The 63,710-nt window shown below is 42.8% G+C and overlaps 1 protein-coding gene and 1 long non-coding RNA gene across 3 annotated transcripts; one reads left to right on the forward strand and one right to left on the reverse strand.

The window, feature by feature from the left end:
- Window positions 1–21,711: 21,711 nt before the first annotated feature.
- LOC311578631 lies at window positions 21,712–35,004 on the forward strand. Its single transcript, XR_014772916.1, has 3 exons — window positions 21,712–21,794; window positions 26,791–27,435; window positions 33,948–35,004. It is a non-coding gene; the product is annotated as an uncharacterized lncRNA (long non-coding RNA).
- A 5,504-nt stretch (window positions 35,005–40,508) lies between these two features.
- On the reverse strand, window positions 40,509–46,248 carry LRATD2 (LRAT domain containing 2). Of its 2 annotated transcripts, none has more exons than XM_084749305.1 (2): window positions 45,808–46,248; window positions 40,509–45,277 (listed from the first exon to the last, which is right to left on the reverse strand). In XM_084749305.1, the coding sequence occupies exon 2, from the start codon at window positions 45,179–45,181 to the stop codon at window positions 44,246–44,248; it is 936 nt and encodes a 311-aa protein (XP_084605431.1). In that variant the 5' UTR covers window positions 45,182–45,277; window positions 45,808–46,248; the 3' UTR covers window positions 40,509–44,245. The 2 variants fall into 2 exon arrangements, with proteins under 2 accessions (XP_084605431.1, XP_084605432.1); XM_084749306.1 differs by lacking the exon at window positions 45,808–46,248 and adding an exon at window positions 45,732–45,795.
- Window positions 46,249–63,710: the final 17,462 nt, after the last annotated feature.

Below are 63,710 nucleotides of genomic sequence, written 5' to 3' on the forward strand. Positions count from 1 at the left end.
CCACAACCATGGAGAATGGGCTGTCCATTGGCTATATCTGAACAGAGGTCAGGGTTCTCTGAATGCATTGTCCTTGGTTGGTCCATCAGTTTGTGCACTCACCTGGGCCCAGATCTGCCAGCCTTGATGGTCTCCCTTTGGAGGTCCTGAACCCTCTGGGTCCTTCCATCCCCTACTTTTCTATATCAGTCTCAGCACCCTGCCCAGAGTCCTGAGTCCCAGCATCTGTCTGGTTTCCCTTGCTGGGTGGAGTCTCTCAGATGACTTCTATGCTGGGCTAATATCCACTTATAAGTGAGTATATATGTTGCATGTTTTTCTGGGTCTCGGTTAACTCACTCATGATGATCATTTCCAGTTCCATCCATTTGCCTGCAAATTTCAACCTTTCCTTATTTTTAGTAGCTGAGTGGTATTCCATTGTGTAAATGTACCACAGTTTCTTTATCCATTCTTTGGTTAAGGGACATCTAGGTTGTTCTTAGATTGTAGCTATTATGGTCTTTATTATAAAAAGCCTGTCTTAGCAAAGGTCTAAGATCCACAATATATAAAGAGTTCAAGGAGTTAAATACCACCAAACCAAATAACCCAATTAAGAAATGGGGCTCAGAATTAAACAGAATTCTCTCTCTCTTTTTTTTTAATTAATTTATTCTTGTTACATCTCAATGGTTATCCCATCCCTTGTATCCTCCCATTATTCCCTCCCTCCCATTTTCCCCTTGTTCCCCTCCCCTATGACTGTTCCTGAGGGGGATTACCTCCCCCTGTATATGTTCATAGGGTATCAAGTCTCTTCTCGGTAACCTGCTGTCCTTCCTCTGAGTGCCACCAGGTCTCCCCCTCCAGGGGACATGGTCAAATGTGAGGCACCACAGTACATGAGGAAGTCATATCCCACTCTCCACTCAAGTGTGGAGACTCTTCTGACCATTGGCTAGATCTGGGTAGGAGTTTAAAGTTTACAGCCTGTATTGTCCTTGGCTGGTGCCTTAGTTTGAGCAGGACCCCTGGGCCCAAATCTGCCTATCATAATGTTCTACTTGTAGGTTTCTAGAACCCTCTGGATCCTTCTACTTTGCTATTCTCCCATGCTTCTCTCATCCAGAGTCTCAATGGGATGTCCTCCCCTCTGTCCCAGTTTCCTGGTAAATGAGGGCTTTCATGGGACATGCCCCTTGGGCTAGTATGCAAATATAAGTGAGTATATACCATTTGAGTCTTTCTGGTTCTGGCTTAACTCACTCATTATGATCATTTCTAGCTCAATCCATTTGCCCACAAATTTCGGGAATTCCTCTCAACAGAGGAATATCAAATGGCCGAGAAACACTTAAAGAAATGCTCAATGTCCTTAGTCATCAGAGAAATGCAAATCAAAATGGCTCTGAGATTTCATCTTATACTCATCAGAATGGCTAACATAAAAAGCGCAAGTGACAGCACATGCTGGCAAGGATGTGAAAAAAGGGGAACATTCCTTTATTGTTGGTGGGAGTGCAAACTTGTACAATCACTTTGAAAATCAATCTGATGCTTTCTCAGAAAACTGGGAATAGGGCTACCTCAAGACCCAGCTATTCCACTCCTTGGAATATACCCAAAAGGTGCTCCAGCACACAACAAAAACATATGCTCAACCATGTTCATAGCAGCCTTATTTATAATAGCCAGAATCTGGAAACAACCTAGATGTCCCTCAGTCGAAGAATGGATAAAGAAACTGTGGTACATTTACACTTTGGAATACTACTCAACTACTAAAAACAAGGAAATCCTGAAATTTGCAGGCAAATGGATAGAACTAGAAATGAACAACCTGAGTGAGTTAACCCAGACCCAGAAAGATACACATGGTGTATACTCACTTATAACTGGACACTAGCCCAACAGGATGTCCCTTGAAAGTCTTCACTTACCAGGAGATAGAGATAGATACTGGGACTTGCTATTGGGACTCCAGGTGAGAAATTTAAGGGAGAATGGGGAAATAGAAGGATCAAGAAGGTCCTAGAAACCTACAAGAAGACCATTAAGGCTGATGGATCTGGACCAGGGAGGTCTGCTCAAACTACTGTCCCAACCAAGGACAATGCATACAGTAAAACTAGAACCCCTATTCAGATCTAGCCAATGGACAGGACATTCTCCACAGTTGTGTGGAGAGCAGGGACTGACTCTGACGTGAACTCTGGTGCTCCCTATTTGACCACTTCTCCTTGGTCAGGAGGCCTGGTGGCACTCAGAGGAAGGGTAAGCAGACTACGAGGATGAGACCTGATAGGCTGGTGATCATATGGTGGAAGAGGAGGTCCCCTTATGTCACAGACCTAGAAGAGGGAAATAGGATGAAAGAGGGAGGGAGGGGGAACATGAAGATACAATGGAGGGGATAACAATTTAAATGTAATCTGAAAAAATTACTTAAAGAAAAAGACTTTTTAAAAAGCCTGTCTTAGAAACAGACCAGTGTCTGATCTAAGGCACCATCCATGGACAAAACGGGCAGTCATCATCAAACCCCTACCCAGATCTAGCCAAGGGACAGAACATTCTCCACAGCTAAGTGGAGACTGGGGACTGACTTTCACAGGATCTCTGGTGCCCCATATTTGGCCATGTCCCTTTGTTGGGGAGGCCCAATGGCACTCGGAGGAAGGATAGCGGTCTACCAAGAAAAGACTTGATACCCTAGCACCATATTCAGGGGGAGGAGGTCCCCCACAGCCACCGTCATAGGGAAGGGGGATTGGAGTGAAAGTGGGAGGGAGGGAGGAATGGGAGGATGCATGGGATGGGATAGAAAATGAGATGTAATAGGAATTATTTTTAATTTTCAATAAAAATGTGTTATTATTAAAAAAAAAAAAACACAAACCAAAACATCAGCAGCAACAGCAGCAAACACTGTAAGTCTTCTTGGGAACCCTTGGCTGGGAAATGAGTTTCTAAGGAAGATCAGTCCCTGGCCCTGAGAGCTGAGCCATCTGTGGAGCCCCAAATATCAGCCCTTCAAAGTAGATGCTCTTTGTAACTGATGTACTATCTTAGCGTTTTTTTTTTCTTCAAGTAAACTCAAAAATTTAGCACGATGCCTTAACATGTGTAACAAATAATCTCATTTAATTGTATCACCAGTGTTCTTGTTTAAAGGCTACACACTAATAAGTTGAGTTTTCAAGTGAAAGACCACCCTGGTTATCACATGGGTTTTCATGACTGCAATAAAAAAACTATTCTTTATTTATTAAAAAAAAAAAAAAGAAAGAAAGAAACAGACCAGTGTCACATGCAACTCCCGAATTTGGACTGTGGCCCTGACCAGTCAGTTCTTGTTCAGTGTTCAAATAAACTTCCATCAACCTGAGTCTGGTGTTTCAGTGGTCAGTGTGTGGCTATTCCTGAACACTAATATAAGCTAGAAACATGAAAAGCTTTATTCCATCAGAATGAATGCAGACAATTATTTTCTCAAGTGAAATTCAAGATCAATGATGTATTTTTCAGGACCTTGGACTTTACTGTGGCCCAAAGACTAAGAGAAAATTGTTAAATGTCCAGATTTATTCACAGTAATCACTAAACCAACATCTGATCCAAGCAAACTGAACCCACCAGCTGGTCCTTGATGGACAGACCCACAGAGGTTTTTGTTTTGTTTTGTTTTGTTTTGTTTGTTTTCCAAACTCTTAATAGACCTGAGTAACTATTTGGCTCTGGCTTCCTTTTAGAAGTAACTCTTGCCCATGGTTGTTTCTTTCGGAAGCAACACATAGTTGACTTCCCAGAACAATCCAGTTCTTTCCATCAGGACCAAAACACTGAGGTTTCTATGTTCTTTTTGGCTTTATTTTTGTTCTTGGGTTTTTCTACAAACTCTCATTGAATTACTTTATACCCAAAAACCAGATTAAATGAACACAACTTATTCAGATTAATCAAAACAGATAACACACGGAAGTACATTAAATGACTTAATGGCATTAACAAGACAGACATTGGAGTAATCTTGCTAATTCAAGCTTTACGACTAAATGCACAAGGTTTATAGAAACTATTGGTAGAATACCACTAATGAGGGTTACAATCTGATCCTCTGACAGTGAGAACAATAAAAACAAAACGAGCTTTCATAGATTAAGAAAAGTTGACTGGCAAGGGGCGCGGGGGGGGGGGGGGTGAAATAAAAGAAGAAGGAAAAAAAAATCCATTGCAACTAAACTAGACCTATTTAAGTACCCAGCTCACAACCCAGTGTTGCCTGGCTTAGGAAGGCTCAGAAGGGGCTAGAAGTCAGAGCTTCTTCTACCTCAGAGGACTCAGTAAGATGGATTCTGAACCCTTCCTTGTGATGGTGAGAAGGGGGAGTGTGAGCATGCCCTGTTGTTGTGGTTTAACAACAGAGGTCACCTTGATACTTGGGTAGCTTTTCCTTGGCTTTTTTCTCAGGTGGGAAGCTTAGGACCAGAGTATTGCTTCCGAGGAGGTGTGTGGGAATAAATGTGCTCAAACAACAGAGAGTGAAAAAACCACATAGTATCCCTAAGCAGTGTTCCTTTTTTTTTTTTTTTTCTCCCCTTTCTTTTTAAAATCATCATGGTCACTGTCACTTTGTCACCACGGTTATGGTGCGAGAAGCAAAACAAGTATGTGGTCTGTGTCTTAGTTTTCTATGTGACGTTTTCAAGAGCCCTGCAACTGAGAGGTGTTTATTTTTTACTTCCCTGTCTTCCATATGAAGCCTGAAGCACAGCAACACAAAGTGACTTCCCACAAAGCCTTTCATCAAAGAGCAGTGGAACTAGAATAATATTCCTGACATCACCAAATCTCAAATCTCTCAGGATTTTGACAATTTATATTATTTCTGATTCACTCATTCAAATTACATTTGGTGATATAGATTACTAAGTGCCCATGTACAATACCAGGTACAAGATGCCCCCAGATGAAAAGACATTGTTTTCTTGACATCTGCCATGCAAATAAAATAAAAATTTAAAAATAGAAAAATAGAAACAACCTTTCATCATAGCATTGAGCCCATGCTTTTGGCTATCAGACACTACTCTGTCATTGTGAAAAGTGTCTCATATAGGAGAATTCTTTATTTCTGATTTTTTTCAGAGTCAGGGAGTAAATGTGTTTGTACATACATGTACAGATACACACACCAATACACATACATGGAGGCCAGAGGAGAATGTTAGGTGTCTTCCTTTATAATCCTATCTTATTCCCTTGACTGAAGTCTTTTAGAGAACCCAGATAATCTCAGAGCAAATCTCAGAGATCCTCCTGCCTCTGTCCTCCACAGGGCTGATAATAAGACAGACTGAAAGCACATGCATCTCTTCTACTTGGTTCTGAGACCCAAACTCAGATCTTCAGGCTAACACAGCAAAACCCATCTCTCTAGCCCCTGTCTCTGTTTTATGAGAACCCCATGGAGAAATGTCTAAGAACGTCTTTGCACATAAAAGCCCTATATCAAAAAGTGGCTGCTTTTATTGGGCTAAACTGATGACACTCTCATCTTTAATATGTTTATTTAGAGCTGTTTCAAACAGGGCTTATACATTTTATATCTCTCTTTTGCCTAAGTTGATGCTCAGGTGACAGGTAAACTGTGTGAATCTGGTCTCTATGGTCCTTTTTTGTCAGCTCACATTCTAGATTCCCAGATCTTTGTGCCTGATCCACTGTTTACATGCAAGAATTTCTGCTCCATAGTCTTTTGGACACTTGATCCCAGTTCTTTAAGGCTATGATCACGGACTAAGTCTACATTAAGAGGAAAGACAAGGATACAAAGTAGCTTAGAAAGAATCCTCAGAAAGCTGAGGAAGACTGTCTGTTTGTAGGGATACCCCAAAGAGAAGGAGTGAAGAGTTTTGGAGTATAATGTGCTCTGAAGAAGAGACTTGAGGCCCACCTGGGACAGACAGTTTCTTCCACAGAGTTCTTTCAGCCTCTGAGGACCAAGAATGACATAATCTTTCTTATTCTTTAACTAGAAGGGTAAAGGAAATGTTTTCTTAGGAACCCAGTCATTGCTTTGGCTCTTGGGCTTTATTTTCCTTTTTTCCTGGTTTCATACAACACGGTCAAGCTTCCAATGTGATATTTGATGATGACCTTAAATGCCTGATCCTCCTGCTTCAGCCTCCCAGAGGCTGGTATTAGAGGCACATGCCGTCCTGCTCCCCTACTCTCAAGTTTTTGTACATTCTGCACATCCTGCTATAGTCCAGATTGGAGTAATACAAAGCTGAAGGTGATGTCATCCTCAGGACCCCAATGGGCACCAGCTACCTCATTAACTTTCACCCAGATGCTTCCTCTCCTGAGAGTCCAGTTCTGAAGTTCCTCTCCTTATATTTAAAGTCTGGTTTCCAAAACTATTGAGACTAAAGTCTTATTAGTGAAAATAATGTATCCTGTGAAAGGAAGGCTAGCCCTAGAGGAATAAGATGGAGTGTTACAGAATGACTTGAGTGGCATAAAAATCTCTAAGAAAAGGGTCAAGGAGGGAACTAGGAGCTTTCTGCACCAACCCTCTTACCTACCAAGATTACCATATAACATACCCTCATGGCTAGCATCCCCAGGTTCCCACACTCAGGAGTCCTGAGAGTAAACTTGTGGCCATGTGGAATCTAGGCAGCTAAAGATGACTTACAGAAAGCAGTACAAGATATGCAGATTTACTAGAAACCCAGAGAAAGGAAACAACAGCAATGCTTTTAAACAAAGAGGGACGCTTTCTAAATCAGGGCACGTGGTCAGATTCAAATTTCAATACGCTTCCTGTGTCATCTCAGAAATACAGAGCTGTAGGTGAGGTCATCCTACCCTATGGAAAGATAAGAGTTAGGCTAGCTACACATTTAAAAGTAGTCTTGAACTTATCAAAGAAGTGAGGTTATGAGTCTTTTTGGGAAGACACCATGTAAGTTAATAAGATTCTTCTAAAATCACATCTGTAGAATACATATAAATGCAAAGTGAATTCACATATATTGCACAAATCTACATATAGAGACATTCATATATGTGTGAATTTACTTATGAATATATAGAGTATGCATATATTAATTTTAGCAAAAGATACTAAAATATGCATAGTTTATGTCACAACATGTGTTATCTCTCTTTCTTTATTTTTTTGTTTTAAAATATTTTATACTTTCATGAAACTGCAGAGGCCAGACATTCACAGCATGGCCACAACCCAGATTTAACAGATAAAAGTCTGTTGCCCTTCCTATGTGTGCTGTCCATGTTGTGTTAGGATGAACAGATCCAGTCTGTGGCAGTTAGGAGACTCCAGGGATCCCAGACAACGTTCACTGGCTATGTCTACCTCCCTGTGTCTATAGAACTATAATCTATATTCCCTTCCAGCATAGCTACCCGTGACCTTCATCTTCAAATGGCACTCAACTAGGAGAACTCAACAATGATGTGTGTGTTGCTCATTACTGCTGATTTCAAGGCACTTGGAAGACAAAAATAAGGTCAGGTAAATGATGGTTTTATGTGTTTGAATAAGCAAAGGGGTTAGCTTTTAGACTTAGTTCTGAAACAGGAAGTGGATGGTAGCATGACTAAAATAGTGTACCCCGGGGTCACATAAGTTTTACGATAGAGGTCTTCTTTTAAAAGCCTGATATACATTTATATTTTTGACATTAGTGAGTCTGTGTCATCCAAGCAGCATTATGTTGCAGGATCCCTTTGCTACAGAGGGGAAATTAAGATTTGGATCACACCTAGATTTGTCGCATATCTAGGAGAGGGTCAGTCACATGTGTCATCTGTCAAGTTTCCAAATATATTCTTTTTTCTAGATGGTTAAGGTACAGATTAAATTTCACTTTGTAATATCTGGGTAAATTACCCGTAGTTTCTGTGTCTGTGAGCATATCCAGACAGCCAAGCTTGAAATGTAAATGTGATTGTGCTCGTTGCCAACTTGACCAGATCTAAGAGCTCTTGAGATATCATCGGCCTCTGGGTATTCCTCAAAGGACCCGTCCTAACTACAGCAGGACTAGTTCTAGGAGTCCAGGACCCTTTAAAGCAGAGAAAGGGAGCATGCACACATTGCCCTCTGCCCCCCCTGCAATGACTTTTACAATGGACCAGAACCACAAACTGTGAGCCAAAATAATCTCTGTCTTCCTTGTTGCTTTTGACGAGTTATTTTATAATAGCATTGAGAAAAGAAATTAAGACAGTAAATGTCTCTTCAGATACTGATGAAACATAGGGCTTGATTCTTCTTCACCATAGATGGCTGCTACCGCAGAACTTTCTCAGTCTGTCTTAGGAAGTGCCTGTAAAACAACACCAGAGACTCTGGCTGTGAGTGGATGTGACTCAGTGGGGATGCTATTAGGGCAGAGAAGTGCAGAAACAAAACCCGGAACGGAGGATGCTGATGAGGATGTGAGCTTGCGACTCTAGCTGGGCGTCATCATGTAGGAGCTCTGGGACACAGAAAGTCTTCGTAGAAGACTGGAACCACCTTCTCACAGCCGTGTCTCCCAAGCCGGAAGCCAGACTGTGGAACAGAAACCAACATTCTTAATCCCTTCCCATATTTGAAGAATTAATTGATGAGGGTCACAGTACCCATTTGTATCACTATATACAGAGAAATAATTAAAAGGCTTGAGTTACATCCCTGAAGAACTACAATCATTTTGATTGTACAGGGGTGGGGTGGGGCGGGGCGTTAAGCAGAGGCGGAAGCTGAGGCAGGGAAGCTAATTGTAAATGGTTAATTTCTTCCAAAGCCATTAAATTAAAGTGAAAGAGCATATAGTCCACTCCTGGCTGCTTCTAGAACCTTCTCTTCCTACTGATGAGGTCTTTACCAAGGTCCCATTTCCTGGCCCAGGACTGCTGGTTTCAAGGCACTTTGAAAATGAAAATAAAAAATCCCATTTACTTTCTTCAGGGAATTATGGTCCGCTCTTTTTGAGCTGGCCCGGAAAGAGCTTCTGGAATACATTGCTGGAAGTAAATGGACTTTTCCAGTTATTTCCATTACAATTCACCCCTGAAAACTCCATTTTATCAAACCTGCTGTTTAATACTAAATTCCATGCTCAGGAATGTTTCCCAAAAGCACAGGCGGGAGGTATGGGAACCCAGAGGAGACTGTAGCAGGGACAGAGTCCCTTAAAGAGGACTTAGGTACTAAGATCCTCCGTGCTTGTGCACAGAACCAGAACCCAAGTGGACCGGCCTTTTCTCTGCGGGGATTGCCTAGTCAGATCCGGAGAACTGAATGCGCTGCTCAGCAGCTGAGTGCTTAGGAGCTCGTCATACACTCTTGCTAGCTGTTGTTGTTGTTGTTGTTGTTGTTGTTGTTGTTGTTGTTGTTATCAGTATTATTATCAGCAGTGGCGTCAGCATCATCATTCCTAAAATGGGCTTAGGAATACCTCCCCCACCCATATCAAAAGGGTTCTTGTCTAAATTAGGTTGTATCCATTCAGATGAAATTGTTACCGTAAATCAGTGCTGACACAAATGAAAAATCACTGAAAGTTAAGCCTCTGGTAAGGATTCACCATCAAGACACCAGAATTCTAAGATGGTCACCACACTGCTTGATGTGTAAACCCTCACCCTCTTCCCCTTGTGAGCAGACCTTGAGACCATAATAGGATGGTTGCCCCGTGGTATGTTAGTTACCTTTTTCTGAGACTATAGAAAAGACTTGAAAATGATTATTTAAATTAATAATTAATTTTGACACCTGCTTCAGGAGGTTCCAGTCTACGGTTCCCTGCTCCACTGACACTGAGCACATGGGGAGGCAGAGGCTCGTGCGGGAGAAGTAGCTCACCTCCTGGCATGCATGAAGCAGAGAGTAAAAAAATGGTCCAGGGTATCAGGTGTAATACTCCAAGACTCATCTCGGGGAGCACAGCTTTCTCAGCTAAGTTGCTAAGTTGCACCTTGTAACGTTCCCACAACACCCTTCCAAAATAACACCTCTCAGCTGGAGATCGTGCTTAATTAATGCATGGGCCTGTGGGAGCTGGAAGCATTTCACAGTCAAACACAACACAGCAATAGGTTATGGTGTGTGTGTGTGTGTGTGTGTGTGTGTGTGTGTGTGTGTGTCCATTTAAACAACCTGAAGAGAGGTTTTTCTTGGCCAGACTAAGTGCCTGGGGAGGAAAAGACCTGAGTCTGGTCTCTTAACAGCTCAGAGTGGCTAGAATCTATCCCCTCTTGCAACTATGAGACACTGAAGACTACAGCAATCTGAATGAATGTGAAAACCACACCTTGTGTCCCAGAAGGATGCACTGCAACTAACTCCATCTGGCCTTTTAAGTCTCCTTATAAAAATAGGCTACTCTGTGACAAATCTTTGAGTTATAAAATCTATGAGGCACTAAATTAGCATATTTTTTATCTGCTATGTTTGCGGCAATTTGCTACATAGCTGTAGAAAGCTAATGGCTAATTGACTATTCTGGAGTGGTGTATTAAAGTCCTCTGAAATCCATTGTTCTATAAATTCAATGAGAAAAATAGTGAAAACTGTCAGAATCAATGTGTTGGAGCGTCAGAAACTCACTAAAGGATTGCAATCAAAGATACGATTATTCCAGAAAAGTAACAGTTTCATGCAATCCAGCCTCATGACATATTAACATCCCCCCAACGCCCTCTCTCGCTGGGCCTCTGGTGGCATTGAAAGCCATCCGCCTCACAGTCATGGTCATTAAGAAAACTAGCAGCTTAGTGATCCCTGGAGAGAGAAAGGGGGGTGGGGGGTTGGAGCTTCCCAACAGCTTCCTCTCCCCCAGGGAACTGGCATGATTGGATTTGTTGGAAACTATGAAAGGCTCTGGTTTCAACCATTGTCTCCATTTGGCCTACTCCACAGTTCGTTATTCCCTTCAAAAGGCACAGCCACTAAGCAAGGACAATACAAGTAGTAAACACCTACTCTGATCTACCCAATGGACAGGTCATTCTCTGCAGTTATGGAGAGAGCAAGGACTAACTGTGACATGAACTCTGGTGCCCATATTTGACAACTTCCCCTTGGCGGGGAGCCCTGGTGGCACTCAAAGAAAGAATAGGTAGGATACCAAGATGAGACTTGGTAGCCTGTGACCATAAAGTGGAGAAGGAGACCCCCCTCAATCATGGACCTCGGGAAGGGGAATAGGGTCGGGGTGGGAGGGAGAGAGGAACGGGAGGGTACTCGTGCTGGGAAAACAACTAAATTGTAATCTGAATAAATTAATTAATAAAAAAAAGAAACATACCCACAAACTTGAGCAGTGGCAGTAACTAAGAATTGTAGCTGCTAGAGAAAACGATACCACTTGGGGCTAAGAACAGGATGATCAGAGAGACCTGTGTGACGTCTGCAGAGGCCTGTGAAGCACGTACATATTTTCCACACTGTCTGTAGACCCAAGCAGATTTGTGAATTGTAAGTTCTTGTCCCTCTTCTCAGCTATCTTAAGTCTTTGAATTAGCAGGAAGTTAAGGCTAAGGTAGACCTGTGAACCACTTGCCTGACAGTATGTCAAAGAGAGAGAGAGCCCAGGACATTTTAAGAAAAATCTGGAACTGGGTGTGGTGGTGCACATCTTTAATTCCAGCATTGGGGGGCAGAGGAAGGTGGAATGCTGTGAGTTCGAGGCCAGTCTGGTTTACCAAGTGAGTCCAGGACAGGCAAGGCTACACAGAGAAACCCTGTCTAAAAAAAAACCCTCCTAAAAAAAAAAAAAAAAAAAGAAAGAAAGAAAGAAAAAAGAGAGAAAGAAAGAAAAAAAATTAGCTAAACAATAAGTTAATTATATAAAGGCCACTCCAGTGGCCACTTTAACCTTTGTTTTTGGTCAAAGGAAGTCACTAAGCACACAAAGCAACAGTAACAGTCAGTAACAATAACAAATGCTAAGGGAAAAAAAAAAGTCTGATTTCCAGAGCTGACCCAGTATGTCATATAAAAAGTTCAGTTTTTTCTAACAAGAAAAAAAAAGTAATAAATGTAAAGAAATAGTAATGTGTGGCCTATGCACAGAGGGGAAACAGGCAATAGAACCCATCCTAGCCCAAGCACTTCTACTGCACTTACCAAGCAAAGACATAAAACTAGTTATCATAAACATACTTGAAGACATTGTATTTAGAAATTAAAGAAAACACTAGAGTTCTAATAAATTGGTTATCAGTAAAAAGATATAAATTATTGTAAAGAACAAAGTACAAGTCTAGAGCTGAAGCTGAAAAGAGGCGACACAGACATGGAATCCCAGCACTGGGGACGTGAAAGCAGAACAGCTGTCTTCATAGGAAGTCTGTGGCCCTCCAGGACTGCTGGAAACCTTGTTTCACAAACATCAAAAGTAAAGAAGTTAATCAAAGCAGAGAAGGATCTACAGGAGCTCAGTTGAATATTTGAACAAGCAAAAGTAAAAAAATCAATAAGTTGGAAGAGACATAAAAACAGATTATTCAAACAAACAAACAAAAAAAAGAAATAAAATCTCAAAGACTCACAGGACACAGGACTACGAAGCCTATACCATCCATACACCAAAACTCGGCAAAGACAGAAAAAATGATGTTTCACATGACTGTAGACTTTTACAAATCCTTAAATGAACAACAAAACAAAGCAGTAGAAAGTGTCACATATCATTAGCAAATGAAATTTATGCCAGGAATGTAAAGTTTGCTCAATATATTTATCTTAGTTAGGGTTTCTGTTGCTGGGAAGAAACATCATGACCATGGCAACTCCTGTAAGGGAAAACTGGGCCTGCCTTACAGTTCAGTCCATTAGCATCATGGGGGGAAGCAGGCAGACATGGTGCCAGAGAGATAAGTGAGAATTCTAGACCTGGATTAGCAGGCAGCAGGAAGAGAGTGAGACTTTGGGCCTGGCTTGAGCTTCCAAAACTTCAAAGCCTACCCCCACTGACACATATCCTCCAACAAGGCCACATTTCCTAATCCTTTCAAATAATGCCATTCCTTATGATCCTATAGGAGTCGTTTTATTCAAACTACCACAATAATAAAAGGTATATTACATCAATAGAACAAAGCTTTAAAAATACATTATTATCCCTATAATAAAAAAAAGATAGAAAAAGCCAATTGACTTTCATGATAAACACACACACACACACACACACACACACACACACACACACACATGCACACACACACACACACGCACGCACACACACAATGCGGGGGGGGGGGGGAGGCAGCAGAGATTGTAACTAATCCATCCATGAAACAACCATAACAGACAGATCATTAATGACAAATAACTGACAGGCATTCCACCATGACCAGGTACGTAGCATGACCTGCATGTTTCCACTGATGGTTGGATGAGAAGTTCTAGGTAAGTGCTTAAACAAACAGGAGACAAAAGCCATCTGTATGGTAAAAGAGGATATAAGATCCAAAGACACAACAACAAAAGGAACACACCAGCATCTCATCCGAACCTCTACTGGATGCCCTTCTCTTACAGGAAGAGAAATAGAAATGATGTCAGCTTTAGTGGCATATCTGCTTACTCAAGGCTTTGCCTGCCTAGCACCATTGTGAAGCAGGGCAGCAGCTGTGGTGATGCACGGGACACTTGGCCTACAGTCATGGGCATGAAGTAAACAGATCTGGAGCATAACATTGTTTGTCTCTTCACATTCCAAGGCTCTTTTCTTTTCTTTTAAGACAGGGTTTCTCTTTGTAGCCCTGGCTGTCCTGGGACTCACTCAGTAGACCAAGCTGGCCTTGAACTCCCAGTGATGTCCCTGTCTCTGTCTCCCAAGTCGTAGGATTAAAGGTATGCACCACCACTACTACCCAGCCAAGACATATTTCTTTGCTACAGATATATGAGTAGGTATGACTTAGAGACAGCAAGACCCAGGAAGACAAGGTTTTGGTATTCCTCCAACATTACATTTCACTGTGCAGATACCACATGTTCTCACCTGATGGAGAAAGACTGAATCCTTGAATGATAAAACAAAAATCCAAGGCAGAACCTATGTAACAGCATCCAGCTAGCCACCGGTCTGAAGTCCATTCATTATTGTATCAAAAAGAACAAATACGAAAGAATAAAAAATCAACAAAAGAAGTACAAAATACACTGAAAGCTAGAAAACATGAGTGAATAAATTAATGAAAGTGTAACTATATGGAAAGACATCTCATGTAACTAGTTGGAAAAACTTAATTGTAGAGATGGACGGTTCTAACTGTATTCCCAATCTGATCTGCAGACTCAATGCAGTCCCATTCAAAGTTCAACCTGGCATTTTTTACAGAAATTGACAGGTTCAGCCTAAAACATGTGTGGATCTTTAGGGGCCTCATAATAGCCAAGAGCCTAAAAAAGCAGTAGAAGTATTCACACTCTGACAGCAAGTCATAACAAATCTATAGGAACACAGGCCTGAGTGAAAGAAGAAGAAGAATGCCGAGAGGAACAGTACATTTGTGAGAACTGACATCTTATCAGAGCTCTATATGATTAGTGAAGAAAGAGCAGTGCTTTTAACAGTTAGTGCTGGGCAGCTAGCTTTCCGTGTGCAAGAAATTTGAATGGGGCAGGTATTTAACACCCATCCAAAAGCTAACTGAAATGAATCATCAACACTAAGTGCAAGAGCTGAGATGATGGAAGTCTTAGAAGTATAAATATAGCTAATATCAAAAAGAAAATGGAAAGGTTCCAGGCGTGACTGCACAGGATCACATGACCCTGTTCGGGAGCCTAATGCAGGGAGATGTCTAGTGGAAGAACAGCTAAGGGTGCGTACCAACACCTAGTTCCAGTAATAGTAATAGCAATAGTAATAATAACAATAATGATGATAATAATAATAATAGATTAAAATTTTAAAATTAAAAAAGAGAATTAACACAAGGCATGATCATGTAAAAATTTGATCTGTTATAGCGCAGATCAGTTCCTTGTACTTAACAAGAAATTAAGGGCATTGAATGCAGGTATAAAGGGGGAAACCCAACAGCCCTAGAGAAGGAAAATGTGTGAGTGTGAATGCTACAATTTCCCTGAGGAGTTACACGGCCCAGTTACTAGATAACCAAACTGCAAGATTGAAGCACTCCCCAAGAGGCCAGAATGACACTGGGAGGATGGACTGAAAGAGTGTTGGGTGACTGTCACACTGCAAATCACCTGACTTCAGTAAAGCTCCTGAATGTCCTTGCTCAGGTTTCAACTTATTTAGGATGTTAAATGCCACATGTAGCTACACTGTGCTTACCAGGACAAAACATAGCTTGGCATGTGCCTCTTTTGACTTTGCTAATTAATTATTTCCTAAATCTAGAGGAGCAAGGCTCCTGATCTCACTTTACAGATGGTGAAACTTGTTGGGCCTCCTATCCAAGGTCACAGAGGCAAAGTCTACTCATGAGTCTGGGTCTGAGACTGAAAGACATGTGCTTTGTCTGCTGTTGTGTTGTCTTACTGTCAGTATTGTAGGCTGTGTTCATACTGGAGAGGGTGATGTGATTGTAAGTATGGCTCTCGTTTGCATTTTGATTCAAATCCTAAAATGAAAGTCAAATAGTCCCCAAGCAAACACACAGTAACTCCTATGAAAAGGAAAGGTCAGCTATGTTGATAGATCAATTTTTGTTTTGTTTGATGGAGGTGGGGGCATTGGTCTTGATCAAATCATGTTGGTAATAACCCCACAACCCAGCAACTTAAAATAGTGTGGGGAGGGTAGGGAAAAGTGGGGAGGCAGAGAGGGAAAGAAGGAGAAAAAGAGGGAGAGGGGGGAGGCAGAGGGAGGGAGGGAGAGAGAGAGAGAGAGAGAGAGAGAGAGAGAGAGAGAGAGAGAGAGAGAGAGAGAGAGAGAGAAGAAGAAGAAGAAGGAGGGAGGGAGGGAGAGAGAGAGAGAGGGAGAGAGAGAGAGAGAGAGAGAGAGAGAGAGAGAGAGAGAGAGAGAAAGAGAGAGAAGGAGGGAGGGAGGGAGAGAGAGAGATCTACAGCAAGTCAGCTACATCTTACAGGCCTTGGGGGATGTTGACTCCTGCCTTCAGGTTGGGCACAAGTCTGAGCTATATGCTTTCCTAGTTTCCTGAGGTCAGTGGCTGCCTAAGGTGTACACTTTCTCATGGTGTCCAAGGAGAAGAGAGACTATAGCAAAACAGGAAAATATTAATTCTTTTATCACCTTTGCATACACTTTATTGACTTACATTCAGTAGGACAGGGAAATACACAATACGTTCCACTGTCCTGTGGACACAGGGAAGCAATGGACTGTAGAGAGAAAGCACCACCTTCAAACACTCAAAGTAAGATGAAATCTACTTGTCTTCTCTTGGTATTATGAAATTCTAGGGTAAAGCCTAGGAACTATTTGCTCAAAGGATAAGGTGAGCTAGCAAACAATATTTTTTTGGAATGTTCTGTTGGATTTATGCTGATTTACAACGTATCAGCTTGGCTGCTTTTATGCTGTGACATTGAAGTTGCCACAGAGATAGATGGAGGCATCTCTCACAAAGTCTAGACATTCCCTGTTCTTTTTCTCAACCACTTTTCTAACCTATTTTCCATGTTATTTAGTCATTTCAAAATAACAAATGAACAGATACAGTAACATTCTCCCCTCCCCCACCTCCCCACCAACTTGACAGAAACCTGGAGATCCTGTAAAGAGGAAATTTCAACTGAGCAGTTTTCTCCATGAGACTGGCCTGTGGGCATATCCACTAGTCATTTTCTTCTTTTTCTTTTTTAATTCATATAGTATTATTTTATGTTATGTTTATGTCATGGGAATTTTGCCTGCATGAGTCTCTGTGCACCACATGCAGTCTCTGAGGAAGCCAGAAGATGGTGGAGGATCCCCAGGAACTGGAGTTGCTGTTGGGTTGGCTGCTGTGTGGATTCTGGGAATTGAACCCAAGTCCTCTGAAAGAGCAGCAAAGGCTCTACACTGGTGACTTATCTTTCAGGATCCATGGGACACCTTTCTTATTTTTAATTGATATAGTAGAGCCCAGCGCATTGTATTCAGTAACATCCTGGACTGGGGAAAGGGGAGCTGTGAATATATATGAAAGATAGCTGGGATACTGACCTTCTGGTCAGTAACCCAAGTTCCTCTACTGCTTCAGTTCCTGCCTCCAAGTTCCTGTCTTGAGTTCCTGTTCTGGTTTCCTTCAGTGATAGACTGTGACCTGCAAGTTGTAAATTAGCATAAACCCTTTCCCAAGTTCCTTTTTGGTCATGGTCTTTTTTCAAGAAACAGAAAGCAAACTGGAACAGCCTCCAAACTTACTTGCCAAGACACAGTAAAGTATATTCTCAGTCAAATGTAACCTTGGACAAGTTAAACAAACACTTTCAGTTTCAACATCTTTATCAATAGCATAGAAATACATGATAATATTTGCCTTATTGGGTTGCCATAGATATTGAATTAGGTAATATGTGTTTCTATATATTGACATTATTTTCCTCCAGAAAATGAATGGTGAGCTCCTAAGTATCTCAGGCTGTAGCTAATATGGGGAAGAAAAAAAAAAGATCATCCTTGATATTTTTAGTTAAGATGAGGTTATATCAGAGTAAGAAACAGCTTTCTTCCAGTGTGACACATTTGCTTATAAGAAGATAGAGCTGTGAGAAAACAAACACCCAAGGAGATATTGTGTGCCTGTGTGAGCAAAAATCAGAGTGAAGCTACAAGCCAGGGGATAACTAAAGCTACCAGATATTAGGAAGAAGAAAGGAAGAATTCCCTCTTAGCATCTCCTGGGAAAGCACTGCTCTGCCAACACTTAGACTTTCTTCTCTTCAAATCTATAAAGAATTAACTTATGTTATTTTAAGCCATTATTATTATTATTATTATTATTATTATTATTATTATTATTATTACTATTATTACTATAAGATGGCCTTAGGAGGCTAAAATGCACACGAATCTCTTAGAATAAAGTCTGGCAGGTGATAACTTTGTGATTAATGTTAAAAATTAATCTGTATGTTTTCCTTGAGGCTGTTATTTAGCTTCTTAATAATTTTATAGAGTAGGAATATTAACCTGTTTTTGTTACAATAACAAAAATGCCACAGGGTAAGCATTTTTCAGAAGAGAGTTTTGACTTTACCAATTCTAGCGACTTGAGGTCAAGGATCAAGATGTCAAGATGGGCTTGGAGATTGCCACCTGTGCCATCCTCACATGGACATGGTGGGGGAGAGAGAATGAACACATAGGCTTTTCTTATCAGAAGATGAGTCCCATCCTGAGAGGTCCACCCACATGAGCTCATCAACCTTATTCATTTCCTAATGGCCTTTCTTTCAAATATAATCATAGCAGTTATCGACTCTGATAAATGAATATATGAATGTTTGAATTTAATGTGTAATATACTTCTTAATATTTGGTATTTATTATTTCCCTTTTATAGGAAAACCAAGTCTGAGTGAGAGGAATACATAAGGTAGCATATAACATTGGAAGAAGATTCTGAAAGTCTCAAAGATTCCTCATGGGTACATTTATATACAGCCATGCACGGTCCTGTGGTGATGGTTATGTGGAGGCTCTGAAATACAGGAGACTGATTCTATGTCACATCCAGCCACTCACCATCATGTGGCCATGGTTGGAGCTTCAGTAGCCTTCCATGAAGAATGGTTACTGATATGAAGTGGAATGGTTATTGACATGAAGAGGAATGAAGAGTTCCTGATGCAAAACAGACAATAAATAAAAGTTAAAACTTCAAAGATGAATAACCAAGGCATGCAGTGTAATCATGATTATTATAACATATTGCAATAACTTCGATATATGATAAATAAAGTATACTGGTATAATTCCTTAATTTAAAATGCTACATAAGCATAAAACAATGTGTGCTAGCTAGCTTTTCTGGTAACACATTTCTGAGGCAAAATCAACAAAGAGAGGAAGGTTTGGGTTGTTCAGTTTCAGATGTCTCATTCCATGGTTGTTGGACCTTGTCACTGTGGTATATACTGTTACATAACTTTGTAGCAACCCATCAGAGAGAGAACACAGGTAAGGTGACACCAGTTCATCTCATGGGGGGGGGGGGCAGAAAGTACACAGACAGGCAGAAACAGGCTAGGGTCCTTTGTAGTGTAAATAAGAATGTCCCCCATAGGTCATATATTTAAATGCTTAGTCGCCAGGGATTGATTCTCTTTGAAAGGATTAGAAGGATTACGAGGTGTGGCCTTGTTGGAGAAATTATGTCATTGGGAGTGAGTGAGATTTAAGCTTTCAAAAACCCGAGCCAAATAGCCCAGTCTCTTTTTCTCCTGAAAACTCTGGGTGTAGTTTTCAGCTACTGCCCCACTAGCTAACAGCATTCCATGGATTCCTGCCATGATGATAGTGGACTAAACCTCTGAAAGTGTAAGCAAAGTCCTAATTAAATGCTTTCTTTTATAATAGTTACCTTGGCTATGGTACCTTTTCATAGCAATAGAACAGTGACTAAAACAGATCCCAATAGCCCCTCCAAAGGCACATGCCCAGAGAGCTAATGTCTCCTTAATACTAGGCCCCACCTGCTAAATGTTCCACCATCTCCCAATAATTTCATGAGCTGTGACCATGCCTTCAAGACAAGGACATTTAGGGGACATTAAGACTCAAGCTATATGTTGGAGATGTAGTTCAGTGGGAAAGCATTAGCATGTTATGTGCAAAGGCCCTGGATTTGATCCTTAACACTGCTAATAAGGAATTTTTAAAATATCTGTGATGATTTGTGTGGGAAATGTTCCCCATAGCTTCCTGCACATGGAACGTTTAGGATGGAGGCTTTATAGAGGAAGAATGTTACTGAGGGCAGCCCTTGAGGGTGTATAGCCTTGCCATTTCCTGTGTGAAGATGATGTTATCAACCAGTTTCTTTCCCTTGCCACCTGCTGTCATGCCTTTTCAGCATTATGGGCTCTAACCCTCTGGAACTAGAACACAAACTAGACTCTTTGTTTCATAAGTTATTTTGGTGCTTTATCACAGCAGTAGAAAAATACTAAGACAAGAGCCAAGATACAGACAGCCACAGGACAAGATGGGTATATGTTACATTTGTAAGTTTTTTCTTTGTTCTTGCTTACTGTAATACAACAGTTGGGGGCAGGGAGGTTAAACTAATCTGTGGTCAGTTGCTTACTAAAAAAAAAAAAAAAGAAATTTCAGGTGATATTAAGAAAAACATAGTATATACAAGATGCTTAAGACATGCTCTGGCACATAGGAAGCACCTGGTAAATAGCCATTACTGTATCCTAATTCCAGATATGGAAGAAAGGCTAACTCCTTAATTTCCTGAAAGAATATATAAAAATCTGCTGCTAATTGTTCTCTTTAATGAATGAGAATGAAATGTAGAAGGGGAAAATGGGAGGGAGGGAAGAATGGAAGGATACCAGGGATGGGATAACCATTGAGATGTAACAAGAATAAATTAATTAAAAAAAATTTTTTAAAGGAAAAAAAAAAAAGAAATGTAGAAGGGAGAAAAGAGCTTCTACACTTCTTTTTCTCCTTCTGTTCCACAGAAACCAAACCAATTCCCAAATGGTCATCTACCTCCTGTTCCCTCTTTGCTACACATATGGTAGGTGATGACTTTGTTACACTTCCAGACAGGTGTTCTTCTTAGGTGTACACAGAGGTGCAGTTGCTAAAAGACTGCCATACTAGTTGATACACAACAGAATCCTTGGTCCTGTGATGGAGCACTGCAAGGGCTACTGAGGTGCATGCTGGGTGTTTCTGAGGTGCTGAGTCATAAGTGACCCAATTTGGCTTGTTGCTTGTACAGGGGCCTAGGCCACCAATATTTTATCTCATTCCTAGTACAAGGCATTGATTTCAGGGCTGGAACTCATTGTATCTCACTCTAAATAACTCTTCAGGGTACTTGTTCTCATTTTCCAAGTGATAAGCAAAAGCAACTTATTACCCAACTTGCCGATAACACAGCTAACTCAAGAGGACTCTGTCTGGCTCCCATGGCCACGGGAGTCTTAGTTTTCATTGGATTAAATTCTTGTTCCTTGACTGTTTGTAATGCTATGTTTCCAAAAGTTATTTTTGAAAAGTCTGTTGTACTAGCTTTATGGTTCCAGCTTGTCTCAACTGGTTGAACAGTTTCAAAAGAGGAGCAGAGTCGCCAGCTCTGTGAATAATTAACTGGCTGAGTTTGATCTCTGGCCTAAAATAGAGCACTGAAGTTGACTATTTGCCATGAAAGGAAAGGCAAGGACAACACTGTCCCTCTATTAACAGCACTTTTCAATGCCCAGATAAACAAGAAAACAAGAGAGACTCTAGTCTCCCTCTGCCCACTGTCTGCTAGGTAAGGTCTCTCTGCCCACGGTTATAAATTAGCTCAGCCGTACGCTCTTTGAATCCAAGGAGACTGCAAGAGGTTTTGGAAATTAAACACTCTTAAGCTTAAGTCATTATTTGCTGTGTGACCTTGGGCAAAGTTACACAATTGCCTTCCTCAGCTTCCTTCTTCTTTGTAAATGTCTACAATGACTATCTAATGTTCCACAGTGATGCAAACATTTTACATAGTTACCAACCAGCTGAAATTCCGTACACTGCTGCAGCAGGCTTCTCTGGGTCCCATCTCTACAGACTTATACTGGAATAGTTGTGTTGTGGGGATGTCTGTAGGAGACACTGAGGAAAAGACCAATGGCTGGTGAGGTAGGATGAGACAATGACACAGACTGGGTTTCAGTGGAGCATATATTTACTAGCTGGGATGGAAATTAACGGTAGATTAACAAGTATGGCTATACAATTGACAGGGGGTTAAAATGTGTCCTTTGCCTATGAGTTTGCATTTCTAAGGACAACTTCTCTGTGCTTGGTACTGTGGGTATCTTAGGTGATTGTGAAAGCGAGACTGCTTGCTTTTCCACACAGCATTACCTCCAGCCAAGGAACTAACACACAGCCACCGAAGAATAGCAGACATTATGGAGGAATACTTCCTGATGGCTTTCTCAAAGGTTTATGCTTAGCTGGCTTTCTGCTATTGCCTGCCTCAGGATGGCACTAGTGGATGTGAACTAGATCCTCTTAACTAACAATTAAGATGAACCCCACACACCTGTTCACAGGTCAGTCTGACTAGTCAATTCTCCAACCAACATGTGACTCTAATCTGTATCAAACTGACAATTAAAGCTAACTACGACGACCCCCAGATGTTATTGGCAGCAACGTGGAATGGGAAAATGGAATAGAATCCTTAAGAAGGTGATATAGGAAATCCTTATGTTCAATGGGTTTTTGTCCTTCAGAGGGGTTGTGGACCCACATTCAATCTGGTTCCTTATTTTGAGAGGTGCTTTTGCTATGGCAAGTTACAGGCAAGAGGACCCTCACCAGAGCTAAGGCGATGACAGTCTATGTCCCTGAACATTTGTGTTAGATTCCTGTCTGTAACAACCTGAGGGCGTCCATGCTCGTGAGCTACATTTCTCATCTGCTAATATTATCCCAATACTATGCTATATTATCCTAATATTCATATTTTATCATATGAATTTCTAAAAACGTAGTCAGTTTCTTCCAATGACTAATTTGTTTTCACGTAATTTTCACAAGTGTTCCGGGATGGTACTGCTGCCTTACATTTTGATGAGAACCTACATTTTCCAAAGTTACGATGGTTGGGGAGTGGTAGACCCATGACATGAGTTTCCCATAAACAATGGGATAGGCAGACATTGAAACAGGGTAGGAGAGAGGTCTTGGAAAAGAGAAGTAAGTCACATGCATAGGTGGGAAAGAATAATGATTACTAAGGCCAGACAGTTGGGTTATTGAACAAAGACGGCATCCAATGTATCCATTTACATTTTACAAACAAAACACAAAATAAAAGGTCAACAAAAAAATAGTCAAAACAGTTAGACACAAATCAGTTTTCTTTTTAATTTTTGACTTTACTTACTTATTTATTTTATTTTTTGAAACAGAGTCTCACTCTGTAGACCATGCTGGCTTTGAACTCATAAAATAAGTGCTGGGATTAAGGTTGCGCACAACCATGCCCAAGCAGCAAAACCAGCGTTCTTTGCACATAAAACAAAGTTGTTCCAAGCCTGGTGCAGTCGGGGCACATTTCTAATCACAGGGAGGCAGAGGCAAGGGGATCGCTGTGAATTTGAGGCCAGCCTTGTCTACAAAGGGAGTCCAGGACAGCCAAGGCTACACAGAAAAACTGTCTTCAAAAACAAAAATTAAAAAAAAAAAAAGGAAAACAAAAACAAAACAAAGCCATTTCCCAGGCTTTCCTAATGATGAAATGAATTAGCATTTACAAGCAATGGGGAAAATATACAAACACAATGAAACTTATTTCTCCTTACTCCAGAAGGATGGTAGTAACACTTTTAGGAACAGTTACACAGGTCAAGTGAGAAAGCCAGTGAGTTCTCATGTGGAAGCACATCCTTTTGTAAATGAGCGTTGACTTTACTGCTGGACCAAAAGTGGCCTGTGCATGTTTTACGCTTTTTTTTTTTTTGGATTTTTTAAAAATTAATTTATTCTTGTTACATCTCAATGGTTATCCCATCCCTTGTATCCTCCCATTCTTCCCTCCCTCCCATTTTCCCCTTATTCCCCTCCCCTATGACTGTTCCTGAGGGGGATTACCTCCCCCTGTATATGCTCATAGGGTATCAAGTCTCTTCTTGGTAACCTGCTGTCCTTCCTCTGAGTGCCACCAGGTCTCGCCCTCCAGGGGACATGAGGCACCAGAGTATGTGAGAAAGTCAAATCCCACTCTCCACTCAAGTGTGGAGACTCTTCTGCCCATTGGCTAGATCTGGGTAGGGGTTTAAAGTTTACCACCTGTATTGTCCTTGGCTGGTGCCTTAGTTTGAGCAGGACCCCTGGGCCCAAATCTGCCTATCATAATGTTCTACTTGTAGGCTTCTAGGACCCTCTGGGCCCTTCTACTTTGCCATTCTCCCATGCTTCTCTGATACTCTGGTTTCTCTTCAGATCGTATAAATCTTTCACCTTTTGCATGTTTTATGCTTAATCCAATCCTGCTATGGAATGTGCTCGTCCATCCTTATTACTCACGTGTTGTTAACTTCTAGCTTTTAATCTGTTCTTCCCAGCTAGCATGCACTGTTGAAGCATTCATTCTCTGTTCTCTAACAGTCTTTTTAATTTTTTTAATTTGTTCACTTTATATCCCAACTGTAGCCCCCTCCCCCATTGCTTCCTGATCCCATCCTCCCTCCCTCATGCCCTCTCCTTCCTTCTCCTAGGCCTCAGAAAGGGGAGCCCTCCTCCCATAGCATCTGACCTCAGCCTATCAAGTCTTGTCTCGACTGTCTGTATCCTCTTCCTCCGTGTCCTGTCAAGGCCACCCCACAAGGGAGAAGTAATCAATGTGTGGAGGTCAGAGTCCATGTCAGAAGTAGTTGCTATTCCTCATATTATGGGAACCACAAGGAGTCTGTGCTGCCTATCTACTATACCACGCATGGTCCTCGGTTGGTACATCAGTTTCTGTAGCACCCACCTCCTCAGCCAAGATTTGTTGGCTCATTTGGTCACCTTGTGGAGCTTCTGACCCTTCCAGATTTTTCTATTCCCCACCACTTCTATAAGACTCCCTGTGCTTCACCCCAAAGTTTGGCTGTGTATCTTAGCATCTGCTTGGATCTCCTGCTGGATGAGGTCTTTCAGAGGACCTCTACAGTAGGCTCCTTTCTTGTTCTTTCTTTTCAGCTCTTCTGGTATCCATTTTATTTGCTCTTCTGAACGAGAATTAAGCATCCTCCCTAGAGTCCTCCTTGGTACTTAGTTTCTGTAGGTCTGTGTATTGTATTGTAGTTATATTATTTGGCTAATATCCACTTATAAGTGAGTATATACCATGCTTGTCTTTCTAGATCTGGGTTACCTCACTCATGATGATCTTTTCTAGACCCATCCATTGGTATGCAAATTTCAAGATTTCCTTGTTTTAAAGTTGAGTACTATTCCATTGTATAAATGTACCACAGTTTGTTTATCCATTCTTCAGTTGAGGACCATCTAGGTTGTTTCCAGATTCAGGCTATTACACATAAGGCTGCTATGAATATAGCTAAGCAAATGTCCTTGTTGTATGGTAGAGAGTCTTTTGGTGTATGCCCATGAGCGGTGTGCCTGAGTCTTGAGGTAGAACTATTCTTAATGCAGGGCTATGGATATACACCATTCAGGGGAACATTTGCGTTTGAACTCACCCGTTCCCTTCACCCAGGAACCCTCTCAAACCTGTTTCTATTCTAACATCAAACTCTTTCCTTCATATAATTTCTTCCCCATCACTTAACTTTCTTCAGCCAAAACTCATCCTTTATGCTTTCCCTTTCCTTTACTCTGAGATCTTCTGCAGATTCATCTGCAGATCTACTCAGAGTCCATCTTGAACCTGCCTGGTTTATTTTTATTTTTTTGTTATTTTCTTCTGCTGTTATTATCAACTGTGGAGCTACTTGAAATGACACTCATTTATACTCTTAGTCCCTTACCCCCAAGTAAAAGCATCCCACTTATATAAACTACACTGAGATTTAAAAAGTCATAAGCCAGATCAAGTTGTGCCCCCAATAAACATTTTAATAGATTTTCATTTAGAGTGAAAATCAAATCAAATACTTGGCTGTCATGAAATCCAAAGATTTATATGTTACTGCCTGCAATTACACTAATTCACCAGTAAATGTCTATTGTATATATGAGATGTTCTGGCAATTGAGAAGGAAAACGGCAGGCAGAAGTCCTTGTCCTTACAGACAAACTATCAGTGTAGTTTTTCTATCTTTTTAACAGTGACCCACAGAAGCACACTTCGGTTTCTGTGTGTGCCTGACCGCATAAGATAAGGTAGTAACAAAAGCTTTGTCCAGTATAAATGTTGCTAAGATGCCTCTGACACACTCTGATGTCTTCCCATGGGATTTTATTACCAAAAATCAAAGTGAAAAATCTGTTTACAATGATTCCAGCTGATTCTTTGATTCAGTAGGGTAAAGCCAATGAGCATTGTGACTTGTTCTATTGAAGGCTCACCTATCATGTAAGATTTTTTTTTCATATTTCAAACTTTCCATATTCCCATCTTTGAAACTTTCCCAAAGAGGTGAGTTAGCTTGCTGAAATGGCCAGTGACAAATCCCAGAAAAAGGTAGAATGCTACTTGGCATATGGCCATTTTTCTCATGCCAATCTTTTCCAAACCCAACTCATTTGAACACGGGACTCATGACATCAGAATACTTATTCTCTGCTTTCCCCAAAAGTATCATCTGGTTGCTCCACATCACTTTTAAGAATCTTAGCTTTAAAGTTGCAAGGTGGTGGTGCATGCCTTGAAACCCAGGAGTTGGGAGGCAGAGGTAAGCAGCTCTCTGTGAGTTCGAGGCCAGCCTGGTCTGCATAATGAGTTCTAGGAGAGCACAGCCAGGGCTACACAGAGAAACCTTGCCTTGAAAAACAAACAAACAAACAAACAAACAAACAGACAGACAAAGCAAAACAAAACAAAAAAACTTTTAAAAATTGCTTTTAATATCATTTCATTATGCAACATTTATCTTTTTCCCCCTCAGTTCATCTTCTGTCTCATTTCCAAAGTAGGTGGTTCACATGAATGTGAATTTTTGCCTGTCCCTTTCAGATCACTGAACACAGCACTCTGAACAAAAGTAGCTGCTGGAGATACACTCATTGGATAAACAGGTGGTTCGGAGGATACGTACTTGCCAGAGTCAGATAGCCTGGAGATGTGTCAGTTAAAAAGACTCCGCCTGAGCCAGGTGGTGGTGGTGCTCCCCTTTAATCCTGGCACTCAGGAGGCAGAGTCACGGGGATCACTGTGAGTTTGAGGCCAGCCTAGTCTACAAAGCAATTCCAGGACAGCCAATGCTACACAGAGAAACCCTGTCTCGAAAAACAAAACAAAACAAAAAGGACTACACCTGAAGGCAACAGAGGATTTGCAGCTCTAAGCAATGGATTCATATTTTCCTTTACTAACCTCCTAACTGTTCCGGGCTCAGTTGTGGTCCTCAAAGTTCATATACTTAGATTGTGACGGCATTTGCGCAGGTTCTTCAAGGAAGCAATCAAGATTAAATGAAGTTATTAAGATGACTTCTAACTCACCATGACAGCTCTCTCATTAAGAAGAAGAATTTAGACACAGAGAGAAGGTCGTGTGAAGAAGACACAGGCAAAGGACAGCCATGTGCCTCTGAAAGGACAAGCAAAGATTCGTTTTCACATGAACATCCTACTCTAAGGCCAGAGATAGAAAACGAGGGTAAGGAAAAGATAAATGTCGGTGGGGAATTAAAGCACTTGGTTAAGATGGTTTCAAAAGTGCTCACCATACTGGAGAGGTAACGAAAAGAATCTTTCTATACCCCTCTCTGCCTACACCTGCATCTTGGGTTTCCAGCCTTCAGAGCTGGCACGAAATAGATTCCCGTTGTCTTTGTCACCAGTTCCATTAGACAGAGGAGGAATCGTGAGACATTTTTACTGCACCTTTGTTTGTCACTTGAAGACACCACTTCACTCAGGAATCAGCTTTGCAAATTCTCAATTGCAAATCGAGACCCACAATAGGATACTAGCACAGATTTATTCTCACTTGCGCCAATCAATGTTTTTTAACTCTTAATTTAAAAATACAGAGTTTTGGAAGTTCATTAAAACCTGGCAAATCAGGGGGCACAAGGGTCCACACTGCCTTGACCATCCTAATAGTCCTTAAAACTAAGATGCTTGCAGGATAGGTGGAGCCAGGGTGGGCCTCAGACCATATACCCAGAAGAGAGAGAATCATACCTGCTGTTATTTCCTTTAGGAAACTGAATTCACAGGTTTCCAAGACCAAAGCAGAATTTTACACTTGACTCTCTCTCCATTCTAAAATGAACCAAAGTTTTGAGACAATCTCTGCAACAAGAGTCCCTTTTGAGTCTTGTATTCCTACATGGACTTAGGGGCACAAGGACTTAGGGCAAACAGGGCACCTTATATACAGGACCTGACTGCTGAGTTCCATGTAGCCACATTGTACGTCCTAGCTTCATGCCCACAGCCCTTCCAAGAAGCCTTCATGAAGTGCTGTGCTTTCTCCATACCTGTAGGTTCTTTCTGCAGTGAGCTACCTCTTTCCTCCCAGCTAGAGCCTCTCAGGGCCTGTCCTCACCCTGGACTATGTCCAGTATCTCTACATAAATGAGAAAGAGATTTTAATGGTAATTTTCACCAATTTGCGTCTTTGTTTGGACCCTTCTCCTTTACTTTTCTTGACTGTCACATCTTTAGCCTTTTACCTCTGCAAACCTTGTGGACTTCATAATGCCCGGCACAACTGAGAACCTTTGATGCACCTGCAGACTGTTAGCTCAGCCTTCTGCAAATATCCTATACAGGGTAGAATATCTTAAACCATTGCCAAGTGCTTGTGACAAAAATCTGCATACTAAAGTTTGCATTATTAACAAACTAAATATATAATATGTTGCTAATAATACATATATATGATAAAAACATCTAAAACACACTTGTAGGTTGAAATTCACATTTTATTGGGAATCCTGTATTTTATCCAACTATTTTAAACTTAATTCCTAAGGAAATCGCTTAGCGTAAGAAGTCTCAAACTTGTGCTCACTGAGACTCTCTGGAGGTCTTGTTAAATCAGACAGCTGAGTGCCTCTCTGACATTCTGTGACTTCGTAGATATGAGCTAAGCCCAAGAACTAACTTCTCCAGCAAATGTCCAGGTAGCATAAATCTGGCTTGTTCATGAGCCAAGTGTTGAGAACAGCTGTCCTCGAAAATGGAGAAAGAATAAAGTTCAGTCGAGTCTATGAAGGCATAGGTAATGTGGTGGGTTTGTGCGGTGGTTAAATTTTATTGTCAAGTTGCCCAGGTTGAGAGATAGTGAGATACATGATGGTGTGTGTGTGTGTGTGTGTGTGTGTGTGTGTGTGTGTGTGTTGGAGGGAGGGAGGATGGGGTGGTTAACTGAAGACCCTCTCTGCACATGGGCAGCATTATCTCATGAACCAGATTCATGGGATAAATAATATGAGGATAAAGAGCAATGAAGCCATGCATAAACATTCATTCACTTCCTGTTGGCAGTGGGCATAACATGACTAGCCACAGCATGTTCCTGCCCCGTGCCCCCCTCACCAGGGTAGATTGTCCCTTAAACCATGGCACAAAACAAATCATTCTTTCATTTCTACCTCCCTTCCTTCTTGTCTTCCTTCCTTCTTTCCTCCTTTCCTTCCTTCCTTTGCTTCATGTCAGGTATTTTTTTGCAATGAAAAGAGTAACTAGTAGCTATCACAATAACTGTAGCATGGAGAGATGAATAATAAGCATCTTCACCTATTTCATAGCACTATCTGAAGGATTAAATGGGTTTACAAACAAACTCTGCTTTTGGTAGAGCCTGGTACTTTGGCAAACTACACAAGGATGAACTTTTACTATCAATGATATCATCATAATGCCTTTGCCTCCAAATTAGAAATGTGATAAAAATGTTCTTTCCCTGACCTTAATTTTCCTAGCCATACAGAGTGACCAAGAAATGTGAAAATGATATTATAATGACTAGCTTCAGGTTAGGAAAATAGGAAGCATTGCATATTAGAAGTAATTAACTAGAAAGGATAAAAATTCATAGGATGACAACTGCGGGAAGTCTTTGGCAAGTATTCAAAAAGTTAATCACAGAATCACCATATGGCCCATCAGTTTTACTTGTATTGATATTCCCCAAAGAAAAGGGTATAAATAAGAAATTCAAACAGATACCTATATGCCAATAGCCAGAGCATCAATTTCCCCAGCAGCCAAAGGATGGAAATAGTCCAAATTTCCATCAATGGATGAGTGGGTGAACAGCATGTGGTACAAACCACAGAGATATGGTCCAGCCACATTGAGGAATGAAGAACACATAGTGCACTACTGCTGAACTTTTGTGGTGTGTTAACCAAAAGCATCTAGAAATGAAGGTCTGCATATGGTATGATTCCATGAAAGATGCAGGCTATTCTCCATGAAAGATGGAGAATAGACTGGCAGTTTCCATAACCAATGAGAAGAAGGCTAGGGAGTGTCTACAGAATGGATATGGATTTTCCATTTCTAAATAAGGAAAAGTCCCAGAACAGCACAGTGAGGGCTGGGCAGCACAGTGAGTCACATATTTTCCTCTGGAGTGGATATTTGAACTTTTTAAACGGTGAATTTTACAGAACACATTTTACCTCTATTAGAAAACAAAGTGCAAAATAAGCCCCTGAAAATAGAAAGCTTGCATTCTGTTTGTTTCTATTTATGAGACCCTAGAAAGCCAAGAAAATGTAACATTCCCTTGTGCCATCTGGATCTGGTGTCTTCTCAGCTGTACAGCGGTGATCTGAGGCCTGACAGTGTGGGCACCAGTATGTACTGACTCTCCTCACAAATGCCTCCAGTGTGCATTTACCATTCTTCCTGTGTACCTCAGTTACCTCATTGATAAATCAGTTTTAATAGTATTTTAAGGAGCAGCAGATAATTGTTAGCACTATATAGGCTTTAATACTTCTAAGCCACTGTGGGCATAAGGCATACTCAGCAGGTGTTTGCCAAACACATATAATCATCCCTTTCTAACTATAGACAGCTGGTTCCACAGATACTCAAATTTTAACATGCTCCAATCTCTTCTATAAATGTCATATCGATTGTATGCAACACCCTATACACACACACGCACACACACAACATACATCTGAGTTATACTACCTAATACAGTGCAAATGCTATGCAAATTTTCATGCTGAATTATGTGGAGATGATGACAAGGAAAGAATCTTTACATTATAGAGGCAATTATTTTCCCAATATTTGTAACTTGTGATTGGTTGAATCTGCAAATGTGTAAACCACAGACATGAACAGTTGACCATAATTGACCCACTAGCTTAAAGAGCAAACATGGTAGATAACTACAGCAAACTAGCATAAGCCAATAGGCTGCAACATCATTAATGTTTTATCTTATATTTCTAATACTCAGGGGTCAGACACAGGTCATATAGACTAAATTCAGGTAATCAGAAATGCTATGTTGCTTCTGTAACTCCATGGTAATTCTGTATGTGTGCCTTCCCTGAATCAATCCAGACATTGCATTGTGATGTTTATACTAAGTATCTCTAGCTTCAAGATTTTGTAAACATGTCACCATTTGTTCTTTGTGTTGTCAATAAAAACAAACTAGCCAATGCTGAGAAATAACAGAGAATAGGGTGGGACATCCTGATCCCAGTGAGGGGTGGAGAACGAGGAGGAAGGAGAGGATGGAACCACAAAGAGACACTGAGAAACATCAAGAGAAATAAACTGGGCTCAGGAGATGATTTAAAAGCAAGTATACTCTAGATGAGAGAAGCATGGGAGAATGGCAAAGTAGAAGGACCCAGAGGGTCCTAGAAACCTACAAGTAGAACATTATGATAGGCAGATTTGGGCCCAGGGGTCCCGCTCAAACTAAGGCACCAGCCAAGGACAATACAGGCCGTAAACTTTAAACCCCTACCCAGATCTAGCCAATGGACAGAAGAGTCTCCACACTTGAGTGGACAGTGGGATATGACTTTCTCATGTACTCTGGTGCCTCACATTTGACCATGTCCCCTGGAGGGGGAGACCTGGTGGCACTCAGAGGAAGGACAGCAGGTTACCGAGAAGAGACTTGATACCCTATGAGCATATACAGGGGGAGGTAATCCCCCTCAGGAACAGTCATAGGGGAGGGGAATAAGGGGAAAATGGGAGGGAGGGAAGAATGGGAGGATACAAGGGATGGGATAACCATTGAGATGTAACAAGAATAAATTAATAAAGGAAAAAAATAAAAGCAAGTATAATGTAGGAAATCTGAATGGGAAAAAACTATACTCGCACGGAGGTTTAGGTTGGAGTAATTATTGCAGAGCATTATGCTATAGGCTAATCATATAGGCCCTGGTCTTTCTGTGTGGATATTTGGGTATAAAGTGGGTTAAGGAGTAACAGCTGATTTCACAAAAGTAATACTACAACATTAAATATTAATAATCTTTTAACTGGTAGACCATCCTCTAATCTCATTAGATCATTGGTTGCTCCCTATAGTCTTATTATTAAAGGCCAAAGAGAAGGAGGAGGAGGAGGAGGAGGAGGAGGAGGAGGAGGAGGAGAAGAAGAAGAAGAAGAAGAAGAAGAAGAAGAAGAAGAAGAAGAAGAAGCAGCAGCTAAGTGTCAACCAGTGGATAAGCAAAGCATGCTGTATACACAACCTAATGTCATCAACATTGAAAGAATGGAGTTCTGATACACAATGCCAAGTGTGAGCAAGCTCATTGTCCTGTCTCCTTCTTGTGAGAACTCAAGAGAGGGCATTATGCAGGATAATCTCATCTCTAAATCCTTAGTTTATTGCATCCACAAAGTTCCTTTTGACAAGTAAGATAAGGTAGTCACAGGTTCTGGGCATTTGGGGGTATCATTTTGCTTTACAAGGGAGAGTTGTTCTGTCTATCATTATGTTGCCACACGGTTGGAAAGCAGAAAAACTGGCCATGCCACGTCAGTCTCACTCCTTGGTGGCCATGCTACCTTACCTACCTCATCTTCAGCACTGTCATTAAAGCAAGGATTACAGCGCCTTTCAGGGCCAGTATGGGGAAAATGGGATGAGGTAATATGACCCTAGGTTCCAGGAGACTCCTCAATGTTCTCAGTATTGTTATCAGAATCCTAAATCCTCTTACTTTTCTTCAATAGCATTACAGTAAGGCTTAGATGTTTGCAAAACCACCAGGTAAAAGGCGAGGTTCTAGCCACATACTGGTTATGATTTTTTTTTTAATCAACTTGTACATTTCCTTTTTAAATTTTTCCTTTCATCCCTAGTCGTCGTGGGATGAAAAGGTAGGTAGTACTGGATGAGCACTCTTCCTTGTGGTCCCTGCTCTTAATGACCACGCGTTCTGTGTCTGGAGACAGGGTAAGCAGTGCTACCTTTTGATTTCTTATTCAGAGGGGGAGAACTGGGGAGCTCCTGATTTAAAATTTTACCAAGACATTTTCTATGATCTAAAGCAGCAGCGGGGTGCGTAGAACTTGCTCGGATGTGTCACAAAGGGAAACAAATTCTCAGTGTGTAAAATACAAGCAGTGTTATTCATTTGTAAGTAGTTACTGAGCGCTTACTATTTTCCAAGCACTGTCTGGCATGCTGGATATACTACGGTGTAAACTGCAAACAAGTTTCCTACCCTTCATCCAGTGGGGGAGAGACATACAATAAAGAGAAGTAAAAGTAGGTAATTATAATTGTTGAAAATTGGTATAAAGAAAACAAATAGAATTCTGTGCTGGAATAATGAAGTGGGCTAGCATAACAAAGTAGGATAATGTTTATACTGAGACAGGAAAGGTAGCATAACAAAGTAGGATAATGTTTATACTGAGACAGGAAAGGCTTGAAGGAGAGCCAAGGCCTGCCTTCCAGAGGGAAGAAACCTGGGCAAAGCTTCAGGCTCTGTTTTGCAAACACTGGGTCTTGCATTAATAAGTTGTCAGATCCATTTAGTGGCTACTAACAACTTTATTTCTCCTCCAATAAATGAATCAGAATGAAACAAATCAGACGAGGTGACATAAAACAAGACAGAATTGCTTAGCAATGTTTTAGATTGGGTGCCTGTGGGCACACAGGTATGTGGGAAGGAGCGGTCATGCACAGCTTTCTTTCTTGTGCAGGTCAGTAGTCAGGAAGGCTGAATGATGCAACTTTAAGATGAAGAAAACGACTTTGGTGTGCACAGGAAAATAAAGAGTGCCCTAGATGGACTCTCTCCTTGCAATAAGAAGCCTACATGAACAGAAGCCAGTTTGTGCAGACCGTCAAACCACTGGAGGGAACTGAGACTCCATGCTACATACTACTGGATGCCACTGGTTGATGGACGGTGATGGACAGCGCACTCCGATGCACACATTTCAAAAGAAGGATTATTCTGAATATCTACTACTAATGCCTCCCTACTATTTGTCTAACTTCATTGCTTGGAGTCTAGAATTTACTGCACTGATCTAATAACTAAATGCTTAGGCAAGCATTAAAGTATAGATGAGTGCTGGTAAACCACTAATTTCAATTCTTGCCAAAACATATGTGAACAAGTGGTAAATGTGAAACAGGAATGTAAACTTCAATGTAGTATTTAAAAAAAAAATCTATCAATGAGCAAATATTTTCAAACACTTGAAAATGTTAATGCTATTCCCATAAACCTGTAGGCTTTTATAGAGGGCCATACTGTATTTCTTATCAAGGTTAAATTGTGCATAACTTTTACCCAGAAATCTCATGTCGATGACCATATCCTTCACACACACACACACACACACACACACACACACACACACACACACAGACACACACACACACCACACACACATGCACAGAGGAATCATTGTGGCAAAATGCATGTGGTATCACTCATTATTACAAACCACTGGAGACACTTTAAGTGTTCATCAACAAGAGAATTGGCAATTAAAAAAAAAAGAAAGGCTTCTACTGTGCTAGACAGCTGTTTAAGCACATCCCTAATAGTTTTCCTTCTAATGCAGAAAGTCCTAACTTATTGATGAGAAAAAGTAATTGAGAAATATCAATAGCACAAAGTAATCTTAGTTAAAAATCAAAGCCCACACTGCAAGTTCTGCATGAGATGTAAACACAGCTGAAAGATCACAGGAGGGAAAAGAAAATCTAGAAGGAACACAGCAGACACAGCAGGTGAGAGGCAGAGGGAGTGGCTTTAGGGGCCTCATGTTTCCTTCATACACATTGACAGTTGAAATATACCTGTGAGGCTCTTGTGTTGGTTCACAAGTCTTGGGTGAAACTGAGAAAGAGACAAGAGCTGTGGGCAGTTACTCATCGCCCCATCCCCCACTCCCCATCCCCCACCCCCTCTTCCCCAGCCTGCAATCCCTGTCACGACTTCCTCTGGGGCCTGGAACGTGTAGATGGACTGTAACCCTTGCATAGTAGTTCATCTGTTACTTTCATTTTGCAATTGAAGATGCCTGTGCGTGGGCGGTGGCCCAACAAAGGGACGTGCCGGGGTGACAGCCCACGCTGCACATCCTGTAGTACCTCTCAGCTTCCTCAAGACAGAGAAGGCCTTGGATCCTCACTGTAATGGACTATCAGTACTATTTTCAAGGCAAGCTGAGTTAAGGTACTCAGAAAAGACATTGCTTTTAGTGTAGTAAAATGAGATCGGTGCAGTTTGTCATAACGTATATATGTATATACGCATATAACTTTTAATAGTAACCTATAATATGGGTTATACATAATAAAATATAATCATTGGGTCTAAAATCCATATGAGCATTATGAGAGGGAGTTCCTAGAGAAACGAGAGTGCTTGTTTTTATGCTCCTATTCCTATTTCACTGGCTACACAGAATTGCAATCCAGGGTTGAAGGGACCAGACCAGGCCTGGGTTGTAAAGTGGTAAGGTCTCCAGCCCTTAAGCCCTCCATAGAAAGTTTCTTCTGGAATCTCCCCCAACAAGGTGGTACTGCTCCTACGCCTCAGGCCCATGGGGCTTGTCATTATACTTTATCACATGGTACCGCCTGTCTGTCTGCTTTCATGGGATGTGGGCGTGCACCTGGACCACGTGACTACCTCCCTCTAGCCTTCTGGTAACCCAGGCCTGGCAGGCCTCATGAATTCCTAAAGAATGAATGAACATCACCGCAGCCAGGAATGCCATTGGGCCTGCTGAGGGACGTAGGGTGGCTTACAGGGAAGTTTCTCTTCACGCTGGATAAGAGCAGCTGGAAATAGTTCAGCCTCAGACTGAGGGAGGGGGAAGAGATGAAGGAAGACAGGGTGTGGTGAAAGCTATACTAATGGATACAGCTGAATGTTTGTAGAGTGAGTACCACACTGAGTGAGCCTGACGTAAACTGTGGGCTGGAGAGCCAACGATGCACCAGAATGCGCTCATGGATGAAGACAAGGGCACCAGAGTGATACTCGAAGGTAGGTCATATGGTACACAAGAACTCTCTGTGAGCCTAAACATAGATTGCATTTTTCAAACAAGAATATATGTCAGTACAAAGAGCAATCACAATGTAATGTTTTATAGGTTTATGGACAAGCATAACTGCAGTTTGACAGAATAGATTATGCATATCTAGTGTGATATCCAACAACATCCATTGATAGTCTATGAAGCACTGCCATAAAACAGAGCTGGGCAACAAAGGAAAATGTACTTTGATGTGGAAAGGAAAGGAAAAGAAAATCAACGTTAAATGTAGTGATAATGAAAGCAAACAGAAACACACAAACTTAAATGCTCTTGCCAAAATAAAGAATACTTAGATGAATTTACTGTCTTCTGATTATCTATTCACTCCCAGACTTGGTTTCTAATATTAAATACAATGATAAACCTTGCCAGTACTAAAATAAACACAAGAAAATAGGTTTGTGAACATGGCCTTAAAAATCAGTCAATAGCATTATAATATAGTAAAATATTACTATTATTCTCATTATAATTGCACAATTAATTTTTTAAAACAATTCTCTGTGAAAAGAAATTGTCCAAGCCTAGACGGATGATTCCCTTTTCCAGACTCGAGTAAGGCTTTCAAATACATATAATATCCCATAGTTTTCTCCAGCCCCTGTGTGTGTGTGTGTGTGTGTGTGTGTGTGTGTGTATGTGTGTGTGTGTGTATGTGTGTGTGTGTGTGTGTTCATGCCTGTGCCTGATTGTGTGCATTTGTAGGGGCCAAAGGTTGATGTCATGTGTCTTCCTCTACTACTGTCCACATTAGTTTTTGAGGCATTCTCTCACTGAGCCTCAAGCCTGTCAATTTTGCTAGCTTGACTGGCTAGCAAGCTTTAGGAATCCACCTATAACCCATAAGGGTTGCAGAATGTATGCTGTTCTAACCAGCTTTAACGGGCTCCAAACTCAGCGGTCATGTTTTCCCAGCAAGCACTCTACCAAACGCACCGTGAGACCCCAAACTTTCCTTTCTAATCCTAGTCATTATTGATGGGGGCCTCTGAGGATTTGCCTTTACAGCTGACATTAAGATATAGTTCAAATGCTTTATAATATAGTAATATTTGTGATCATTTTTGGTATTAAGTATTAAAAGCTACAATATCATATATACAGAGGAGTATTTTACAAATACAATGGAAGTAGTGCATTTTGCAAAAGAAGAAATCACGTATTCCAGGAAGTATGTTAACTCTCCCGTTTCTCAGGTTAATAAGCAGAGGCCACAGCTGAGAAATGCAGGTCCTTTGATTGTCTCAACCACGCGCTGTGACCAGGCAGGCCCTTTCCCTTCAGTGCAGCATTCTAAGTTACAAGACCAAAACCAAAGCACTGAATAGTGAGATAACCACACCGGGACTTGACTGAGTTCTTTATTTCCCAAAAGATGCCTAGAGTGCATCTTTATAGCCATTTGTGGCCACTCACGGGATCTTTGTAGTAGTAGAAACTGGCAGCAGTGGTTCCCCAGCTGAGCACAATTCTCTCTTTCTCAGTTTTGACTCCCAGGCTGTAAATCCTTTGCTATTCACTTCTCATCTAGCTGTGCCTACCCACTTGTCTACTGTCCCACATTGGGCCCAGGCTGGAATCCACACTCCACCTTCTACCATAATTGTCTAAGGCTTGCTGTATAGTGTTAACAGGCCAATCTCCGGTGCTGACATTAACTTCCCCGCCCCTATACCTCCTAAACAGCATTACTGCGTTCATCTGGTTCCATCATCACTATGAGATGGTGGAGGGTTTAGTCTAGCAAAGCCTGACTCACAATGCACCTAGCCACTCCATCTCTTGCTGAGGGGCTCTGCCTTTGTTCTGATCTGAGGAACGAAGCAACACATGAGGGAGTTGGAGAATTTCGTGACTACCAGCGGGTGGAACAAAGACATTTTGAGAACAGTAAGGGCTTATTTGTTTTACTCTCCTCTTCCTGAATTAATAAATGCGGCTGCACTTGCTTCAAAGCACCTAATCTCTCTCCCGCCTCTTCCAAGGTCAGCTTGTAGCATTTCTGATTCACCGGTGGAAAAAGCCTCTTGTACACTTCCCTGGACTCCATCACAACTGTTGTTGACTGCTTTGTCTATTTAAATGGAAGTGACTACGGATGTAGTTTATCATTGTACATTAAGCACACTATAGGATCTGGGGAACCTCCTGGCTAAGGACTTAGCAAATATCAGTCTTATTGGTGACTTCATGATCCTTATGGTTTGTACTTGTGTTTCTATTTGATTCTATGACAGGACCACAGGCTTCTCCTTGGCCAGTGGCAAAATCTACTTAAATAGATATATGTTGCCGGGCGTGGTGGTATATGCCTTTAATCCCAGCACTTGGGAGGCAGAGGCAGGTGGATCGCTGTGAGTTTGAGGCCAGCCTGATTTACAAAGCAAGTCCAGGACAGCCAAGTCTACACAGAGAGACCCTGTCTGGAAAAAAAAAAAGAAAAAGAAAATAACCAAAAAAAAAAAAAAAGGTATATGTTTTCTTTCTCCATTTACCTACCAAGCATCAGTGCCTTACAGAGCCACCTTTATATAACCTGCCCCATATGCATCATTTACCCTTACAAACAAGTTTGGGAACTGGATCATTTCATTTTTTTTTAACCAAAAATATACTAGTGTTCTGGCTCATAGTGAGAAAGACACATGAAAATTACATCAGAGTCAAAATACAGTGATTTCTATCGATCCTAACAAAAGCCAGGAAGACATAGTTATCACACGATCGTCTGATAGTCACTATGGCAAAAGGCTCTGCCAAAACCACAAGTATAACAGAAGCCGTGCAATCTTTTACCAACAGAACTATTAAGACAGTGGAGTGTGTGTTCAATGTCTCTCGGTAATTCTTGAAGTTAAAGATTATTACTGTTTCTCAAAACCTATGTCGTTAGGACTGGCCCCTGGCCTCAACATGTGTGAGCAAACTCAGTTTCGCATGGCACATATATTCCCACTACAATTCTCTAATCCCCAGTAAGTGTTACTCGTCTTTGCAGAATCTCTGATTGCTGGCTTTTTTTTTTCTCCCAGATTGACACAAGACTAGCCTCAATACCCTTTGGCCCTACCTAATACTCAGGATTTAACCTCGTTGTCATCGCAAATGCATTTATTCTGCAGACAAATTGCTATATTTGTTTAATAAGCAGTTTCCCCAGTAAAATTCAGTAAAAGGAAATAGAAGCCTTTTGTGCACCTATTCTGAGCCTGTTCTTTTTAGAGGTCCTTTTAAATGCTTCTGAACATGTCATTTTCCCACATTAAGCAAGCTAAGGCCACTTAGAAAAAGTAGGAGCAGCAGCCTCCATCAAAACCACCAAAGAATCAGTGTGAATTCCGCATTAGCCTCCCCTCCCCGAACTTTGTATCATGAGAACTGAGACTAAAGATTTCTACAGTGAGGAGAAATGGCAGCTTGCTGCTTGGGCTCCTTTTAACCTTGTTTAACTTTGTTACAGCTCCAGCCTGTTGACAAAGGCTGAACCTTTTGAGACCGTGATGGGCCTCCCAAGTGCCTTTTTTTTTTTTTTTAAAGACAGGGTTTCTCTGGGTAGCCCTGGCTGTCCTGAATTGCTTTGAAGACCAGGCTGGCCTCGAACTCACAGAGATCCACCTCCCTCTGCCTTGACTCCCGAGTGCTGGGATTAAAGGTGTGCGCCACCATGCCCAGCCCAAGTACTCTATCTTAGATGCCACATCTGTTCTACCAGCTGCAGGTACCTGTATCCCTTGTCATGCCAACAGTGACATGTGATAAGCATGGTTGTGTCAACTGAGGCTGTGAAACGAAAGGTTCAACACAAGTTGCTGAACACATTGTAGACTCCATAATAAGTGTATCTTCTGGCAACACTCACCTTGTATTGAAGACATGTGGTCATAGGACACTTTCCATAAGCATGTGCAGCATAAAGCAATGGGTGGTTAATTCCCATGTGGTAAACACAAGAGTTTAGGCACTAAATGAATCCACCAAACTATTCACTAAGCAATGTAAGGATGACACACACTAATCTTACAGTAAGCTGAATAGCTTGAATTAAGATAAAAAATTGTCAAAAGCAAAGGTGTATATATGGAGAAATGAATGTAATGAGCTCTAATAATAGGTGGTTTATTGGGAATCCTCATAGTGTTTTTTCAAAAGATCTTGACAGCTTTTATTTTAATAAGACAGTGAAAAGGAAATGGCTTAAAAGATGTCATCAATCTTTTATTAAACTAAGTACTGCCCTTCATTTTGAAGGAAATGATACAATTTCAAACTGGAACCTCCTTCTCCGGAAGTGGTGAAAGAAAACTGATTTAACATATAACCTCCAACAAAATTAGTTTCTACAATTTACTGGGAAATAAAATGCACGAGAAGTATGTAACCTGACAGTAACTCTTCACAGGCTACAGACTTATAACCATGAGCAAAACGTAGTAAAAAGAAGAATAAAACAGCCAATTTATCATTATCCTGATTTTTAAACAATACGCAAATAAAAGCTAATTTTCCAAACAACCCATTGGATGACTACAATCACATGTGATTTTATTTTAATTTGTTTTTAACAATGGCTAGACAAACGCATAATATCAAGAGTCTTCAACACATTGGATCCCATTTGAAGAAAAAGAAAGAAAAAAGAAACAAGTAGTCCTTAAATTTTCTTAGCTTTCCATAGTATACGTCATATAAAATTAAAGTTTTGCTTCCAAAAAAATATGTTTTCACGTGGTTGTTCTTGTCCAATGGTGCCATGAGGGCCAGGAGCACCAAAGCTTTGAGAAGCTTAACCACTGAGCCATTTTCATAAAAACTAAAAATTTTCTTCAAGATCTGGAATAAAGTCTTCTGCTAGACACTTTAGTGTTACAAAGTCATTTTAAATTAAATGTGGAATAAAAGCTACAAAAGTACCAGTTCTTTCAATACAAAAAGTTGTGTAGCTGAAGTTGTAGGCTTCTTTGACATACATAAGCAGTCTCAATAAAATATTCTCAGGTAAGAAAATAGAATTTGTCTGCTTTCTTTTTGTATATGTTCCACAGGGTCCTGCTCACCCCTTCCAGGGCTTCAGAAAAAAACACTGGAATCAATCTTTCCTTCAAAGAGCATCCATAATTCACAGTACAAAATAGCTATATGTCTTATTCCTAAGGAGAAACAAAAATTATTAAATACTTTTCCTAAAGTGCGAGATGTAGCCACTGCCAGGACATTAAAGTAGAAGATTTCCGCACCACACTGCTGTCTTTAAAAACCAAGAGATGACACGACACACTCTTTTAGACCGTAAGTTGACGTGCTTTTCTTTAGAGAGGTGGTTCTACCCTTCCTAATGCTGCCCCCCTCGGGCCCCCAACCACAAATTATTCCATTGCTACTTCATAGCTGTAACTTCGCCACTGTTATAAATTGTAATGGATGTGTCTGATGTGCGACCCCCAAACAGGTCACAACCGATAGGCTAAGCACCACTACTTCAGACTTTCTACCCCTAAGAAAACTTCCAACAAGACAGTGCTTCCTAAGGATTACATATTTGGCATTACAGGTACCTAGCAGCACTGCTGGCAGCACATTCCAGAAAACTTCACCTGGAACAGATGTATTTTAAAGAGGAAGAATAGTACAGGTGGGGTGGGTCTTAAGAGTTCTTCCCTTGGTGGCATTTCCGTGTATGACACAGATCACCTGGTGTTTGAGGGCTGACCAAGAAGGCGGAGATGGGAAAGCAGGAAGAGTTTGTTACCCCAGAGCTGCTGGGGCAGCCATTGTGCTTCTGTCCCTTCCGTTGTTTATGCAGTGGGCATTAATTTCCACTTTCACCGACCCGAATCTGTTAAGACACAGGAGGCTCACCTAAATGTCATCGCCCGTGTTTATCATTGTCCGATGTTCCATGGACAGGACCACATTAAACAGATAGCTATGAGCACCTAAGACACGGAAATCAGGGCTACACTCTCAATTAGAAACTGATTCTCCTCCAATGTCCCAGACACAAGGCTTGTTATGTAGCTCATCTTTAACATTCAAATAAAAGGACTTGTTTGGTAATCGTTGTGAAAGCAGGGGGGAAAAAAAGGTGTCATGCTGAGGTACTATGAAGATCTGGGCTTAAAAAAAACAAAAAAACAAACAAACAGGATCTGAATTCTTAGGTCTGAAAAAAAGTGTGATTTAGACATTGCCAAGCAAGAAACTCAACAACGAACATGGCTTCAAGACACTCAGGTATGATTTTGTTCTAATGGCTAAGAACTAGTTCACAAAAAGACTGTCCAGTGCGTGCAATGACTTTGGGAGGCAGCAGAGGCCTTTACCTGTGCTCAACTTCTGAGGGCAGTTGACAGATAGCCCATAAGCACTCTATAGCCAGCCAAAGGCCTGCCCTCTGACGGTTCAGGCAACAGGCCGCAGCGGTCTTAAAGCCTTGTACCAAAGTGTATGGAAGTTCAGCGGCAGATCCAATTGCTACCTGTTCAATCTGCCACCAACAACATTCCACCATCACCAACCTATGTTTGGGACCGACATCAAATCTGTTCTGACTATGCTGTGTGGTGTCTGACTGACATCACCACTCTTAATTAAGAACAGGCTCTGAACAGGATGTTCTCCAAAACACACACACACACACACACACACACACACACACACACACACACACCAACGAACAAACAACTGGGTCCAGAAAACAAGACTCTCTGCACCATGAATTAAACTCTCATCAGTCATGGATGGCAAAATGACCTTAATCTTACCACAGCCTAAGATTTACTACCAGGCAAAACAAAGCATGGTGAGGAAGGTGGACCAAGGAGAGAAAAGCACACACACACACACACACACACACACACACACACACACACACACAAAGAACCCTAGGTCCGGCTTTGTTTTTAAAGGATTACTTTCACCATTCAGTGAGGGGATAAGGAGAGATTTAATTCTTGCCAGGGCATCGCTGGCTGATTCCCTAGAGGATACTTTATGGGGTGGAACAAACCAACCCCATCTGTGACCTGCAGATGAACGCGCCAAGCAGGTTTAATTAGATCAGAGACACAAAAGGCTATTGCCTCCCTTGATAACACCACCAGACCTCTAAGAGTCCACAGCAGCAGGCCAAAAACAGTGGCAGCAGAATTCCCTGGCTGGCCCTTGACAATGATTTACTTGTAACTGGGAAGAGGTTGGGAGCCAAAGACTCCACTTAGAGCCAGCTTCCCAAGAGGAGGTTCTTAGGGGTAGGAGGAGGGAGGTAGTAAAATCTGTTTGTAGCCTGTAGCCTGAGTTTGCTCAAGTATTTGTTGCACTTAATACAGGGATGTTTGGCTTCGGTCTGCTGCTCCCAGATCTTGTGGTTTCAGCAGTCCGGTGCCCCTGGAATCTCATAAAACAAATCATTTCAGACTTTAGGATCCCAAACACAGCTCAGTGGGGGAAGTCCATAAGCAGCTATCCCAGCAGATCACAGCGGCTCCTCCCCAGTCCCCACTGGCCTTTGTACCCTGCATCCTTCAAGATAAGAGTAGGTTGGGCCTCCGAGGCCAAAGGCTGTGCTCATGTGCTCTGAGATTTTCCCCAAGCCTGCTAGTATATGAAGGGTTGAATTTGCTCCCAAATCTGTCAGGGTTGAAGCTCCAAGCAAGTTCACAATTAATCTCACCTCAGAAAGGAAGGCAGAATGAGAGGACAGGAAGAAAATGCTCCCCACCGTCACCCACCAGCTAAAATGTTTCTACCTGCTCCCACAGTCCCCTTCCACCTCCCCCAGGCAAAGCCGGCCTCACATTCCATCAACTCTGCAAACTCTGCATTTTCCAAAAGGCCCAGGAATACCAAATGGGGCCCACGTGAAGAGAGGAAGGGGGGGCGGGTGCGGCCGCTGCAAACAGCTCCCTTTTGCCGCTCTGGGCCCAGGTCAAGTATCAGTGCACCGCGGAGTCTCCATCCTCTTCCTCCTCCGAGCCCGGTGCAGGGAGGCGTAGGGGAGACGGTGTAGTCCGAGCCGCTTCGCTGTCGCCCTCATCAGGCTCAGCCGGGTGCAGGTGCGTGGCGAGCTCCTGTAGCACCGCCGCGCGTCCGATTTGGTCGTTGCGCCGCTTCTCCATGATTAAGTCCTCCAGGCTCTGGAACTCCAGAGTGTGGCTGCGCTGAGCCGAGAGCTGAATCTGCAAACGGTAGGGCTGCTTACCGATGCGCAGCTCGCCACCGATCTTGAACTCGCGTTTGCCATAGCGGCACCAGGCGGCAAAGCTCTCTGAGTTGCGCCAGCTGAGCTCGCGCTCCTTGGCGCCCACGTGGGCCAACGCGTTGCGCACTACAGCGCTAGGGCTCAATGGCTTGTAGCGATACAGATCGTTGACCACGCGGCCGCGTCGGCCTTGGCTCGCATCTGTAAGGAAGCTGTTGCTCACCTCCAGTCGGTGCAAATGCACCACCTGGAAATTGCCCACGTAGACAGCCCAATGCGGATACTGCGCCTGCGACACAAACTCCACTAGGTCGCCCGGACTGCACTTGTTGAGCAGGTTCTCGGGTGTGTAGGTGCTCAGCGCAGCCGACCCCGGCGCGAAGCTTTTCTGATAGATGCACTCGTCGCGATAAAATACAGAGCATTCCACCTCATGCTGCCGCGGGTCATAGGGCTGCGGCGTGGGCAGGGGAGGTCGGTCCCCCGAGTCAGGCAACGCTCCGCCATCAGGCCCCTGGGGCGGTGGCTGAGGTTCCACGTCCTCGTCGTCATTGGAGAAAATATAAGAGACTCCGATACGGGGCCCATCGTCTCGGTCCACGCCGGTAGGGTCGGCCGTGGGAACTTCTTTGTAACTTAGGTGGGTTAATTTCTCCACCTGATTGCCCATTACGCTGTGGACGCTCGTTCACACGACTTCGAGAGGTGAAAGCGAAACCACCACCAGAGTCATTGGCACTGGTCCCCGGGCAGGGGCTAAAGCCACCTGTTGGGAGAGAAAACAAGTAGATGTTTGTAGGTGCCACTCTAGAAAAAGATGTTTGTTTCTGGAAAAAGAACCGGTGGGGGCCGAGCACCTGAAGCCATTTTACAGGGGTATCTGGGGGGGGGGGGCGGCGAGGTTCTTCGCGTTTCCCCACCTCTAGGATCACGATTACTGGAGATATGGCCACTCCAGCTCTCCCCTGCCCACAGCCATCACCTGGCCGCCGCCAAAGCCCATTGCATCAGCTGCCCCGACAGCTTCCGCCCGTGCCCTACCTGCTAACCCTGGGCAGGAGCAGGGAAGGAAATAGAAACTTTATTTCAGTACCCGTCTCTTTCCTAACTTCCCCTCCTACTCCGAGTCCTAACTAGCCCACAGATATCCCTCAATGCCCTCACACCCTAGGAACTGGCGAGGCTCCCATGGCGTGGACGTGGCAGGTGAGCCACCTTACCTAGCTCACCTGCGGCAAGTCCTTGCAGCAGCTCGCCGGCCCCTCCCCCGCGCGCCAGCCCAGGGGTTCGGATTACCTGCGCCGACTCACTAGCAGAAAGGTGGAAGCCCTGGGGGACCGGGAGGGGCACCCTGCCGCACCAAGACTTCTAGGGTGAGTTTTCAGGTGTGGGCTTCGCAGTGTCTCCTCTCCGGGTGCGGGCCACGGAGAAGCTGGGCAGTGGGTAAGGACGCATTTCTCACTCGCCGCCCCCCAGGGCTGCGTAGCGTCCCAAGACTTGAAGATGGGAGCAATTCCTGTTCACGTTCGCTGCTGCAGGATCCCTCACCAGATCTTCGGGTAGGTGGGGCGCGAAGAGGCAAGCAGAAGGAGGTAGCTGGGTTTCTCGGGGACAGCAGCTCCCGCTCGGGCTAAGCGAGCAACAAGCGCCGGAGCGGGAGGGACGGGATTGCAGATCCGGCTCCAGGGCGGGAGCGCAGCCCGTGGCATTTAAAGAGACAGACTCGGGCTCCCAGAGCTCCGGTCTTTCCTAGACCTGGCTTGGCCTCCTGGAGCCCCGCCCCTCCCCGCCCACTTTGGCTGCCCCGCCCTTCCTGGGCACCGCCCCCGCCGTAGCGGGTTTAAATCCAGCGGGTAAAATAATCGTCTACCCACCCCGGGAGCAGCTTCCTGCAGCTCCCTGAGTCCACCAGCCTTTCTATTTTTTCTGAGTTGGGCTTCTGAGAGGAGCTGGAAGTCAAACGGCACCTGCCAGTAAAGAAATGCAAAAGCCTAGGCGAATTTGGTTTCTTCCTTGTCGCCTTCCCATTTCTTCTTAGATGGAATATCTAAAGAGGGAAGGACTGACTTTTCTTATCCAGACCGTCTTTGTGACCTAAAGGATTCTATGCTGCAAGAGCTAAAGAAATACATCAGCTAAAACGTGTGTCTAAAGCAAGTAATATTTTGGGACAAGAAGAAACGGCATAATACAGGACTTAGTTACTGGCTGTCTCCCAAAGGCCATGGTGACTAGTCCCTCTAAGTTAAAGTTAGTTTCATAGCCTGCTTTGTTTCCAGTTTTGTTTTTGTTTGTTTGTTTGTTGTTTTTGTTTGTTTGATTGTTTTTCTAGTAGTGAGAGAAAGCACACAGAAATGGAGTAGGGGGTGTAGAATTGCCTAATTGTCCTTAAATTAGAAATAAATTAGCACAGGCCCCTGGTGAATTTATTTCCTTCCTTCTGATTTAAGAAAGGGAAGTGGCAGCCTTGTTGCTTATTAACCTCCACAAGAGGACACTTTGCCCCTGCTGTGTTCGTTTCTCAACCCCCCAACCTAAACTAAACTACTAGAATGATTTATTTATTTAATAATGGGTCAGAATGGATGGTGCAGAATTCTCTGTGCCACTCACAATGGACAAGCTTAGGAAGCACCCAAACAAGTCCACGGTGCAATTCAAGACCTGCACCTTGTTTTCTGCCGACTACATTTTTCCAAGTAGCATTATTATTTATTCATTCAGTGTACACCAACCAGTGGAAACCGGGATATACTAAGGCTACTATGATCCTTTTTTAGTTTGAGAGAGGAAAACAAAAATCAATCTACTTATGTACCTCTAAGCCAAAACAATCAATATTGTCAGGGTTGTGATGGAAGTTAGTCCTTCAGCAAGCCTGAGATCACAGTGTAAGCTGTACTAAAAGAGAGATGTGTGTGTATCCTGAAGACTTCATTTCAATATTTTCTGACTGACTGGAGACATATGAGGTTAGGAGAGCAGTTTCTGGACCTTTAAATAACATGGTGGGTGGGGGTTGGGGGGTTGAGGGTTGGGGGTGGGAACACAGAGAGAGGAGTGCTACACTTAGAACTTGTCTGTTGAATGGGGTTACCTTCTGTCACGTGTGCTAGTTTGCCTCTGGATGACACTGGATTGGTTGGCTGCAGATGGATCTGTGGAAGGGAACAGTTGTATAGTAGGTGGCTACCGGCACCCTGGCTTCAAGTCCTAATGGGTGAGAAAGCTAGATTTCCTTGACTTGTCTTTCTTTCATTATCACAGTAGTGGCTCAGTTATTCAGTTGGCCGACTCTGAATCTCAGAGGGAACAAACATCACATCATCTTACTTAGTAGTAACTCAGTTAATGAGGGCTTAGATGAGGGAGGGGAAATTTGCCACAGACCGAGAATTATATTCAAAGGGCTGGATATAAGTTCCATGGTGGAGTGTTTGCGTAGAATGTGCAAGGCCCTGGGTTTGATACCACCCACACCCACACCCCACCCTCAACCTACCCCCACCCTACCCCCACCCCACCCCTACCCAACTCCCACCCCACTCCCAACCCACCTCCACCCTGCTCCCACCCACACACACAAGGAAAGAAAGAAAAAAATTAATAAAAATAAATGACTTTCTGGTTTTATGAGGCAATCAGCAAGTGAGCATGAGATAGCTTTGATAGCTAGTGTCTGGCGCAGATACTTTTTATTAATGAATGTCTGGGGCTCAGCCTCCATCTGGCCACCTGGAGCCCTGGGTCAGAGGTTACACAATGGGTCCAGAAAAGGCTTTGTTCAGCTCAAATAACTATTTAATGATACAACTGTCATTAGAAACCTATGTGTTATCTCCGGGTGTTATCAGGTTTAATGAAAAACACTAAAGATATAGGCCAATTAGGCCCATTACCCAGAATGGTAAGCTGCAAAGTTGGAGCTGGGATAGCTCCATAGCTAATGGCAGTGGTGGGTGGCTACTTTTCAAAGGAGTGCTCTGCATTTGCTTCTAGACCCCTGTCCCTGTCCTGTTACCTCACCAACAGAGGTCTCCCACCTGGCCCCAAGAGTCTCTCTGCTGACTCGGTTTTTCATACAATGTACATATACTTCTTTTTTTTTTAATTTTTATTTATTTATTTATTTATTTATTTATTTATTGTACATATATTTCTTATCTTGTCACTTGATTCTCTATAATTCAGCTCACGATTATATGCTATTTCCCATTACCTTCTAATTCATAGATTTACTATTCATGCATCTATTATTTATGGTTTAGAGGACGGAACCTAGGCCCTTGCCCAGGCTAGGCAAGCATTCTACTGTCCCCCCCCTTTTCTTCACAGTCTTTTGTTTTGAGACACAGTCATATGAAATTGTCCAGGCTAGCACTGAATTCCTTATGTAGCTAGCCAAGGTAGGCCGTGGACATAAGCCTTTCTGCCTCAGCTTCTCAAGAACTGTGTCACCTGGCTTAGCTCTAATTCAAATATTTAATATTATTTCTTTTATTTCTATGTTTTTAAATGTATTGAGTATTATTTTTAATTCTATGTATGTGTATATGCTTGCATGGGGTTTTGTTGTGAGATACCCGATTTTGGTGCTGACTATGGAACTCTGATTCTCTGCAAGAAGAGTAAGTCTTTTATTGCTGAGCTATCTCTCTAGCCCCTGTTCCCTCTGAAATAGAGAATTTCACTCAAAATGTGTTCCTGGAAGATATATATTAGATGTGTGTCAGTCATAACATGCATTTATTCTACAAGTCCAGCGCATAGCCTGCTACATTCTCCTATCTTCCAAGAGCTCAGTGCAGTTGGGGACACAGACTAATAGAGTCTTTAGGGCTTGGTGACATGTTCTATAATAACAGGAAATAGATGTGACAGAGGTGGAGTGAATCTCAAAGCCAGTGCATTTTGGGCAATGGATGCCAAAAGGGATTTTATGCTGTTGGGTTAACAAAATTCTAACCTCAAGAGTTACTACGACTGAGTGCCCTCTCAGAGTGAAACCTTTATGGAAGCCATGTTGTCTCCTAAACAGGGAAGATGGGAGATCTCACACACACTTGCTTTACTTCCAGGCTGGTGCTTTTTTAACCTCTTGTTTTTAAACAGAGGCAGAATCTTTTATGGCACTTAACAAACACTGGAGTGTTCATTCTTATTCAGCGCATAGAGTGTTAGTTTCTGTGGCCTTCCTGTCTCAAATGGAAGAAACTTGTGATGAGCAAGCATGTGACAAATGAGAGTGCCTGAGGGTGACAGGGAAATGGCTCCTTTACAGACGGTAGTCAAGAAGGGCCCCTCAGGAACTGGAACTTGAACTGAGAGGTGCAGATAAGAAGGGTTGGCATTGGTATCCTCTCTGGAAGGAACACTGGGAGCAAAGCCAGAGGTAAGGTAGAGTTCAGGGTGCTTAGGGAAGAGGGAAAAATAAGACCAGGACTGGAGTGCACAGCAGGCGGGGCCAGGAGATGCTGCTAGAGGCAGGCAAGCCTAGAGACTCAGGTTGTCCCTCTGGCCACCCTGAACTGAAGAGCAGGAAAGGAAGCAGGTGTTGGGGATGACCCAGATGTGAGAATAAGAAGAAACCTCATGAGCCAAGACTGAAGCCAGTGAAGACACTTCATCAGTGACCATTGTACTTGCATTTGGTTTTTGTTGTTGTTGTCTTTGTTTGTTTGTTTGTTTCCTTAGTGTACTTTGTAGATGAATCATTCAACCACAGAACCCCAAATTTCATATTCTCCACACCTCCTCTAAGAAGAAATGAAATAAAAAACAAGTTGTATTGAATGTCACTGAGTCACTCTGTCTAAGGCACTGAGGAGGAGCTGAGAATTGACCTTTCAACCCCAGGAGCCTTGGACTCTGAAGCTGCAAGTGGAGTGAGCTATTGGGTTGAAAAGCATGAGCCTCTCCCTACCGGGTGATCAAAGAACTATGTGGTCAGGCAATCTAAACTTCTGCCTGTCCCCAGGCTGGGCCTTAGGCTCCCCAACATTATAGCATTTTCTGAAAAGCATCTTCCTCTATACCAAGCTACATCCCAAAACCTTTAGGCTGATCTGTCTCCATCCTCCCTGAAGGTTTCTGGCCATCATGGAAACGGAGCAGTGACAGAGTGGTGGAATAAATTCATATTCCTTGTGTTGGTCAAGGGTCTGATGCTAGAGTTTTCTCTTCTCCATGCAAGGCGTAGTTTCTCAGCCTTTCTGGTGGGGCTGGTGATCTTTGTCTCATCATAGATAATCAGGGGAAAACTATATGCAGAAGCCCCCTGTAGATCCTTAGGGCCATGCACATGCTGAGCAGGGTTCCCAACCCATGGAAAAGCCAGGTGATGACTTTGGATAAGGCGGCGAACTGCTGGTTGTGGGCTTCATTGTACTAAGACTTCACAGGGTCCTGATGCTTCTGTCTCCCCAGTTAGCATGCTAAGTCCATAGGAGTCCTACTCATTAACAGGAAGAGGCCAGATTCAGGTATGAACCCGCTGTTTCCAAGTCTGGTTTTCACACTGAATCGTGAAGAACTACGGGAGGAGCAGAGTGCTCCCATCCTGTGCATGCCTGTTGGCTTGACATGTAACCAGCAGGTCTGAGTGACCAGCTTGTTTTGGTTTGCCAGGACCTTGCATGGTTTTAGCTGGGAGTACTTCCTGGCCAAAGCAAGCAGTGATGGTGGCCATCCTGACAGGTGCCTCCCTGTCCCGGTCATTGCCCCTCCCTCCTCTAACAAGGAGTTACCAGGAGAGCTGAGTTAGGTATGTTGCAGGGATGGTGAAAAGAGGGCATGGGGAGCAGGGAGAATCAATCAGGTGTTCAGAGACCTGGCTTTTAACAAAGACAGGGGCAGAGACAGCTATCCAATCAAAGAGACTTTTCTTTGAACGCTCATTCTGGTTTTCTTGTATGGTTGGTTTTAGTTTTAAGTCCCGTTCTCTGGGATAGGTGATAGCTACTGTACCCACCTGACCGTGGAGAGCTATTCACCTGCAGCTATGTTCTTCCACCCAGCCTGCCAGACTTTGGCTACAAAATCAGCGTGGGAGCATTACATATCAACACAACCTCCAGATAAAGGAGAGAGGCACCAGCAGCTGCCTAATCATGAGACATTTTTTTTCTTGTTTCATTTTCCCTCAGATCAGCAGACCAGACTATTTCCTGGTCTGGGCAGTAGCTACTCTGTGTATGGACAGGGATGAGAAGGAGGGGCGGAGGGCTGCACCTGAGGGCTGGGACCTCAAGCCATCCCTCCTGATGTCCATGCATTTCTCTTGATTCCAGATTGTCTCTGAGAGAGAGAGAGGAGATGGAGCCGGCCCCTCCAGCCAGCCCTCTGCTTCAGGGGGCCCTGTGATCATATTGTTGATGTTGCTGAAAGTGTGATTTGTGCTCAGGAGTCTGAGCTTGTAGCTGGGCTCCTTGCAGGAGCCTCATGAAAGATGCATTTTGCCAGGCGGTTCCAGGAGAGAGGCTGGCTTAAATTACAGCTCTACCAATCCAAATATTGGCATATCTGCAAATCCAAGTGTGAGGATTCAAAAAGAAAACTCTAAATTTCAAGAATGTTGTTTTGCACTTCTTGTGTGCAAAAGGGAAGAGAAGATGTTCAGAGAGGAGAGACTGTCTGCAGTCAGAGGCCTCAGCAGAGCACAATCCACCTCCTTCCCCCTTGTCTTTCCCTTCATGTCTACAAGGAGACAGGCTGCATTTATTCAGGGTGACATTCTTCAGGACAGGTAAGGTAGGTTATCCAGCATGTGGGACACAGGAGAGCTCAGCAATCTACAGGATGAATCCCTGTCTGTCCTCCTCCATCCACTTTTCTGGGCCTAAGATGAAGGCGCCTCATGGCTCAGTAACTGCGCGACAGTCATTCACAAGCCAGGAGGGCCAGGGATCCTGGGATCCTGCACGGCTGTGAGGGAAGCCAAGTGATTGCTCTGCTCAAAAATCCTCTCATGACTCCATCTGCCTTAGAAAAGGCCAGGGAGTTTCTACCCTAGTCTCCAAGGTCCTCGTGCTAGTTGCTTTCCCATCACCTCAGACAAGATGACGTTCCCCATGGCAAGCACACTTCTCTCTCAGAACCTAAACTTTTCCCATTCCTCTGCCTGGAGTACTCACCCTGCAAATCCTATCATCCTCTTTTCAGTCTTCATTAAGATGCCAGCTTCCTGACACGCATCCCTGATGATATTATTTAAAAATCCCCAGTCTTCCCATACATGCTGTTATGTATTGCAGTAACTTAGATGTGTCTCCAAGGACCCCTGTGTCTGAGGCATGGTCATTACCAAGAGTATTGAGTGATGGCATCTTTAAAAAGTGAGACCTCCTGGAAGATGGTTAGATCATTGGTGGTGCTTGCATTGGAAAGAATTATGATAATTCTGGATTCCTGATTAGTTCCCAAGAGAGGGAATTTGTTATAAAACAGCAAGCCTGAACCCAACATCTCTGTTTGGCTTCCTGTCTCATCATGTGATCTCTCTGATGCACATGCTACAGCTATGGTGATGTCATCTATCATGAGACATGAACCAAACAGGATGGTACCATGGTCTATATCCTCTAAAAACTGAGTAAATAAACTTTTTTCTTTCTAAGTACCTAGCCTCAGATGTTTTGTTATATCCATGGAAATGAACAATCATAATCCTTTTCTGTTCTGTTACATATTATTTAACCTTCTTACTTATTTCCTTTTACTATTTTGTATATATTAGTAACTTGATTTGATTGGCATCATTCACATTTTATAAGCTGAATGTTATTGGTCCTTGTTTTGTTCACTGGGGGAAGGTAACCCAACTCCTAGGAAAGTTCTTGGTACATTCTAGGCTCAGTAAACTATACTGGAATGAATAACTGAAAGTATCTTTATGGGCCATCTCTATTCATCTTCACAGTATGAATTCTTTTTAGTTTAGAGGGAATATCAATTCCAAAATTTAGTAAGTGCCTATATTGTGTCTAGCACAATAGTTTAGATATTTGGGCTTCAGATGGGTCTTTGAATTAGACTGAACTGCATCAAGAAATAAACCTTGTGCTACCTTGCAAGGTATCCACGAGGCAATACGGCTACTGGGTTATCTGACTTGAAATGTGTCCACGATGCAAGGTGCTCAGTGAATTCTGAGAAGTAGTAGAACAAACCAAACACAACACAAAACCTTACTTAGTATATTTATTATATGTTGAAATGGTGATAATTAGATTTTAGGTTACATGGAGTATATTACTAAAATCAGTATCATCTGCTTCTTTTCCCCTTGAAAATGTAGCTGTTATAAAAATGTAGATTGCATCTGTGGTAGTTGTTTGTTGGGCCACATTTTTCAAGCTGTTTTCATTGCTCTTCTGTGTTTGTCTTCAAGTGTATTACTCCTCGGACTCCAGAAAAGGATGATGACCCTGTCACTCCTTTAAAAACAAAGATGCATAGAGTACATCAGGTCCCAAAGGTCTTAGTCTTAGTTAGTTCTGGTTATTATAACAGCATTCTATATATTTTTAAGAAGGTGTGTAGGGGGTACAGATACAGAAAGTTATTTCTTATGGTCTGTATTGGAAATCTGAGAAGGGATGTGTGCTGGTTGATTTAGGGGGGTTGTTTGTTTGTTTGGTTAGTTGGTTGATTTTTTTTGAGACAGGGTTTCTCTTGTAGTCCTGGCTCTCCTGGATTCACTCTGTAGACCAAGCTGGCCTCAAACTCACAGAGATCTGTCTCCTTCTGCCTCCCAAATGCTGGGATTAAAGGTGTGCGTCACCATGTCCAGCTTTGTTTATTTATTTTTTAATCCTCTTGACACAAGCTATGGTGATTTGAGAAGAGGAAACCTCAATTGAGAAAATGCCTCCATTTGATTTGCCCGTGGGCAAGTCTATTGGACTTATTTTGAATAATGACCAATTTTGGTGATGCTAATGCTCAGCAGGTATTCCTGGGTTGTACACAAGAGCTAACTGAACAAGTCATGAAGCTCAAGCCAGTAAGCAGTGTTCCTCTACTGCCTCGGCTTCAGTTCCTGCCTCCAGGTTCCTGCCTTGAGTGGCTACACTGACTTTCCTTCATGATAGAGTGTGATCAGAATATGTAAGCCAGAGCAGCTTTTGGGGTTTAACACAGTAATAGAAAGCAAAGTAGGGCAGGTGCTGGCATGGCAGGTTTCAGGTGAGAGCCGACTTCTGGGTTGCAGGCTGCCATCTTCTGGCTGTACTTCTTAAGGCAGACAAATGGCAAGAGAACCCTCTGGAGTCCTATAGGATGGCACTAATTCCATATATGAGGTCACCATCCTCATAGGCTAAGCACCTTCCAAAGACCCCACCTTTGATACCGTCACATTCTGTAGGATCATACCTAGGTCCTACACTTCCTGACTAAAGCACATAGCTCCCTGAAGAAGCTAGCGAGGCAGTTAAGTGAGGAAGAAGTCCCACCAGGATAGAGTTCCCTTGAGCTGTGCATCACTGTCAAGGCATTCAATGTGAACATGTTGAGCATGTTCAATTCCCTGTTGATTAAATGACCTTCTGAGTGGCATTTGGCTTCTATGTGGAAACACTTATGGAAACTGCAACTCGATCTGATAACTTCTTTCCTCTCCCTTCCTCCCTTCTTCCCTCCTTCCCTTCTTCCCACCTTCACTCCCCTTGTTTTTCCCTTGTCCATCAGCAACCTGGCAGTCTGGTTTATACCAGACTCTGTGTGCTGACTTGACTAGAACCTCTTTAATGGGCTGACAGAGAAGGATTTAATAGACTAACTGAGAGCTTGAGGCTCACACTTCCAAAGTGATGGTAAGTAACAGCAGCTAGTGACGTGACATTCAGTGCTACCATATCCTGCACCTTAAGAACTCCTTTATGCATCCCCTCGTTCTTGCATGGCAAGCGGGCTGTCGTTGCCATTTCTTCATTTTACAAATGAGAAAATGAGGAAAAAATAAGTAGTTTACTGGTGGGGCCATAGCTAGGGTTTTGAACAGTCCACGTCAAATACTGACCTTTGGTCAAGCTTCTCTCCCCAGCCCACACACTAAATTACAACTAGTATAGCCATAGCTGAGGTCATCTGCCTTCACACTTCAAATCTTTCTTTGATTCTTGGATGAGTCACCTTCTCAGCCCCTTTCACAGCCAAGTCTAATCTTTTCCTTTCTTTTTAACCTCATTTCCTTCTGTTTCCCTACTTTGTCCAGTTGCCCCAGGCCTTGTTTTTCCGTTCACAGAGAGATTATGGTTACCTCTAGCCTTGACAAGGCTGTTTTCAAGACCTGGGGAGCTCTGAGTCCCACACATTCCTAAACTGGATGCTTTGCATTCTTTATGCCTCAACTGAAACTCACCCTCACCTTTCAGGCACCAAGCAAACCAGGGTCTTATCTACCTTCCTTCTTCTCAGCTCATTGTCTCCTTTGCAATATTTTGTGGAAAGGTTTTGACTTTCTTATGTCTTCCTCTTACTTGCCCATCTAGGAAACCAGTCCTTGGCTAGTGATGTAGCTTATTGGTAGAAGGTTTGCCCACTTAGGAGCCCACTCTATGAGATGCCACATTTGCACCCCATCTTCCAGTGATCTCTACATTTTAATATATTTAATATCTAATAAATATGTGCAGCATAAATGAATTTCTCTTTGGATGATCCAGATAGTCTACTATGGGGCTAGGGCAGGTAAGAGAATACCTTCTTCAAACAATCACACTGACTTTTACATATTGATCACTTTTTGCCAAAGTGAGATGTTCAGTGGAACCAGAGGAAGTTAACAATAAATGTAATTCATGATGGAACATAGATGAGGAGGGGGAAGAGAGAAAGGAATGGAGGGAAGGAGAGAGAAAGGAGGAGGAAGAGAAGAGGCAGGGATGGAAAGCAAGAAAGATGCATGGAAGAGAAGGAGGGAGGGAAGGAAGGGAGATGAGGAAGAGAATAATCAATTATTAAGAATAAATTAAAAGAAGAATTTTGTTGAAGTTTGTTTCATTGGGAGTTGGTTGATAGTATTTTTTGTGACTCAAATGAGGGGTGGGGTAAATCTTTTTCTTCAAAAAGCCAGGAATTGTCTTTGGTATAAGGTGAGGAGCCTATGATTTTTTTTTAGTGCATCCCAGTGGAACCTGGCAACTGGGTTCTAGCGACTGAACACCTATGTGCTATCAGGCCTTGATCTCGTTACTAAACTTGATATGAAGAAGAACTGATGCCCAGCCCTGCCGTGTAGAAGCTCTCATTTCTATCATCCCAAGTGGCACTTGGTGGTCAGTAACATTTTGTAGTAATAGATTAGTGAGAGTATAGAAATAAGCTATGGAAATCCACTGAGGATGCCAGACAAAGAATATTTAAAGGTTAAACCTTTAACCTTTAGGTATAACTACGAAAGCTGCATTTACTTAGCTTTTGCAAATCAGAGTAGACTAACTGCTAACTCACGAAGAGGAAGGAAGCCTTGTCTCTGAGGTCATTGCTGGATTTCTTCAGGATTTGTGCCTGACGCTGTGTAGTCTAATTTAATATCCCTACATTTTAACAGGGCAGGCATGTCACTATGAAAATACCCATGTGTGAGGGCTAATTATCTATTAACTCGACACACCCAGAATCTTCTGCAAAGACAGTGTCAGTGAGAACTTATCCAAATCAAGTTGACCTGTGGTATGTCTGTGGGCATTTGTCTTCATTATTAGTTAATATAGGAAGACCCAGCCATTTTAGGCAGCATCTGTCCCTAGACATGGGTGGCCCAGAGCAATATAAATGATGATACAGCTAGCTGTAAGCTAGAAAGCAAGAGTGTCTTTATTGCCCCTTTTGTCTTGACTGTGTGTATGATATGGGTAGCTGCTTGACTTTCTGCCTGACCTTCAGGCAAATGATGGACTGCAGCTTGGAACTGTAAGCCAAATAAACTTCTTCCCTGTGTTGCTTTCATGTCAGATATTTGCCCCATCCACAGAAATGAAACTTGAACACCATCCTACAGCTGAGAAAAGTGAGTGGCCAGAAGGGACTGTCCCCATCACTGATGGCCAACTCTGAGTGTCATTGTGGCAGTATTATGAAACAGCTAGAAAATGGGAAGACATTACTGTAGAATAATTTTCTATCGGAGTAATTTCAGAGAAGATGGATCTGGCACTCAGTGGACGGAGTAGGGACTATCATCCAATTTTCTGGGAGCCAGAGGAACATAAAAGCAGCCAAAGTTGATTCGTATTCTCTCTCTGCATCCCTCCCACTTCCATTAGACATCACATTCAAGCTCTCTGGTCTTTTGGGCTATAAAAGTTACACCATGTCCTCCTCTCTATTCTCGGGGCATGGGTTCAGACTATCACATGGATTTCACTGGTTCTGAGGCTTTCCAAGCTGGACCAAAGCATAGTGCCCCCTATCCCAGGGTCCAGGTTACACTCCACTTTTCTTGGTGAGGCAGGGTTGAAAGGCATGGGAAATCTCAAGGACATGAGAAGTGGAGAGGAAAGCCCGCCCTCATTCTAGAATCTACTCGAAGCCTTTGGCAGCAGCAAAGGAGACATTCTAGCACAATTAGCAGCTGCTTAAGGCCTTTCTCCTGCCGCAGCCATGAGTGTGCACTTTTCAGTGATTCTTACCAGGAAGGACATGTTCTAAAGTCCTTATGCAGCTCCTGTCAGATTACAATACCATGCAAGGCATCTGAGGGGTTGCCTTGCCTATCTGTCTCACTCATCTAAAGGAAGAGACTAGGAAAAGGAGATTCCTTGAAGCCTTTGAGATGTAACCTGAGAGCCTAAAGGCATTTCGGGCCAATGCTAAGACGATCAATTGCTTTGCCCTTCTTAGAGAAGTGAGTGAAATTGAGGACACGACCACTCCTTGGTATGCATGCCTGAGGTGAAGGGTTTTATTGTAGATATGAGGAAGAAGACAGCCAGAGGGATTTGGAAGGGTGCAGTCTGAACTGGGCCATGAGAGGAGAGAGAGAAAGAGGAAGAGAAGAGAGAGGGGAGAGGAAAGAAGGCAAAGAAGGCAAGAGTGAGCCAGCCAGGAGCCCAAAATGGCTGGGCTGTGTAGGAATTAGAGGCTGGGGGAGGGGAAGGGAAGCTCAGTGGCTGGGGAGGTTAAGGGTCGGGCATGGGGGTGAGAAGTGATGAGAGTTAAGGACTCACTGAGAACCTAGTGGTTTACTTTGTTACTAGGCACCTCAGTTAGCCATTTGTCCAGTTTCTTTGAGACCTAACAGTACTCACGCTTGGGCATGCCTTGCTTTCCCTTACACTCCCTTGACAAATACATACTCTCTACTTGGGTATATCACATTCTTCGACATGCCTTTCTTTTATGTTAAAATATTTTCATGAATATGAATGTAACAAAAATTACTGGGGAAAGTTCACAAATTTAAAAGAAAGCCAAGAGGGTTAGATTGGAGTATTTGGAGGAGAAGGGGAAGGTGGGACTATGTAATTATAGTCTCAAAAAATTAAAAGCTAATAAAAACATTTCTGCAATACAGCCATATACTTTGTGTGGTCAAATTGGCCAGTCCTGAACTCCTTCTTTGGCCTGAGTTATGGTCCCTAAAAGCTTATTGTAACTCCTATGTGTAGTGACAGTGGCAGTATAGAGCTGTGTTTCTGTCCCATTAACCACTGACATTAGAACTTAACAGTCTATAGTTTTATGAATCTGTTCCCTATTGCTTCTCCTGTCTGTCTGCCTACCTGCCTACCTTTTCCCCACCCACCTACTTACCCATCACTTCTTGGTTTGATCTGTGGGAAACCCTGATGAATCAAATCATCTCAGTACAGGTGGTTTAACAGAATATGAACCAGTGCAAGACTGACTCTGACTCACCTGTACAGGTCACCTCCCCACTCTAGCCAGTGACCATCCTACTATTGTTTGAAATCTGTGACAAGAAAGAGTTGTTCTGCAAGGTGAAATATCTCCATTGGCAAAGCCTTCTTTATTCCTCTTCCTTGTCAGATACTAAGGTCGTGTTTCATCCAGAACAGCCAGCCCAAGAGCTATTACTGCCTACCCAGTGAGATTTCAGAAACAGACTGAGAGGAGATGGCCCTATTGGGACACTGAGCCTGACCTTTCTATATAAGGATTGCCTGCAGTAGGATGGGGTGGAAGGGTGACCTAGGGATCCTGACTAATTTGACAAATGAATTAATTACCAAGGGAGGATGTGAATCATTAGAGCTCTGGGGGCATGGCAACACAGATAAATAAATTGGATTTCTGTGTGCTGTCCCGAATCACTGCATCCCCGTAGGCCCTTACGCACAAATGCCAACCTGACCATGAAGGAGTCTGCCAGCTTGCCAAGGTCAAGCCCCTATTCGTACCAGGCAAATTCCCCTCACCCAGTGCCACTACAGATTGCTGTGCAAATAGTCAAGGACTAGATCCATGTACACCAACATCTCCTTAGCTGCTTCCTGGCTTTATCCACAAGCCCTAGGAGGGCTTGGCTTCTTCATTCATTACGTAAATGGTAAATGACATAGAGACAAAAATCTAACAGATTGGTTTAGAATACTCTCCTCTGAAGGTCTCTAGTTAACTAGATTTCTATTTAACTGGAGTTAAGTAAAACCTGCCTAGTTGCATCCTTCCTTATTGAAAACTCTTTCTAAACTGTTAGCTCACTTACCTTTTTGGGATCTGGGAGTAAAATGAAAATAATTGCACTTTTGCTCCATGATCAGGTATCGTGCAGTGCTGGGTGAGCTTTCTCTGGATTCTACAGACAGACATGGACTAGGCTGAGTGACTTGCTTCATCATCCTCCAAACTGGCAGCATGGGTCTACCTGGGAACTTCTAGAAAACACAAGGTGACCTAGAACTGCCGAGGTGTGTTGCACTTTAACAAGGTCTCCAGGCAATTTGTATGTGTATGTGTGTGTGGGTACTGTACGTGTGTGATTGTTTTCATATGTGTGATGTGTGTGTGTATGTTTGTATAGGCATATGTGTGAATATGTGTGTGATTGTTTGTATGTGCTGTGTGTGCACGCACGCGCGTGTGTGTATGTGTGTGTTTTTCGAGGCATGACTTAAAAAACAACCTCTAAAAAACCACTTGCTTTCGCTCAGCAATTTTATTTCTCTGTGTAGCCTTAGGAGACTCACTTGAGGTCTCTGTGTTCAGTCCCTAATTTTTAAAGCACTCATCTCATTGCACATTGGTGAATCTCCCTGGCAATGTACCTAGAGGCTTGAAGACCACTAAGCGCTGTACATAGGTCTCTGTAGCAAGTGTTCTTGTTACTGGTTTTCCAACTTTTTTTTTTTTTGACCCCTAGGCTATCCTTCTCATCTCTGAGGTTCAGGCGCCTAGGCCAAAGGGCTTCTTTACACTAAGGTCTTTAACTTGATGGTTTGTTTACTAGTTAACTATAGAGAAGGTTTTTCCCTTTCTTGCCTTCTTGAGCCTCCCCATGTGGTATTGGGGCCAACAGCGCTATTTACATCCCAATCACACAAGTTCTCTGCCCTGAAGGATCATCCATTTAAACTGACCACTCAGGAAGAGTGTGTTTACTAGAGGCCCTAAAAGGTCTTAGATCTGGCTCCCCAGGCAATCACAGCAGGGTTCCCTTGCTCCAGGGAGTCTTTTCAGCATCTGGAATCTTGCAAAGGAGGGGCTCCTGCAGGGGAAGAGAACAGCCACAGCCTCTGCTACAGTTTTTTACTGTCTCCAGCCATGAAAGCAAAGGCCAGGGAAAAGCCTCAAAGGAAAGCGAACAGCCAGCCAAGCAGAGTTTGTGGGAGATTTACAGAGAAACCTATCCCCAGACACAGCCGCGGGATTTATAACAAGGCTGGGTAATTTGCTCTTGCATGCTAAGATAAGAGTAAACAAATTTCAAGCTGATATGTTAGGCCCTATCTAGGGACGTCAGGAAGGATTCTGCGCCCTGTTGCTCAGTGGCTGGCTTGACAAATTATCCCCTTGAGCTTGTTTCTTGCAGACTTTATCAAGAGGTCACACTGAGACCCAAGTGTTGAAGGTGGAAATGGCTTGCCTCAACACAGACGCAGTTCTTGTGCACCTCTGCATGTAAAAGCTCAGAGGTAGAAGCTGCCACAGCATTTGGAAGACCCTAGAAAGGCATTGTGCTGGTCTTGAGCAACGCTGTGAAACCAGCATGGCATGAGCATACATGTCAGAAGGCCACACTTGGCCTTGAGCCCTGAACCACACCCACAGCAGACCTGGCTCTGGAAATTAAACATTCTGTTTCTTGTGATTTCTTACCCTCTGCATGGAATGGACCCTCCAGTGGGCTGCTGCATTACATGCACCGGTAAGGGGACCACAAGCCACTTCTCTTTTGTCTTTGTCCTCATTATTCCAAAGCATGCTCTGGGCACAGCTGATGTTTTCAGAAACAAGACATCTAGAGCTCTGAAGTTAAGTTCCTCTGAAAAACACGGGAATGAAACTTAAAGTTTGGCAAATTTATGGGCTGGAGAGATGGGTCAGCGCTTAAGAAGAGCCATATTCAATTTCCAGCATCCACGTAGTAGCTTACAACTGTCTGTAACTCTAACAGGGGATCTGTCACTTTCTTTTGGCCTCTTCAGTCACTACATGCATGCAGTGCATGGACACCCATTCAAGCAAAACACTGTTGTACATAAAATTAAAAAAAAAAAAGGTTAAAAATTAGAAAAGTAGCATCTAGTAAATTAGCTTATTTGGTGTTCTGGGTGTGTTTAATGATTTCAAACATTCTATAATATTAGCTTATTACTCCCACTTCACAGATATTGTAACCGAGGCTTCGGAAATAGGAAATTAATTCAATCCAGAAAATACAGCCAGAGTTGCTGTAGGTGCACTGGGGAGCAGCAAATGTTGATAGTTTTAACATATTTATCAGGTAAGAAGACTAGTCAGGCCTTCATTCTGTCACCTAACTGGGGCAGGGGTGGGAGGTGAGGGTGAGGGATGGGGGGACAATACCTAGAAATATTGAGAAACGTGACTGGAGGAAGTTATCTTTTGTTTTTTTTTAAAGGTGGTATCTGCACCTACCGGGCAGAGTCCTGGAATGCCCCATGCCCATAGGATGGGAAGCAGCTATAAGAGAGGCTTCACTCAGAATGCCCTCTGGTCTAGACAGTGGAGTAGTAGCCTGGTAGTTTGCAGGCAGGTCTTATTAATTCTTAAGTGACCCTTTAAGGACCATCCCACTTTATCCATGAAGAAATCAAGACACCAGGTGTTATGGACTAATCAACTAGCGCCTAACCACCACCCCATCCCACCCCTGCCAAGTAAGTGGGCGGGGGGGGGGGGTGAGGCGTAGAAAGGAAATGGCTGCTCTTAGATATGGTGGAGGAGAAAATGTATTGTAGATATACCACGGGAGAGCAAGCCAGAAGCAGAGACAGCTGGGAGAGTCCAGAGTGGACATGATCCTGGGCCATTGAGACTAGGGGGAAGGGGAAAGGAGAGGGAAGAGAGAGGAACCAGACTCAGCAACTAAGAGGGCAAAGGGCAGAATAGGACTAGATAATCAAAATATCTGAATTATATAAGGAAGAGCCTGTGGAGGAAGGGCAGCCCAGCTGTGGAGTTTGGGGTATACGGTGGGGTATGCTAGCCACAGCTTGTAACTGGTAGGAACTAAGGGATGCTGTCAGAGCTTGGCAGCCAAGTCAGCTTTGATATGTTAAGTAGGTACCTCAGCCATTTGTCCCAGGGTCTGGGACTTAACATTAATGAGGCAGCCATTCAACATCAGGTTCTCTATGGTTCTAAACATTACCCAGCACCCTCAAGGAGAAAAAGAGCTGGCAAGCAGGTATCTCAAGAAAATGACTTTTATTGATGGCTGCTTCAGGACCAAGTGTAAGTGAGGCTTGTTACATAAACACTACTGTTGGCCCAAATGTCAAGCTTCTAGTTTAACAGGTCAGGGGTGGGGACCAAGCCCCTGTATTGATCCCTAACAGGTTCTCAGAGGATGCTGCAGCTGTGGCTGGAGGACTTCACTTTGACATGTATTGTTTAAAGTAAAGATATTGAAGTGGGGCATCCAAAGAGCTTATGTGGTGACATGGGGTCAAAATGTGGTGAGAAAGAGCAATTTCACATTGTTTGTGTTTAATTTGTATGTTTATAATGCAATTCTTTCCCTTGTATTAGCCTTTAGGTTTTAATAA

Source organism: Acomys minous, assembly GCF_964271855.1.
Source record: "Acomys minous genome assembly, chromosome: 12".
Taxonomy (NCBI): domain Eukaryota; kingdom Metazoa; phylum Chordata; class Mammalia; order Rodentia; family Muridae; genus Acomys; species Acomys minous.

Coding starts and splice junctions, on each gene's coding strand:
- LRATD2 (XM_084749305.1), bottom strand. CDS start 45,181: ATGGGCAATCAGGTGGAGAAATTAACCCACCTAAGTTACAAAGAAGTT.